The sequence below is a fragment of the Juglans regia genome, chromosome 16 (genome assembly GCF_001411555.2).
Source record: "Juglans regia cultivar Chandler chromosome 16, Walnut 2.0, whole genome shotgun sequence".
NCBI lineage: Eukaryota > Viridiplantae > Streptophyta > Magnoliopsida > Fagales > Juglandaceae > Juglans > Juglans regia.
In genome coordinates this window covers 17,108,446-17,180,534 of record NC_049916.1, presented here as the reverse complement: position 1 = coordinate 17,180,534, position 72,089 = coordinate 17,108,446, and the positions used below count along the sequence as shown (strand labels likewise).

At 35.7% G+C, this 72,089-nt stretch overlaps 3 protein-coding genes and 2 long non-coding RNA genes across 7 annotated transcripts; 4 read left to right on the top strand and 1 right to left on the bottom strand.

Moving 5' to 3' along the window:
• Positions 1 to 27,932: 27,932 nt before the first annotated feature.
• Positions 27,933 to 28,926, bottom strand: LOC109021850 (pectinesterase inhibitor-like). The gene has a single exon (XM_019004582.2). It carries the CDS (start codon positions 28,820 to 28,822, stop codon positions 28,331 to 28,333), a length of 492 nt encoding a protein of 163 aa, XP_018860127.1. The 5' UTR covers positions 28,823 to 28,926; the 3' UTR covers positions 27,933 to 28,330.
• Positions 28,927 to 31,753: 2,827 nt separating this feature from the next.
• On the top strand, positions 31,754 to 33,196 carry LOC118344892. The gene is made up of 3 exons (XR_004798609.1): positions 31,754 to 31,791; positions 31,893 to 31,976; positions 33,100 to 33,196. It is a non-coding gene; the product is annotated as an uncharacterized LOC118344892 (long non-coding RNA).
• Positions 33,197 to 33,797: 601 nt separating this feature from the next.
• LOC118344891 lies at positions 33,798 to 34,416 on the top strand. The gene is made up of 3 exons (XR_004798608.1): positions 33,798 to 33,836; positions 33,928 to 33,996; positions 34,352 to 34,416. It is a non-coding gene; the product is annotated as an uncharacterized LOC118344891 (long non-coding RNA).
• A 15,529-nt stretch (positions 34,417 to 49,945) lies between these two features.
• LOC109020109 (cysteine-rich receptor-like protein kinase 2) lies at positions 49,946 to 55,774 on the top strand. Of its 3 annotated transcripts, XM_035686821.1 has the most exons (9): positions 49,946 to 50,168; positions 52,096 to 52,224; positions 52,602 to 53,388; positions 53,512 to 53,625; positions 53,729 to 53,868; positions 53,983 to 54,193; positions 54,292 to 54,526; positions 54,730 to 54,880; positions 55,078 to 55,774. In XM_035686821.1, the coding sequence occupies exons 3-9, from the start codon at positions 52,620 to 52,622 to the stop codon at positions 55,414 to 55,416; spliced, it is 1,959 nt and encodes a 652-aa protein (XP_035542714.1). In that variant the 5' UTR covers positions 49,946 to 50,168; positions 52,096 to 52,224; positions 52,602 to 52,619; the 3' UTR covers positions 55,417 to 55,774. The 3 variants fall into 3 exon arrangements, with proteins under 3 accessions (XP_035542714.1, XP_035542713.1, XP_035542715.1); XM_035686820.1 differs by lacking the exon at positions 52,096 to 52,224; XM_035686822.1 differs by lacking the exon at positions 52,096 to 52,224 and having other exon boundaries at positions 49,946 to 50,186.
• A 5,022-nt stretch (positions 55,775 to 60,796) lies between these two features.
• On the top strand, positions 60,797 to 64,710 carry LOC108985592 (lipase-like). The gene is made up of 8 exons (XM_018957938.2): positions 60,797 to 61,358; positions 61,446 to 61,540; positions 61,671 to 61,774; positions 61,878 to 61,978; positions 62,063 to 62,166; positions 62,742 to 63,179; positions 63,457 to 63,588; positions 64,296 to 64,710. Exons 1-8 carry the CDS (start codon positions 61,107 to 61,109, stop codon positions 64,441 to 64,443), a joined length of 1,374 nt encoding a protein of 457 aa, XP_018813483.2. The 5' UTR covers positions 60,797 to 61,106; the 3' UTR covers positions 64,444 to 64,710.
• The last annotated feature ends 7,379 nt before the right edge of the window (positions 64,711 to 72,089 follow it).

Sequence of the window (72,089 nt, the reverse complement as noted above, 5' to 3'; positions counted from 1 at the left end):
TGGTTAGTACGTAGTTGTTGCCTATTCAACTTATTTTTCAATGGCAATGCCTGGTCCAAAATATCAAAAGTTTATTCCAATGACAATCTACAATATATAGTGAATTGCATTAATTGTATTAAGGAAGGCATTGAAAACTAAAAATTCTAAATAAGACAAGCTTGCTTTACCTTGAACTCTTTACTCCCCCATTTAATGCATAATTTCCTCCAAACCACTTCATCCACCAACTCGGTTCCTCTTGCTAATGCCATTTTATGACTTGCATAACTTTTGTATATTTTATGCAACTCGTAGTGGAAAGAGTTAAATCTCCTTCGTAGTTGGTAGGTAACCACCTTCCAATGGTTTTTTTTATCCCATTGTATGACAAAATCAGCCTAAACATAACAAAAATATACATCAATTAGCCAAACTACTTTCTACATGAAAACACATTAAAATCTTGGACTGCATGATTAATTTGTTCCTTAAGCGGATGCGACTACATAGCTCCTCTTTTTCCACTTCAGGCACATCATTCCAACGTTCATAACTCATGTCAGCATATTTTTTCACTATCCATGTCACTCTTCCACTAAATATACTTGCATTCTCGCATGATACCTTAGTATGCCCATCCTTGATCATCACACTAATCGGTCCAAGCTTTCGCAACATGTCAAACTTGACCCCCTTTGCTCATCCACGACCCTTTGTCTTACTCGCAGATTCTAAAATTCTCATTTCAGAAAAATTCATGTCAATACTATATATGGCAGCCACAGACAAAAAACTAACCATGTAGCACGTTGTTATCAATGGAAAAAATAATCTCCACAGTCATTTGTCTTATTCGCATCATACGTATATTCTCATTTCAGAAAAAAATCATGTCATTCTCATATATGGTAGCCACAGACAAAAAACTAATCATGTAGCACGTTGTCATCAATGGAAAAAAATAATCTCCACAGTCATTTGTCTTATTCGCATCATACGTATATTCTCATTTCAAGAAAAATCATGTCAATTTTATATATGGCAGCCACAGACAAAAAACTAACCATGTAGCATGTTGGATATGTACAAAAAATATAATCTCGGATGTTTTATAAGATTTGCTATCATACATAATTAAAGGACATGCCAATCTACCTATACATTCCATCCGATCCAGAAACTCGATTTCAAATACCACGTCTGGTGGTTGGGTAGAGTCTTCCGACAAGTTTGGGCTGTCGTCTCTTAGTCTAGGTCCATGTGTTGGTGGTGATTACTCATCTTCTATAACTCGGCCCCTGTGCGCAGAGCCCCTAAAGCCTCCCCCTAGTCCACGAACTCCTCCTCTTACACTTCTCACCATTGTGATCTATGAATCAAGTTTTTTCCTAAGTTAGATATGCTGCATTCATCTTAATAATTTCTGAGATAAACATGCTTATCATGCAGGCAACAACTTTTATTTAACTTCTACCATTTTTATTGTACTTTGTGTGATAATTATGCTATATTTCTAGGTTGAAGAATACAGCATATCTGGGCCAAAATGCTATTGTCATCATGTTGCAATAAAAGAAGATGATTCGAACTATTTCAAAATATAAAGAGTTAATATCATGGTTGATTACAAATTAAAACTAAAACCTTTGCCTAATGTTCCAATAAAAGAAGATGATTCGAACTATTTCAAAATATAAAGAGTTAATATTATGCTTGATTAGAAATTAAAAACTAAAACCTTTGCCTAAGTTGCATGTACATGAAAAACTCATACGCCTAACCACCATGTCTCGTAAGGAAAAAAAATACGACCAAACCACAATGTTAGATATGGAAATACATGGAATAATCATATGGGAAATCAGCCAGGAAAAAACTAGAACCTTTGCGCAACGAGGCAATATTATGGACTATTAAATCTTAATCTTATATATGCTTAAAAATCATATGGGAAACTACCATCCCTACTATCTCCCAAACCCCATCAAGACATCTCCAGCAACAAACAATCAATATACTGCTGACTTCATGGTTTTTTCCTCGTAAAGCAACCCACATGGTTTTTCTTGTGCTGGAAAAATCCCTCACATGCATCTAGTTGGCATGCAGTAATTATAAAAAACTACTACAGAAATCATATTGGATAAGGAAGGATATATAATGCGAAAGAAACATAAATCAACCCAAAAATATCTATTGGAACCTTTGCCGATCGTGATGTCCGCCGGCCGCACCACGCTTTGAACCTGAGGCTAGCTTGCTAAATCCCTTCCTGTTCTGCGTAGGACGTGACAAAAGTATTTCTTCAAGACACGAGCAAGCTAAAATGGAAGGTTTGGGAAAGATATTTTGTTCTACTATGGGGTAGGGAGAGGGAAAATATCACTGCAGCCCCTAGCTACTCCAATTGTTTTCCCTCCACGCCAAAATGTGTTCCCGCCTCTGGTCTGCTATTTTCCCTCCACGCAAATGTCACCTTTAGGTCCATACACTACTAGTCAAAGCATAGCTTTTAGGCCATACACTACTAGTCAAAGCATAACTTTTATTAAAGCTCTAGAATATTTAATGAATGGGAACACAAAATGATTTAAATGTGTAGAATTTCAGTACCCATTTGTCAAGCATGCATGGACTTTGTAATTTACACGTTTTTTATTTTTTTAATTGAGCAAATTAGTTATTAATCTTATTTGCTACAAATAATTTTACCATACATGCATGCACGTACTGTTCATAAATCTACCATGATGTTGCCAGTGCACAAATTATTTATCAAGTAGTGAAAATATTAAGAAATAAATTAAGGTAAATGTTAAATTTTGATGAATTTCTTTTGTGCTTTTGCAGTACTTATTTTTTCAATTGTGACAATGAAACAATTCAATGATTTTTTTTTTTTTTTTTTTTGTTCAGAAAAAGCATATTGCATTCATTCATAATAGACATTAACAAACTATACCTGAAACATACATTACAAGCCAACTACAATATTAATAGCTTCCCAATAAATAGTCTAATGCCTCAAACCTCTACAGATCTAAAATCTAAAATCTTATATGTTAGACCCAGAGTGGTGGCGAATGGGATACACACGCTCTCTTTGGGCCGCGCATGTACATGGCTCATGCGCCGCTCCGTCCCGTGACTAAAAAAATACCCAAAATGAAAAAGTGTGTAAAAACAATAGAGATGAAAGGAAGGAGAGATGAGGGAGGAAGGAGCCGAAACTCCTCCCCCTGCACTGAAGGAGAGATGAGGGGGTTTCTAGAGAGAAAGATAAGTTTGTCTCTCTAAGAAAAACTAGGGCCGGGTTCTTCATTGTTGTTATATTCAGTCTCATTAATATAGCCTAATATTCATTCTCATTAATATTATGTCTATTGTTATTTTGCATGTGCACAATTCAACACATAAGAATCCTAAATTAAAGTTTGATGACATGAAAATAATTGGAAGTTTTTAAAATGGTCAAAACTTTTTTAATATGGTGAAAATATTTTAACTGAAAAACAAATATTAGATATTAAGGTGAAAACTTTTTAATATGGCTTCTTAGAATCATGCAAATCCAAATTAAATATAAGGATTAATTCAAAGAGAATCTTATACATATTTTAAGTGATTATTGATAATTAATAATTGATGTATGTTTCCCTCATGCCTTGACACATATTGTTAATGTAATAATAACTTTGTTCGCATATTCTTGTGAATAACTTAGTACAATTGTGTTGTAATAAGTGTTAAAGTGTGTAAAGTGAAAAGGGGGTCAAAACGGCTTGAGCAGAACACAAGTCAGAGGTTCGCTTGACTTCACTCGACATTTCGCTGGAGCAAAATTCAATTCAGAGATTTCGCTCAACATGGCTAGACATTTCGCTCGAGCTACAATCAAGTCAGAGACTTCGCTCGACTACGCTCGACATTTCGCTCTAGCTAAATTCAAGTCAGAGACTTCACTCCATATGGCTCGACAAGCGCTCGAGCTACATTCAAGTCAGAGACTTCGCTTGATGCGGCTCGACAAGTCGCTCGAGCGAATGTCAAGTCAGAAAGTTCGCTCGATACTTCGCTTGAGCCAATGTTCTGAAAACCTAATTTTTTTCCTTAGGTTTTGAAGCGCTCTTTCTTGGGTTACTATAAAAGGGAACTTTCTTATCTTCCCTTAGGGTGGAAAATCAGAGCAAAAATAGAACCCCTTTCCAAGAGCATTTGAGAGAAGCTTCTCCGCACATTCAAAGTTAAATATCTATTGGAAATGATACCTCCACCATATCACACTCAAGATAAAACACCGTTGAGTCCATTGGAGTGGATGGAAGGTTTCCGGAGCTGCTATTGCTACAGAGATCGAGAGGTTCTCTTGGGATGCTATAGATCTCTGGAATTCCGACACTTATACATGCATGTAGAGATCAAGTGGGGCACTCGTGGTGTTGCAAGCCAAGTTTAGGAAAACAAAGGTTTTGTGAGTGTCTCTATATTGGTTGTAACAATTAAAGTTTCTATGGTGGATTTGAGATGATGTCTTACACCCGGAGTGATTTTAGATTTTGATTTGGTTCTTCAAATGAGTTTCCACACGAGGTGAGCAATATCATTCTGTGTTTGATTATTTGTGCAAACTATTTCATTGTTTAATAGCTCGCTTGTCAATATTTTTTATTAGACCAGAAAAATCGAACAACACCTATCCCCCCTCTAGGTGTTGTGTTAGGTAGAACCTCTGTTTTTTCATATCTATTTAAATATTTGAAAAACCATTTATGATTTTTAGAGAAGCAGTACCTATATTCAACCACTAACATAACACCATGGGGACGGCTTTTGTTTGAAAATGCTATAATGTTCCATATTAACCGCAACAATTTCCAGTAATTCACACAATAGATCTAGTCCAGCAATGTAAATACAAACCTCTGAAATACCACTAGTAGAACATATAAATTACAATATTCCATCTCTCAGTAGTAAACCCTTCAATACAAAATATAAATCTCTAAAATACAAGTTGTACATCATACCAAGTATAAAATGCCGCTGGTATAAACCCTTCAAACCAGAATTTGGAAATATTATAGTTAAAATACATAGCTTGGACTGTATGATAGCATCCACACAAGGTCAGCATTCAATAGATCAAAAACTTCCATGGAATTAATTACATTCCCTCACAACCTACCACTCCATGACTTAGTTTACCCCAAAGTGTCTTAGGCTCGCCATTTGTAATCAACAAAAGAAAATGGCAAACGTCTACTAGTATAATGCAGAATCCACCATTGTTGTAGGGCACAGTAGTATGAGACATCCTGTAAAGAAATTTAATTGATTAGTCTCATTTCTTCTTTTCATCTTCAAAAGTAGGATAATTGGATAAACCACTTCACTTCAATTTCTTTGTTAAGTTTAGTAACAGATAAAAGGGTGTATCATGCTACATGAAAATTTCATAGATCAGAAATATATTACTCAAGAATTCGCTCACAAAAGAAATTCATTTGATAATATAACTGGCAAGCTAGGTGAACAATAGGAAATGGAAGTAAAGATATTGTGTAGTGGGAACACCATTCATTATACTGAATATGGAAGTAAAGATATTGGATTTTTAGGAAAGAAAAGGACAACATACTCGAGGTTTCAGTCAAATGTTGTGGCGCCCCCGACCCCCATGTAAGGAAAACAAGGGAATCGAGACGCCGGGATGATGACAACACGGTCACACATCCCAACGAAAGTGCCAAGTGTGTGTACATGCAACGGTGTACAACAACAACGCAGCGGATTAGTCAACTAAGTACCAGAATTTAAACACAAGTAAACATCAGTAAAGATTTAAAAGCAGTTATACAGTCATCCAAAATAAAATTAACACATGTCCCGAAAATACAGAAGGGTTAAATAAAATAACAAGCTAGTGATCCCAGATCACTCCTCGGGCGGAGCCGTCTCCTCAGGCTCACCCTCCTCCTCCTCATCTGCATCAAAATCTGCGTTACCACAGAATGGTACCGCAGGTAAGTATAACCCAAAATAATCCTCAAGAAATAAAAATGCATTAATGCCACCAACATGCATGCATATGAAGAAATATACATTTTCCTCAAAATATAATTTTCCCCGAAAATGATTAATTTTCCAACACACGCCAAAATCTCATTTGGCCCAAAAATACTCCGTAAAACATTTTCCCAGAAAATGAATTACACAAAATCCAACACACGCTATTTTCCCAGAAAATAGTCCACTTTTAGTGTATGCACCATGATCTCCCCTATGGGTCATCCGCACACCCTGGCTTTGTAGCGATGCCCACTTACGCGCCCAACACGTTCGTGGGTACATCCACTACACAACGAGCGATGCCCAGTTCCGCGCCCAGCGCGTACATGGCCAGACATCCTCTAGTCCCCGCCAGCAGAAGGACCACGGAGTCGGCACGAATCACTCGTCCGATCCCATTGTCGCCCAGCGACAATCCAGGGGACGTTACTCAGTTTATTCCGCTCCCGAGTAACCAGAGGAGCTCCACCGAGATAATGCCCCATCTCGGCTTGGGGTTCGTGATACACACGCACCCAACAAATCATTCACATGAAAACCCAGTTTTCATAAACACATGAACATGAATGCAATACACGAAAACCCAGTTTTCCTTTACAAACATGAACATGCATGAAATAATGAAATGCACATGAACCAACCAATCCAAAATCCATCAATAACCAATAACCAATAACCAATCCAATCCAATCCAATCAAACCAACAACTCCAATCACAAATCCATCCGACCCCCGTACTCCTCGGACTCAGTCCGGCATGCCAAAAATACAGTGAAATGCGTTAGTGCAAAAATACATAAAATTCATGAGAATACTTTGGAGAAATACTTACAGCGCTATATAATAATTTCCGGAGGATCACGAAGCTGAAAAAGGCGTCGTCTGAGCAACACCACAGTGTAAAATACACTGTGGCCGTGGGTCACAAATACCCACTTTTCAACGGAGACAAACGAAGACCCAAAAATGATAGGGTAGGGCCTAGAGAGGTCGGTGAAGCCAATGGTGGTGGTGGTTTGCCGTGGGTGGCGGCGCAAGGGGTGGTTTTAGGCCAAAAATGTACAAATCGGAAATGGACTTGGTGGGGCTTCACCGGTGACGGATCGGAGCTGGAGTTGGGTCCATTGGATTGCCAAGAGGTCGAGGATGATGTGGTAGGAAGATAGTGGCCGGAGGTGGAGCGACGGCGGCGCTGGAGCGAATGGTGGCCGCGGCTTTGGAGGGTGCGTGCGGGCTACCGGCGGCGAGATAGGGGCTGGGATTTGGGGGGTGAGGTCGCCGGAGGGAAGGGGTGCTAGTCGGCCGGGCGGTGTCGCGCACGGCAGCGTGACGGCGGCTGGGCTGGGAGGTGGACAGACGCACGGGGAGAGAGAGAAGGAGAGAGAGGGAGCTGGTCGCGCGGGAGAAGGGACCGAAAGAAAATAAGGTAAAAAGAAAGAAAAAAAAGGAAGGAAAAGAAAAGGAGAGGAAAGAAAAAGAGGGGAAAAGAAATGAGGTCCAATCCTCATAACTTGGGTCACGAAAATGATCCAACGGAAACGATTTTAAAACCACAAATTAAATAAAATAATTTAAACGTAATGGTAAAGTCAAATTGAAATAATTAAATCTCACAGTAATTAAATAAATATTAAAAGTAATTTAAATGCATAACAATAAATAAATATTAAGAAAGCACATAAAAATAATTTTCAACAAATTAAAAATCCTAAAAATAACCCAATTAAAAATCCAATAATTTTAAAATAAGAGAATAAAATTTGAATCCATAAAAATAATTCATTCAGTAAAAATACACTAAAATACGGGGTGTTACATCCTCCCCCCCTTAAATAAAATTTCGTCCTCGAAATTGGCAAGGTCAACATTAAGACTAAGACAAGAATAAGATTCAACTTAGAGCAGACTTAAGAACATACCGCCCAAAATAGTCCAGCAAGGCCACTCTATAAGCAACAAGCCCAACCTTCTCTACGATCTGAAAATGGCCAACATATCTTGGACTAAACTTTCCTTTCTTACCAAAGCGCTTAAAGCCTTTCATAAGAGAGACTTTAAGATAAACCCAATCACTTACTTCGAAGGATAAGTCTCTTCTGCTTATATCTGTGTAACTCTTCTGGCAACTTTGCTCTTCCGCCATTTTAGTCCTTATAAACTGAACTTGATCCTTCATTTCTTGAATTATCTCAGGCCCAAACAATTTGCTCTCGCCGACTTCATCCCAACACAAGGGTGATCTACACTTCCTTCCATACAAAGCTTCATACGAGGCCATCTGGATGGAAGAATGAAAACTGTTATTATAAGAGAATTCAATAAGCGGTAGATGATTCATCCAACTTCCTTGAAATTCCGTGACACAAGACCGCAACATATCCTCCAGAGTCTGAATAGTACGCTCTGATTGACCGTCTGTTTGAGGGTGATATGCACTACTAAACTTCAACTTAGTGCCTAAAGCTGCCTGCAAGCTCTTCCAAAAATGGGACGTGAACCGCGGGTCCCGATCTGACACGATACTCTTGGGTACTCCATGCAAACGCACTATCTCCTTGACATATAACCGAGTCAACTTACCCAAAGAGTCAGTATTATTAACAGGCAAGAAATGGGCACTCTTGGTCAACCGATCAACAATCACCCAAATTGAATTCTTCCCACTAGGAGTCCTCGGCAAACCCACAACAAAATCCATAGAAATATCATCCCACTTCCACTCAGGAATAGGGAGAGGTTGAAGTCTACCAGCAGGTCTTTGATGCTCAGCCTTCACTCGACGGCACGTGTCACATTTCTCAATAAACAAAGCGAGGTCCAACTTCATTCCTTCCCACCAGAAATTCCTCTTTAAATCTCGATACATCTTCGTGCTTCCTGGATGAACTGAATAAGGAGCCGCATGGGCTTCTGCCAAAATCCGCTCTTTAAATTCAGAATCTCGGGGAATCACTCTACGATCCCGAAACTGAAGAATACCATCCTTATCCAAGCTGTAATTCAAGGGTCCTCTAGACTTCCTGACTCTTTTCCTGATAGCTAACAATGTAGGATCCCTTCTTTGAAGAGTCTTCAATTCTTCAAAATCCACTACTCGGACATCCAAGACTGACGATAACAATTCCTCTTGCTGTGAACTCTCGATAAGAAGTCTCCTCATTCCACAAAGGAGAGAGTCAAAATCCGATGACTCTGCTTCATCCACTTGTTGAGATTTCCTACTCAAAGCATCAGCGACTAAATTCGCCTTTCCTGGATGATACTTGATCTCACATTGATAGTCGCTAATCAGCTCTAACCACCGCCTCTGTCTCATATTGAGATTCTTCTGAGTAAACAGATGCTTCAAACTCTTGTGATCAGTATAAACTACACAGGCTTCACCATACAGACAATGCCGCCAAATCTTAAGAGCAAAAACTATTGCCGCCAACTCCAAATCAACACCTATGTTACAACTTCTAAACCTCCATTGAATTCTACTTTTGGTAACCTAATAGCCACTTCCAAAGCTAACCATCAATAACAAATTGCACAACTAAATTATTAATCTCCAACTACAAGTATCTTGTCAAAATTCAAGTCACCACTAATTCCCCAAAATCAGCACAATCTGAACTCCTGACTACAACCAAAAATACCACGCTCCTGCTGCGCACTCTGATATTCGCAACATGCATAAAACTTATGTCCTCAAGAAACTAACACCATCGAGTACAAGGTAGCTCCATTCCTATTGACCAAAAACTCTTATCACATCTTGATAGAAAAAATACTCCCTTTCCAAAAACCACGAATTAAAACTAAAATTCCTCAATTAACTCTCGCAACCTTAATCAAAATCAATTCCATAAAATACATCCACCCAACCAACCAATAAGAGCGCCTATAAACTTCTACCTGACAATCTAAACCCAAAAGCTCATCACTTGCATTCTTAACAATATCTAATCTAGCGGTGACTAAACTCACTACGAACCACCATAGATTACACCAAAACATTATCAAGACCTTCTTGGTAACTCCCTCACTTATCTCTACTCCTACAAGCTAGCATTAACATAACTAATTCCTTCAATAGTACATCACTATTAAACCTCAAGGCAAACCATACTGCTCAAATCTTCAATCCACCAAAAGTCATTGCAAATCACCCAAGGATCCTAATGCTTTATTAACCGCATACTTGATCATCTTATCCACTGTTGATACCTAAGGTTCAACTTCGAAGATCTTATCATACACCATACATGATGTCCCAACAATCTCTCTTCCAGTTAAATAACAATGTCCTTAATTCAACCAACTGGATGCTCAATTTCCAAAAGAAAGTATAACCTCAAAAATTTAAATTCCTAGGTGAACTCAGGTCACAATTAATTCCTGAAGATAATCACAATAACTATTCCCAACCATGCTTCATTGAGTAACCCACTTCAACTGCACACTCCGATCAACTCACCAAAAACTCCAAGCCAAGATCTCTTAAATTACCACTATTGTGTCGACTCCTCTTCAACACCTACCAAAGTCTCTTCCTCCAAACCAAAATGAGACTAGGACTTATACTCTCCGAAATCCATAACCACTCACCACTACTATACATCAATGTCACGCACCCTTAGCCAAAACCAATAATCCCCCAAACGTGCAGATGATCATCATTACCATTTCCATCACTAGACCTATATCCTTGAAATGAACAAGAATCATTTCCTACATCCACACCATCTATCATCCTTAAAATTGATATGGATTAAATCCTCAACCTATCACTGAAACATCGAGCTAAAAGCAATAATCTTTCGAATTAGATCAACATCCTCAATCCTCAGAAAATACACGAACTAGATAATTCCCTTCAGTCTCCAAAGAAATTATCCTAAAAAAATTCTCATATCAGTAACTCAACTCTCATCAATCCTATTTTAATTCAGTCCTTCAACTTTGTAATTCTAAAACCTTAAACAAAATAAAAATCATTTTCCGAAATCCTTAAAATCGATAACCTCAAATCTAAAACATTCACCCTATAAAACTTGTAAATTCTAAAACCCCAAATGTTATCAAATTGCCTATCAAGGTCGGCAAGATCGAAAACTTCTAATCTAAGTAATCATTTAATTGCTCGTTGAACTTACCACCTTAAATCTCAGATGAACTTATCATAAATCTAACATTGAAATTTGTTGAACTTACAACCTCCTACCCCAAAAACTCATTACATAAATTCTACGGAACCTAAGACCTTAATTATCCTAAGCAATTTAAAATTATTCCCCTCCTTAGCAGCAATTCGAATTCCTACTCCAAAAAGTTCACCCTGACCATGATGTTCGAGCCTCGATATTAAAACAAACCAATCACCAAGAGTTCAAGCCTACTACATCAAATATTCAAGCCTAACAATGGCCTTCCCAGTCATACTATCTTCCTGTCATAGCGTAATCCTTAACCCGCCTTTCAATTCCGAACAAAACAAAACAAAACAAAATCAAATCATAACAATTAAAATTTCATACATAAAATAGCATACGATGAAATGAATAAACCCAATAAAGTAGTTCACAATAAAATAATTAAAACAAATAAAATATCATACCATAAAATAAAACAATGAAATAAATAAATAAACAAGTAGTATACAATAACTAAATAAAACCAATAAAAACCACAAACTTTAAATTAAATAATTTTCAAATCACAACTTTTAAAACTTTCTGGTACTGCACCTATGGGACATGTGGTTTTACCCAGAGCCGAACTGCTCTGATACCACCTGTGGCGCCCCCGACCCCCATGTAGAGGAAACACGGGAATCGAGACGCCGGGATGATGACAACACGGTCACACATCCCAACGAAGTGCCAGTGTGTGTACATGCAACGGTGTACAAATAAAAACGCAGCGGTTAATCAAGTCTACTAAGTACCAGAATTTAAATACAAACTAAACATCAGTAAAGTTTTAAAAGCAGTTATACAGTCATCCAAAATAAAGTTAACACATGTCCCGAAAATACAGAAGGGTAAAATAAAATAACAATAAACAGTGATCCCAGATCACTCCTCGGGCGGAGCCGTCTCCTCAGGCTCACCCTCCTCCTCCTCATCTGCATCAAAATCTGCGTTACCACAGAATGGTACCGCAGGTAAGTATAACCCAAAATAATCCTCAAGAAATAAAAATGCATTAATGCCACCAACATGCATGCATATGAAGAAATATGCATTTTCCTCAAAATATCATTTTCCCCGAAAATGATTAATTTTTCAACACACGCCAAAATCTCATTTGGCCTAAAAATACTCCGTAAAACATTTTCCCAGATAATGAATTACACAAAATCCAACACACGCTATTTTTTCAGAAAATAGTCCATTTTTAGTGTATGCACCATGATCTCCCCTATGGGTCATCCGCACACCCTGGCTTTGTAGCGATGCCCACTTACGCGCCCAACACGTTCGTGGGTACATCCACTACACAACGAGCGATGCCCAGTTCCGCGCCCAGCGCATACATGGCCAGACATCCTCTAGTCCCCGCCAGCAGAAGGACCACGGAGTCGGCACGAATCACTCGTCCGATCCCATTGTCGCCCAGCGACAATCCAGGGGATGTTACTCAGTTTATTCCGCTCCCGAGTAACCAGAGGAGCTCCACCGAGATAATGCCCCATCTCGGCTTGGGGTCGTGATACGCACGCACCCAAATTCCATTCTTACATGAAAACCCAGTTTTCATAAACATATGAACATGAATGCAATACACGAAAACCCAGTTTTCCTTTACAAACATGAACATGCATGAAATGCACATGAGCCAACCAATCCAAAATCCATCAATAACCAATAACCAATCCAATCCAATCAAACCAACAACTCCAATCACAAATCCATCCGACCCCCGTACTCCTCGGACTCAGTCCGGCATGCCAAAAAAATACAGTGAAATGCGTTAGTGCAAAAAATACATAAAATTCATGAGAATACTTTGAAGAAATACTTACAGCACTATAAGATAATTTCTGGAGGATCACAAAACTGAAAAAGGCGACGTCTGAGCAACACCACAGTGTAAAATACACTGTGGCCGTGGGTCACAAATACCCACTTTTCAACGGAGACAAACGAAGACCCCAAAATGATAGGGTAGGGCCTAGAGAGGTCGGTGAAGCCAATGGTGGTGGTGGTTTGCCGTGGGTGGCGGCGCAAGGGGCGGTTTTAAGGCCAAAAAGTCGAAATCGGAAATGTACTTAGTGTGGCTTCACCGGTGACGGATCGGAGCCGGGGTTGGGTCCAAAGGGTTGCCAAGAGGTCGGTGATGATGTGGTAGGAAGATGGTGGCCGGAGGTGGAGCGACGGCGACGCTGGAGCGAAAGTGGCGCCGCGGCTTTGTGGGCTTCGTGGGGGCTAACGGCGGCACGAACGGCGGTGATATTGGTGGGGTAGGACGGCCGGCAGCTGAGGAATGCAAGGGACCGGGCAGTGTCGACCACCGCCGACGGACGGCGGCGCTGGGTGGAAGAGAAAGAAATGGACGGAAGAGAGAGGGAGGGGGCTGGGCTTCGCACGCGGGAGAAGGGGAAAGCAGAGGGAGAAAAAGAAAAGGGAAAGAAAGAAAAGAAAGGGAAAAGAAAAGGAGGAAAAGAAAAAGAGGGGAAAAGAAATGAAGTCCAATCCTTATGACTTGGGTCACGAAAATGATCCAACAGAAATGATTTTAAAACCACAAGTTAAATAAAATAATTTAAACGTAATGGTAAAGTCAAATTGAAATAATTAAATCTCACAACAATTAATTTAAATATTAAAAGCAATTTAAATACATAACAATAAATAAATATTAAAAAAAAGCACATAAATAATAATTTTCATCAAATTAAAAATCCTAAAAATAACCCAATTAAAATCCAGTAATTTTAAAACAAGAGAATAATTTTTTAATAACATAAATATTATCTTTCAATAAAAATACACTAAAATACGGGGTCTTACAAATGTCACCTCTGAAAATATGTCATAACCACAATGTTATAAATTCAAACATCTAATAAGAGGCACCTACTCAAGTATGCATAATACAAGCTAAAATACTTGGGATATTTCAAGAGTGTGGCGTACAACCTGGATGCATAATCAACCTGAAGCTATATTATAAATAAAAAATTGTATCAAAATATTAAACATCATCGGCCTCTACATCAGTGTCTCCAAGTGAGTCTTCATCATCAGTGGAAACAATAGACATTGTATAAGAGCTGTCATCTATAGAATCCTCCAAGATGTCGTTGATAAATTCCCGGTCGTCAAGAATGTCATTATTTCCCATAGTTAATTCAGCAGCAGAAACAGTTTGTGGGAGAACATCTTGCCTTAGCAATGAGGACTGAAGGCCATTCTCATCAAACTCGACATCTTTATAAATGTCAGAAGACTGTTCTTCCTGATATACATCACCTTCGCTAGAATCATCTCCGTCATCATCTATCTCCAACTGGGGAACGTCATAGACATTCCTATATGTGATCTTCTGTACAATGTGCCAAGGCCCACGTAAGTTTGTGTCTTTGAGATAAAAAACTTGTGACGCTTGGCAAGCCAGTACAAAGGGATCGTCCTTATACCAAGTTCGGGACATATTGACACTTGTAACATGCTCCCTAACATGTATCTCTCGAATGATATCACTAACATCAAACCAATCGCAACTAAACAACCAGACACGTTGCCATCCCATGTACCGCAACTCCAATATGTCATTGAGAACACCATAGAAATCTACCATAGTTGATTGGTGTTCACTTGTAACTAGCACACCACTATTTTGTGTTCTACGGTTTATTTCACGATATTTTGTATGAAACCTTATACCATTCATTATACAACCATCATATGATGCCACCAAAGGGTCAGGACCAGAAGCTATTGCATAAAGATCATCAGATACTTGGTCAGGGTCCCCAGCACGAAGTGATTGAATCTAAAATATTAACCAAAAAATGAGATGAAAATATGCCAATAAGTATGAGATAGATAATAAAAATTAATTTTGGGTAGATATAATATCATCTTACACGTTTTTTGAACCACGAAGGAAATTCAGTTTCATGCCTCCTTTCTATGTTAGTTAGGCTCTGGTCCTTCAGAATGTTGTAGTGCTCCCTACAAGAAAAACAATAATAAAATGATTTTGTTAAAAGCCATTTAAGCACAATATTCCATAAGACATCAAAGATTAATGAGTATGGTTGAAGGTTCTTACTCCAAGTATTGCTCAATTTCTGTGCAATTATTGAGGACGTACAATCTGGCAGTCTTAAATAATTTTTCTCTAGTTCTGTAGGAATTGAAGTCCCCAATGGGCGCACTTTCTGTGAAAAAACTGAGAAGGAAGCTACTTCGACTGTTTGAACACCAATATCAATGTTTCGATCCTCATTGATAAACCTAGTTGGTACATCATGCAGATACATCGAGGCAAATGTCAAACATTCTACATGAATATATGCCTCCTCAATGGATCCTTCTGGGTGGGCTTTGTTTTTTACGTACCGCTTAAATTTTCCCAAGTACCTCTTAAATGGATACATCCACCTGTATTGAACTGGTCCTGCGAGGCCTAACTCACGGGGCAAATGGACAGCTAGGTGGACCATTACGTCAAAGAAGTTTGGTGGAAATATTGTTCCATTTTGCAAAGAATGAGGACAATGTCAGCCTCAAGAGGCTTCAATATATCTTTCTTACACGTTCGTGCACATAATTCCCTGAAGGAAGTGCTAAGTTCCATCAACGCCAAACGTATATCATGTCTTAAGTACCCATCAATTACTGCTGGTAGTAACCTTTGCATGAATATGTGGGCATCATGACTTTTCATACCAAATATTTTACAATCACTAACATTAACACACCTAGAAATATTAGATGCAAAACCATCAGGGAATTTAACTCCACTCAACCATGCACAAAACTCTTTCTGTTCATTTCCATATAGCATGAAATAGGCATGAGGAATTACAACTCGATCACCATCTTCTTTCAAATGTAACTCTTTTCTTATACCCAGTCAGGCTAAGTCTCGTTGATCATTGATATTATCTTTTGTTTTACCTTGAATATTCATCAATGTACCCAACACATTGTCAAAAATGTTCTTTTCAATGTGCATCACATCGAGATTATGCCTAAGTTTTAGAGATGCCCAATATGGCAGTTCAAAGAAGATACTATATTTTGTCCAATTTAACTCCTCAGGAGTGTGTTTTCTCCTTTTAGAACCTTTGCTAAAATGCACTTGAGCCATGTTATTTAATTGATGCATTATATCTTCTTCGGGCAACTGTCTAGGTGGCATCCGGTGATCTTCTTTGCTATTAAAAATTGTCTTCTTTGTTCTCCATATGTGACCTGAAGGTAGGAAGCGACGATGACCCATGTAACAATGCTTCCGACCATGTCTCAACCACATGCTATCTGTATCCAAGTTGCAACAAGGACATGCCAACTTTCTCTTAGTGCTCCACCCAGAAATATTACCATATGCGGGAAAATCATTAATAGTCCACAGTAAAGCTGCATGCAATCGAAATCATTGGCCAACCATTGCATCATACGTATCTACTTCATTTTGCCACAAATCATTTAGTTCGTCAACTAAAGGGCGTAAGTAAACATCAATTTCATTCCCAGGTGATTTAGGACCAGGAATTAATGTAGACAACATGAAGAACGAGTCTTTCATACATAACTATGGAGGCAAGTTATATGGAACCAGAATCACTGGCCAAATGTTGTATGGTTTACTCATATTATTGAATGGGTTGAATCCATCACTAGCAAGACCGAGTCTGACATTACGGGCATCTTCAGCAAACCAACGATGCTCTCTATCAAATGTGGTCCACACCTTAGAGTCCGCGGGATGCCTCAAAGTGTTTTCACCCCCCACCCTTTGTGATTGATGTCATCTCATGGATACTGCAGTTTTCTTGGACATAAATAATCTCTGCAACCTTGTCTTAAGTGGGAAATAATGCATAACCTTTTGTGGTACTGGTCGTTGCTTAGGTGTGGTAGACAACCATCTAGATGCCTTGCACTTAGGGCACTATTGCTTGTTGGAATTTTCCTTCCAATATAATATGCAATCATTTGGACATGCATGTATTTTTATGTATCTAAATCTGAGGCCTCGCTCCAATGACCGTGCCTTATTGAAAGAGTCTGGCAAGAGTGATTGGGGAAAAGTAGTTTTCAATAAATTAAGCAACATGTCAAAGGACTTTATACTCCACCCACCAATTGTTTTGATGTGGAGCAACTTCACAGTGAATGATAGTTTAGAAAATGTTGTGCAGCCATTGTAAAGTGGACGATGAGCATCTTCCAACAGTTTCTCAAAACTGGTTAGTTCGGGTTCAACGGAGGAGGGACCCACTATATGTGCAGCCATGTCTTCATCAACACCGACAGTGGTAGCAGCATGAATGTCACCTAACATATCGTCTATGTCATCGATGTAAGAATCATCAACATTATCATTATCATCATCACCATTAATGTTCAGGGGTTCTGGCTTTCCATGAAATATCCAATGCGTGTAATTTTGATCTATCCCAGTAATAAATAGATGTCGTTCGACCTCACTTATAGGTACGAACACCATATTACGACATCTACGACATGGACACTTGACACGATTGTTTCCATGAGCATGAGCTCGAGCCATTCTCAAAAACTGTCTAACCCCTTCGGCATATTCCCTTGACCTAAGCCTATCGATGACATTCATCCAACTTTTGTCCATCTGTAAAAAATTAGACATGATCAGAAATTGGAATGTCATTTAGTATTAACTTTTAAACAAAATCCATCACACTAATTACAACTCTGTACCATGTTTCTTCACTCACCTTCTAGTTCTTGATCATTAAGGAGGCTTAGACAGTCTAAAAAGGCTTTAACGTTCAAGATTTAGTCAAGAAGATACACGGACAAAATTCCTCAATTCGCACACATCAACTCTGGAATAGATCAAATACTCGCAGATTATTCTGACACAAATATAAACTTGGATGATAGGAAATCAGTTTCAAACCTAGAAAATAATGATAGCTAAGTGTAAAATAAAAACTATGATTTAATCACATAGTGTAGATAAAGCAAGGGAAATCAGTTCTAGTAATGAAACCAAAAGTATTAAGGCTCACAATTTCTCTAAGAAGCATTTCGACAAACAGAGGCCTTACAGATATGTGAGTGAAATAAATTTATCTCTAAGAAGCATTTCAGCAAACACCTTCTGAGCACTTGTACGTATTTATTTTCTTCACTAAAAAGAGAAAAAAACTGAAATCGATTACATGATTGGCCTACCTGTAATCATTTTAATATGTTTGTGATCAATAATCTTCTAAACCATTGTCTATGATCCTTCTTCTCAAAATAAAACCAACGATGGAATGACTTGGGGAAAATATTGGAATGATGTGAAGATCTTCCACAAACTTTATTGAAATAACTTCATTAGAAATTTAGTATGATAGATGCTGGTTCGGTTCAGCAGATTTGGGGCAAAGAAACAATTTGGTGTAAATTTGGGGGATTTGCTGCCAACGAGGGTATATAAACTATAGCAGAGGAGTGATCTTCCTGGACAACGAGGGGATAAAATCACGGTGCAAACCTTTTGCGTCCAGTAATATTATGAAAATGGACCAAATTTGGACGCAAAAAAATAAGTGAAACAGTTCGTTTTCCTGGATCTAACTTCTGCGATGGAAATATGTGATAACTTTAACTTGGATGCAAAAATATTATCTATTAGCGTCACTTAAGTATGGATGGAAATAATATGGTCGCCAAAACACTATAATCATATTGCGTCGAAATAAATAGTCGCAACAATAAACATATCATCGCAAAATACTCATAACAGTTCGGTTTTCCCAAAATCACCTTTTACGTCGGAAACTAGTGACCAAACAAAATTGGACACAAAAAAAATATTTTAGCGTCGATTTATGTATGGACGGAAATGAATTGGTCGCAAAAGACCAATATTCTTGTAGTGTGTATTATAGACTATGGTGATATATTATAGTATATTATAATATATAGTGATATAGTATTAGTATAACTACTAATACAATAGTCTATAGTGATAATATATAGTTATTTATATAGGATTTTAAAATTTAATATTAAATTAATTAGTAATTTACCATATAATACAAAATTATTTTATATATAATTATATATAAAAATTCTATATAATATAAAAAAATCATATAAAGAATATTTTATACAATATAAAAAATTAAAAAATCTATATATAAATCGGTCCAGTCCAGTGTTAAAAAAAGGAAAACTAAAACCGGACCCATTTTGATCTGTTTTGAGAAAAATGAAATTGGTACCGAACCGCACTGAACACGATACTCGACCGAACCCACCGGTTTGGTTCGGTCTGGTTTGGTTTACCGATTCACCGATTTCTTTTTCACCCCTAGTTAGCGATAGGTGAGGGGGATCCAATTATCAGAGAAAACTTTGATGGATTGGCTGTTATTTACAATGAAATTATCTCCTTGAGAGATGATAGATTTGGTTTTGCACAAGCCTTTCCAAAACCAAGAGTCAGAAGGTTTCAATTTAGAACCTGGGAAGGTATCATCTTTCATGTATTTTGGTTTCGATGTTGGTGGCCCATAGTTTATTGCTACCTACAGAGAGTAGCCAACTGAGTTTGGGAAGGAGGGAAATGTTCAGGTCGTGCATCTTTCAAATGCCCAAATCTCCCAAGGCTTTGGTTGACAAATTGAGTCCCAACTTTTCAAGAAGAGGTGCTTCTCATTGTCCAGTTTGAATCCCCACCAAAATTTCATGAGCATGGTGTCCAATGTATTGCAAAAGCTTTTGGAGAGAAGAAACGAGGACATATTGTAGGAAGGAATGGTTGAACCCACAAGGTGATGAGTGTGGTTCTGGCAGCTTGGGAGAGAAGATTTGCTTGCCAGCTTTCAAGTTTTGAGGTAATGCGGACTTTTATGGCTTTGAAGGCTTCGTCTTTATTCTTTGGAGGAATGAGAGGTAGGCCAAGGTATTTAGTTTTGGTGGATGATTTTTCCATGTGCAAGGTGTTGAGAAGGGATAAAGTTATCTGAGAGGGCATATGCTTGTTTGATGAAGGCAATGGATTTAGTATTGTTGATGCTTTGTCCTGTCCATGCCATGTAAGTAAGAAGTATAGATTGGATTGTGTGCTCTTCTTGCAAGTTTGTTTTTGTGAAGAGAATGCAATCATCGGCAAAGAGGAGTTGTGTGATTGGGGGGCAAGATGGTGTTATTTTCATATCATGAAGGAGCTTTGAGGTTTCAGCTTTGTTGAGTAAACGTGATAATACTTCAGTTCGCATGATAAAAAGGAAAGGGGATAACGGGTCTCCTTTTCGAAGACCACGTACGGTAGAGAAAAAGCCAAAAGGAGAGCCATTGAAGAGAATTGAGTATTTGGGAGTGGTGATGCATTCTTTGATCAGTTGAATCCAGGTCTGCTTTTGCAAAAAGGATGTGATCATCGGCAAAGAGGAGGTATGTGAAAAGGAATCACCCCACCACTTGAAGGCATCCTTTCCTAGGTATGTTCCTGCCTTTCTTCAGCAATGTCTCCTCCTCCAATCCTGGGAGTTTGGCTTGCTCGTTGATTAGCTTCCATGTTCCTTGAAGCTATTGGTGAGCTTCCGAGTTATCTAGAACGGGTTGTCACAACCATACAAAGTACACACAAGATATACTAAGATCCAACAGACGGCACCACTGTTAATGTCGTGTTTCGTACGCCTTTGAGCCAGGTTCCAGCAACTCAGGTCTTCAAAACTGGGCCTACGAAAATAGAGAAGAAAGAAACTGGGAAAGGGTGGCCTTGGGGCCAGGGAATCTTCGATGCCAAATTTAGAGGAGTATTTTGAAAGTTTGTATATAATAAGAGAGTTTAGAGATCAGAAAATTTTCTCGTACCTGGAAATTGCTACTTATATCATGAGTCTAAGGGGGACAGATCGTGCCTGCCCCTATAGAGTTCATGTCATTTTTACTGTTTGTTTTGTCAAAATCCTTCAATGTGGTGTGCCTTTGTGATGGCGCCATTAATGCAACGTAGTACCCTGCTTTGCCTTACTTTACTGGTATCTTTGGTGGTTTGTCGATGTTCTTATGTTAGAAGATCAAAGGTCCTCCATATTTTCTATTTTGCCCTGTACGAGTCCCCATGAGTGAGATACGGCCGAGCGGCATCAAGTCTGTCCATACCATCAGTCATTATTGTTTACCTTCCCTTACAGGCGACTTACTTTGTGGGCAAGTTTGGGTCCTTGGGCTGGATATTGGGGCAAAGCCCATAACTCTGGGCCAAACGCCTAGTGGGCTTATGAAGTGGGGTAAATCCCCTTACAAGTACAATATGAGTGTTATCTCACGAAGAAGATGGCTATGTTGAAAGAAATATTTCACTACAGCAATGACTTGTTAACTTATAGTCTACCAACTCATTTTGAAGAAATTTGTAGTCATACCATCCAATCTAAGGGTTTTGTGAGCACCAAGGAAAAATAATGCCTCCTTTATCTCAGACCCTTCTAGAATGCTACAAAGGAAGTTATTGCCAGTACGATTGATAATCTAGGGAGGAGATTAGATAGTTCTAGAGAAAATTGTGAGTTGCTTGATGTAAATATCTTTTTGAAGTGATGCATAAAGAGTTCTCCAATGTTTGTACATCCCGTTCTGCAGTTATCTTCTTGATGCTTTAGCATATCAATGGAGTTTTTGCAACGTCTGATTATCGTACTAGCATGAAAATATTTGGTGTTGAGGTCATTGGAGGAGAGCCATTGTTGTTGTGACTTTTGTTTCAACAAAGCTTCTTCTCTTTTAATTTTTTTGTGGGGAGCTGTGCACAAAACCTCATGTCACAATCTATTTCTATATTGCGCGATTTGATTAGTTGCCTTATATGACCAAAGTGCTTGTAGTTCCAATCCTTAATGAATATTTTTACCACCTTAATCTTTTGAGTAATGCCTCGTTTGATTCCGTAGTTCAGATGGAGATGAGATATTTTGAGTAGTAGTGAGATTTTTGAGTTAAGATGAGATGAGATGGTTTGTCAAAAAATGTGTATTTGGATAGTGAGATGAGATGAGATGGTTTTAACTTTTTGAGAATTTGATAAAGTGGTGGGTCCCACCAATTATTGAAAAGTATTTTTAATTATTGGGTGGAGAATATTATGAATATATTAAAAATAAATAATATCTATTATTAATTTAAAAACCCATAAATATTTTTACTTTCCCAAAATATATTTTTTGTAGTTGGTCATCATTATTTCAATATTCCCAAATATGAACGCATTTCTTTGTTAAACAAAATTATTCTACTTATGACCTATTTATTATACTATATTTTATAAAATTTGAAATATGTTTTCCTAATTATATATTACAATAAAATAAAAATTATAATAGATAATTATACATATTAAAAAAGTGGTAGTTAGTGTTAATGTAGCGGTATTGTAGAGGCGGAAGAAACTTTGTAGCAGTACTGTAGCGGCATAGTAGAGTATTGTAGAGGTGGTTGAAAAATTGGAGATGAGATAAATCTTTGTATTCTACAGTTTGGATAGGCAGATGAAACATGCCGTAGAGCTCATATGAGATAGTTTGTATCTCATCTAGACATCCAAACCGGGTCTAAGAATGTAGATAGGGAATTTATAACAATGGTGGCTCCAAGCAATAAAAATGGTTGTTAAATGACTTTGAGTCTCTGAACCAAAAGTCTTCAAATTTGAAGGGTTTGGGGAGGTTTTCAAGAGTGTCATTAGTGTTAAGGAGGAGGGGGTGGTTGTCAGAGGAGGTGGCTGGAAAGTGGGTGATGTTGGTATTGGGAAAAAGGATTCTCCATTTAGCATTGGCTAACCCTTTGTCTAGCTTCTTGCAGATGTTAGCCTTTCCCTCTCGTTTGTTAGATCATGTATAGGGGAGCCTTGAAAACCTAAGTCTATTAGACCTTCATTATTGGTGAACTCTGTAAGATGATTTTGAATTGTGGATGGAGAGGGGCTCCCCCCTCTTTTTTCATTATAGGAACATATATCATTCATGTCTCCAATACAGATCCACGGCCCTAAATTGGAATTGCATATGACTGACATATTTTTCCAAAACGTTTCTTTTTTGTTGCCAATAGCTGGGCCCATAAACAAGAGACATCAAGTAACTAGAAGAATTTACACCATAGTACATCAAAATATTGATAATATTACTAGAAATGTTAAAACATCAAAGTGAAGACCAGGTCTCCATGTAAGCAAAAGGCCTCATCGTTTTCTAGCTAGGTGGTGTATTTAGAAAGGTGAAACCTATGCTTCTTACAAGCTATTCAGTATTCTCAACAATGGGTTTTGATTTCACTAAAAGGGATGGCATCTGAATCATAGTCTCTTAGTAGAGCTCTTAGTGTTCTTGTTGTCGAGGGATTAGCTAATCCTCGACAATTCCAGGAGAGTAGCTTCATGTTTCGGTTGGGGGCATTTTCTGGCTTTCCTCGCCACAGCTTCAATAATTTTCCATATCATTGCAATCCAGAGTGTGAGCTGTTGCTTTATAAGTCCTTTGGGATCTACGAGTGTGCTTTTTCCTAGCCCCACTTTTCTTCTTTGCTACGTGTTTTCTGATGTTCTGGAAGAGTTGATCTAGTGGGGTGTTTTCAAGTTCAGCTTCATCCGATTCCAACTTGCGTTTCTTCTTAGCAGGTTGAAGGTTCTCTTCTTTTTATTCATCATGTTTTATGCTCTCAGTATGATGCTCTTCCAAAGGTATTGTAAGGATGGGTTGGGGCTGAATGGTCACGAGATTGTCTGGTATGTGTTGCTCCAAAGATGAAGGTAGCTGGTCCTTCAGATTAATATAATATGGGAGGATTCGGAATGTCGGGGTGGAAGACCTCTTCTAAGAGTGGCAATTGATGAGTTTAACTCCTGGATTTCCCAATGTGGATTGATTGAAATGAACTCTTTGGGGAGGAGGTTCTCTTGGTGCAATGGGCATAGTGGTCTTTCAAGAAGCTGGGCGAAATTGGATAGGTGTTTCTTGAATGCTAGTTGTTTGACCAGATAATGTGAAAAACTGTTATTTACCGAGATCAACATCGAATCATTCACCCATGTTCATGGAGTTTCAATCAGATCCTTCTTCTTATGTCCTTTTCCATTTCGGTTTCAGCAAATGTGGATGGAACATCTAGAATTTCAGTGCTTTGTGGCAAATATTTGGCAAGAGGAAGTGGGGGGAACGGGTCTTTTGAAGTTGGCTCTTAAACTAAAAAAATTAAGGGTGGCTTTGAGAGAATGGAATAAGCAAATTTTTTAGAGGACTGAGGCTCATTTACAAGAGTTAGAAACTTTGGAGTCAGCTTTGCATAATGGATGGGATCCAGGAATTGAACAAGAACTTGTGTAGAAACATGTGGAGTTAACTGATTGGAGGCACGGGGATGAGACTAGACTAGCTCAAATGGCGAAAGTAAAATAGCGTGTTGATGGAGACCAAAACTCAAAATTCTTCCATGCTTATTTATCTTATAAAAGGAAAAAAAGAGTCTTAGATATGAGACTTTAAGATGGCACTTATTTGAGTTCACCAGAGGAAATCTATTTAGCAGCTGTTAATTATTTTTCAAACGTTTTGCAAAAGGAGACACGTGGGAGTTTGCCAGATTTATCTCATCTTCTTTTGCTCGTTATATCAATGGCCAAGAGTGAAGCTATTTGTGTTATTCCATCGATTGAAGAAGTGAAAAATGCCTTGGATTCTATACCTTCTAACAGTACACCAGGTCCAGATGGATTCGGATCTGGATTCTTTAAAAGCGTTTGGGATATCATTAAGTTGGATGTTATGGCAGCAACTTCGGAATTTTTTAGAGGAGGTAAATGGCCTAGATTCTATACCTCTTCTTATGTGGTGTTAATTCCATAGATGGATATGCCAACTGGATTCGATAAATTTAGAAACATAAGTCTTTGTTCAGTGTTTTATAAAATTTGCTCAAAGGTGATCGTGAATCATTTGACAACACTCCTACCAAAAATGATATTTCTTAAACAAGGTGCGTTTATTCTAGGCATAAGCATATTTGAAAATATCAATCTTACACAGGAAATTGTTCACTCTATTAATAAGAAGATACATGATGGGAATGTGGTATCAAAATTGGACATGGCCAAAACATATGACCGAGTTGATTGGGCATTCATTATGGAGATGCTTCGATCTTTCGGTTTTTCTAACACAGTTTGTGGATTGATTGGCGAGTGTATTTATATGCCTTGGTATTCTATTATGATAAATGGTACTATGAAAGGTTTCTTTCAGGGTGTCCGTGGATTGAGATAATGGGATCATTTGTCCCCTTATTTGTTCTTACATGAAATTTATCACAACTTATAAACCAAAATGTGGAGGAGAAGAGATTTGGCCAGTTCTCACAAGCCTAAGGTACCAGTTTGATTTCTCATCTAATGTATGCAGATGATGTGGTTATTTTCACTAATGGTGGTCGTAATTTAGTTTGGTGCATTTTGAAGATTTTGGCTACATTTGAGGCTTGGTCTGTTTAATTGATTAACAAAGAGAAAATTTGCTATGTTTTTCTTTAATAAAATTTCCATGGCTAGAAGATGTAATCTCCAAAGATTAACGGGTTTCTCGGAAAGTAAATTTGCTTTTAAATATTTGAGGGTTCCATTTTTTCGGGAAGGCTTAAAATTGCGGATTTGTAAGTAAGGTTCACAAAAAGATAAGCGGTTGGAAAATGAGACTATTATTTGTGCTGGAGAGGGTGGTTTTATTGAGCATGTCCTTGCTAGTATGGTCATGCGTCTCCTTGCAGTTTTGCAAGTTCCTAAAGATATTATTTCTTTATTCAATCTCTTAATGAGCTCCTCTTTTTTTTTTTTTTTTTTTGAGAGAAAGTGAAGGAAGAGGAAAGAAAAAATGGGTTGCTTAGAGGCAAGTATGTAGGCCAACTACAGAAGGTGGTTTGGGACTTAGACATTTTGATGATATGCAAAGAGCACTTCATTTAAAATTTGCATGGAAACTGATGCATGAGAACACTCTTTAGGCTAATTTTTTTTTGTAAGACATATGTTGGGAACAAACCTTTGATACTACTAGGCCCTCAAAAGGGTACAAGGTTTTGGTGTATGCTTGTTAAAAGTATTCCTATTGTCTTGAGTCTAAATGGAAACTTAAATATGGAAATGTATTATTCTAGTAAGAGAAGTGGATGGAATAGGGGACTCTTGCTAAAACCTTTCCAGTGGTCGAGCAACCTCTATTAAAAGTTAAGGAATGCAACCTTGAAAGTGGCAGGGATGTGGCTCTTTTAGAAAGGTTGGTGGGTATTGAAACAGCTGAGATTGCTCTCAATGTGCTTGCAAAATATAAAGAGGGAGGAGATATGCTAATTTGGATCAAAGCTGAGATTGGTACTTTTACCACTATATCAACTTGGGAGTGCATTCGGGTAAGAGGTTCTACCTTGGAGGGGCATAAGTGGATATGGAATAATATGCTTCCTAAAAAGTTCTCTATACTAATGGGAAAGGCATGGCATGGTGCTCTGGCAGTGGATGACAGAATTAGGTGGATTAAGACTCCTCTGGTTTCGAAATGTGACTGTTGTAGGCAAGGTATGTATGAAGATCAAAATCATGTTTTATTTGATGGGGAGGTTGCAGCTGAGGTATGGAAGAAATGTGGTTCCCTCCTTGGCTTGCCGATTGGTAGAACTTGGTGAAAAACATGCCGTAGTTGGTTTCGGAGAGCTTCAAATTCCTCTCAAATAGGTATCATTTTGGGTTTGTTGCCTATTGTTATTTCTTGGAGATTATGAGGCAGAAGATGTTATGCACGTATGGAAGGCAAAGCTGATTCAGTTCACGTTGTATGGCATTCTATCAAACATTGGATAGGCGTGTTCTATCAAGGAATTTCAAAGATAAAGAAGTTTACGCAAGCTGATTCTTACATCCTTAACAGTTTAAATATCATGGTCCAAGCCATCACTGGGCAGAGTGAAATTAAACACGAATAGGAGTAGTCTGGGAAATCTAGGATCTTCGAGGGCAAGTGGAGTCATTCGAGATATGCAAGGTTCTTTGTTGTTTGCATTTTCAATTAATCTAGGCTATGGTGACAATACTCAAGCAGAAATGATGGCATTGTTGGAGGGTGTTAACTATAAGAGGCTAAACTTGTTATCGGTTGACATTGAAATGGACTCAAAGGTAATTCTGTCTTGGTTGTAGAGAGCTCGATGTGGCATCTGGTATTTGGAGGACTACTGGGAGGAACTTCAAGATTTGCTTCCAACAATGGACTACACGATATCTCACATTTATAGAGAAGGAAATGTTGTTGCAGACTGGTTAGCAAGATTAGGATCAAGGGAAGGAGATACGAAATAGAGTTCCATGCGTGACTTGCCTCCATTTTTGCGAGGCTTAATCAGAGTAGATAAATGGAGACTTCCTATTATTCGGTGCAAGAGTCACATTTAATGATTTTAAAGTTGAGGTGTATTGATTTGTTTTCTTTTATAGTTTGCATTGGTCAATTAGTGGATTGTATAGGTTTGTTTTCTTATTTTTTAATTGGTTTTGATATTTGGGATGGTTTTTTGGTTATTTTGTAAATCCCAAGTGTCCTATTTGTTACCACGCTATTCTTCCGACATAAGCGATGGCAATCAATAAAATTGAAGTACCGTCCTCTTCTATAAAAAAAATAATAAATAAAAATAAATAAAAAATTATATATATGCCTTCAAATGCTATCGAACATTAAGCTAAGATGAATATTCACCAGACTCCGATGCCCATGCAGGTAAAATTTTCTTTAAAGAGAATTTTATCTGCATTCAATAAAATGATCATGATAGAATCATAAACAAATTGTTGGAATAGAAAGTTTGTGCATCATTTCATGCATGATCGATCTGAAAATCACGAGAATTAAGCATTTGACTCCTCCATACAAACATCTTCACCCGCATAATATATGTATTCATTAAAATAGCCAAAAACCACATGAAATAGATTCCTCGATCATCAAATTAAGTGTACATATATTAGCATGAATCATGATATCAAAGGACCAAACGCGCCTAGCTAGATCCATGTCTCCGTCCGTGGCTTTTGTCTAGTGAATTAGAGTTGCCAAATACAAGCCATTGCTAGCCATCTTATTGAGGGCTTGGTTGGTTTTGCTCAGTGGAGATCTTCCATAATCTGATAATGCGTCGTCGCAGTCTCCGAAAGCCGACAGTGCAGCCGAGAGGTTAATCCTCAAGCCAGACTTGTCATGCCTTCTCAAGTTAACCGAGCACGTCTGTAGGTTACCAATGGCATCCGAATAGCTTTCCCTGCAAACATCCCCAGCGCCGGAACTTCCAAGCTTGGCAGCCAACCTCTTGGCCTTGTTGGTCTCATCAATCAATTGCCTAATGGCTGAGGACATGGCGGCATATGGATTACTCAGCCTCTTCACTGCTGATCGGCAAATGACCGGATAGTCGGCTCTTCTGCAAAGGTTACCTCCTAAGCCGCCGCGAGCCTCAGCCTGTCCGGCGAGGAGGGTTGTGGCCAATGCCAGAATGACCAGAGATAAAGAGGCGAAGTGCTTGATTGCCATGGAGGTGGCTTGTTTTTGGCTCCAATTACCGAGGAACGTTTTTGGGTCCCTTCGAATTTGTAATAAGAAAATCTCCGCAGCCGGAGTTGGCAAGTAAATGAGGGAGACAGGGAGATTTCCATATAAATAGATACATATACATGGATGGTGGAAAGTTGTTAGACATGTCAATTATCAAAAGCCTCTGGAGAGTCATGTCTGTATTTGGCTGTTTTTGGTTACCTTAAAATAAAATGTTTGAACAAAACAGACTTGCATGGTAAGTACTATTTTCTATTGTTTCGAGAAGACAAGGGAGGATATATATGCATTAGTTTTTGAGGTTTACCATGATTGTAGATCAAAGAAACCATCTTGTCTCTGTAATTGTAGGGTTTTTCTTTTTCCAGGCTGTAATTTTAGCGCCTTTAATTATTACAAAATGAACAATTAAACAAATTAACAGCAGCCCGCCCAGTCAAAGTTATTACGTACCTAATTTTATTAAAATAGCTGGTAATGTATAACATAATATATATATATATATATATATATATATATATTTATATATGCAAGTGATAACGAGGTACGCGCGTGGCCTGTCGTAACATTAGGAAAAGAATAATCCTTATCTGATCAATAATAATTAAGCTGCAAACAACTTAAACTCCCGATGATTATATCATTAAGAGAAATTATATTTGCGTCGCGAAATGTCTAAGCATCGCACAGTTTTTTTGAAAAAAATGATGATAAAAAATTAATTTTTTAATAGTAAACTCTACTCTTTCTCAAAATGATCATTGCATTGTGCTTACGTAATTTACGATTATACATAACATTACTCTTATATAAATGCTGATATATGAACCCTTTTTCCGATGTTTATTAATTTCTTACATTGGTATATAATTAAAATAAAATTTTAAAAAGAGTAGATAACGAAGTAAATAACTACAATAAGATGAATAATCTTTTTTCGTTATTGTAAAAGCAATGATAAAAGAGTTAAGTGGTCATGGGAAAGTCAGAAAGCTGGACAAATAATGGGAAATCAATAAATGTGATCACTATAAGATGGGGGAAAAAGAAAATCTTCTCTATTGAGTTAGTAGTTATAGAAGGTACCAAAAGTTTCATATTCAAAGCTCTTTTTTTAATCTTAAATTAATGTCAATAAATTGAATGGGTTTATTGTCGTAATAAAGACAATATATAGAATATAAAATAAAATAAAATGATGAGGCGGCTCAATAGAATACAAAGAAAATGCTTCTGAAATTATATAGGATATTAGGATGATTCACATTCACTTTTTTTTTTTTCTTTTAATATATATATCAACGCACGTTCTAGATTAGTCCAGGCCGTGGGCCTTTCCCATCAAATTTCATCTTTCACAACTCATATTTTAACCCTGCCATTTTCTACACATTCACTGCCTCTAAAAAATATATAATTACTATTCGGATTAAAACTCATTTTCTACACACACACATATATATATATATACCTTTTCATTATTTATCAAAATATTGGTTGAGTAATGAAGGAGAGAAAATATTTTCAGGCCCAATGTGATCTGCCAAATTCAACCCAGAAGATAACTATTAGAAGCAAGGTGGAAGAGACAATAAGAGGATAAGAAAATGTAAATGTAAGATGAGAAGACAATAGGGAAAGTCGGGTGTCACGGGAGAAGAGAGAAAAGAGGAGAAATGAGAGACAGTTAGACATGCAAAGGGAAGAAGTAATATAAAGCTAAATTTCTCACCAACTACTAACAGAAACTTAAATAAAAGGGGACTTCTTCCAGACAACTCCTTCAGCTTCTTCAATCTCACAAAGAGAGCGCCAAATAGACGGTCAACTCTAGAAAATAAGTCTCCAACCTCCATTGTACAGAAAGACCATGAAAGACTGTAAAATATTTATATTATAGTGGATTTGCCCTCCAAATGACTCATGGACGTAGGTTCTGTGCCGAACCATATAAATTTGTGCGTCTCTATCTCCATTTGTTTTCCTTGTATTTATTATCCATTCACTGCTATGGATGTACATATAATGGATACCATACAGATGGTTCAGACCATTATCGGGGGCTTCAAACTATACCAACCAAGGCCCGTATCGTCACCGTGAGCCGAGAATAGCTCTTTCTCCCACACTACAAGAAATCTGGCCTTTTCCAGCGATTTTAAAATCGTCGCAAAAAAATCGCCGCAAATATAGGTTATTTCTGGCGATTTTTAAGTCGCCGCTTAATTTCGGTGCGATGATTGGAAATCATGGATAAAAAATGTACAAATTACTTTTTGCGGCGACATTTGTACCTATTGCGGCGATTTGTGTCGTCACAACAATGTTGTATTAACTGTAGCCTTATTAAATTTCCGTCGATTAAATAAAATAGCCACAATATGTACTATTTGCGACGAAAATTGTCGCTGTAAAAACAAATGCGCCCATTTAAAGTTATTAGCGGCGAGTCAAAAGCGCCGGAAAATCTTATTAAATTTAAAACCCCCGCGTTAGGTTTTCCCCTCATTTCGCTCTCTCGAGCCGTCTCTCGCCCTTCACCCTCTCTCTACCCAGTCCCTCTTCTCCCTCAAGCCTCCGCCGCGCACAGCCCGTCGCCAACGGCCCCAGCACGCCACCGCGACCTCACCTCGACGGCCACCCCCTCCTTCTCCCCCAGCCCCCACGCTAATCTCTTTCTGGCCTCACCTCCTCTCTCTCTCTCTCTCTCTCTCTCTCTCTCTCTCTCTCAGATTTCTCTATGTCGCCGTCGCTGGGGGCGCCATTCGCAACCACCCACACCTCGACGCCATTGCCAGTCCTCCGTCGGAGCCCCTTCTCCTCTACGCCTAGCCCAGTAGCCCGAGGCCCTCCCTTGCTCTGTTTGCAACCCACTGCCACCAAATGAGGAGGAGGCGCGAGGAGTAGGGTAGATGAGGCAACTGAGGCATAATCATTTTATACAAGAGGTACACCTAGCTCTAGCAAGGCATTATATTATTTACTGGGATCAATCTGTGCAAATGCTCTAATCAATTCCTTATACATTGATTTCTGACTTATAAATTAGGTACACTGCGTTCTGGTTGAAATAGTTTCTGCTGCAGCAAATGCTACACCAGGTCTTGGAAGATACCCTCCATTCAAGAGAGAGGTATGGTGCCTTGTCAAAATATTCATTTTTGTTATAAATTATGATGTATTTTTTTATGATTAAAGTATTTCTCAAATTAAATATATAATAAATGCTTTTTCATTGAGGGAATTACTTTTGGGCTGTGATCAAGTAATTAATGAGCATATTTTAAAAGGAAAATGATTGATTGAGTGATTTTTTTATTTTTTATTTTGAAATGAAAACTTAATTTTATTAATAACAGAGACTTACATCAAATCACTTAAAACAGTGGACTGAATATATTGAGAAATTTCTTCCAAAACATACTTGTCTTCATCGAGATCAAGACCAATTTTTGCCAATCTATGAGCTACCATATTAGCATTCCTATGTGAATGAACAACATACCACTTTGAGCATCTTCAATTAGTAAACCACCTAAACTTAGGTATGTAGCAACCTTGTTTGCCATGGTGACCACTTGCAATACATCTCCTTCGAGTATAACCTTTGACAGCCCCATTTCAAGATTGGGTGATTCTTAAATGTGGCAATGTGCATCCCAAATGTGCATCTTCATGTATTTTAATTTTTTTTAAATGGTTATGGAAATGATTATTAGTGAATTTATAATATTTTTTTTTAATAATTAATCATGTTTAAAAAATATTGGAAAGAAAAAAAAAGTACATTAAAGGCATATTTGGGATACACATATTGGAGTCATCCTAGATTCCTAGCTACATTTTAAAATGTTGTAGAGAGAAGATGACTTGAGGCCCAGGAGGAGCTTTGCTTTATGGTTCTGAGAGCCTTCGTAGTGGGCTCAGTAAAGCGATTGCTTAATGCTTGGCTATATTTTAGCCATTTCCCTTAAAAAATATTCTACAGCGAATTAGTTAAATGAACAATAAAAATAGTTAGAGCTTTTTTTCAAATCTGTTGAGCCAAATACGCTGGCCATTCAAATTTTTTTTACTTATTTTATTTCTTTCTTGTCTTTCTAAGCTATCATTGTAGAAAAGAACTAGGGCTCTCTAGGTACTATATGTTCTGTTTTTTTTTTTTTTTTCTGACTGTATATGTTCTGTTGTTATTAGAGAGAAACAAATCAATAGAAAAATTATCATTTTACATTTTGTTGGTGTATGTCTGCCAGGTATGGTTTTAAGAATGAGGCAAAGAAAATGGTTGTTGCACTAGTTGATATGGAGCGAGCTTTTGTGCCCCCCCAACATTTCATCCGTTTGGTGCAAAGGAGGTATTCTTAACATGTTTTTTGCCTGAAAATAACATTTGGTTTCATACCAAAGCATGTTATGTAGCATCTGGTTTGAGATTATAACACAGTTGACATTTGCTAAATGCATGTGATTCCTGCAAAATTGTTGAGTTTAACTGTAAACATTTGTAACAGAATGGCATGAAACCAAATAAGTGATACCATTGCTTACAAGAACGGAGAATAAAATGATACCATTGCTTACAAGAACAGAGAATAAAATAAGTTTTCTTATTAACACTTGGGGGCTTTTGTTGCTTTTGCTGAGTGAACATAAGAAATCATTGTATTGAGCATATTTGAGCCAATGGGATATCTAGAGCAATAATTTTACTTGGCATTAAAAAAACAGTTGCAATTCTAGCTAGCAGTTTATCTAGACCAAATGGGATATATACTATACTTTTATTAGGCATAATGACCTTACCTGATTTGGACATAACAGTATGAAAACAGGGATGATGGATGAGGCCTATAATGGCACTTTTCATTATGAGTTATATGTGAATGTCATTATTTGTGAATGAGTTATTTGTGAATGTCATTATTTGTGAAAACAGGGATGATGGATGTTCATTGCAACTCTTTCTTCCCAATGTTTGTTCTGCTTTATGGTAACAGCTCTTTTACTATGTGTGGGTGTATCCACAGTTTTAGATTCAACATCAATTAATGGCCCTTACTAATGTATTGTATTCATGGCAGTCATACATTACTTCCTTTTCATGGTGGCGGCTTCATACTACCATTATCTCAACTTTCTAGGTTATGATGGTAAGCTACATGGTTTGTCTTTTCCATTTGCTCCAATCCTTCTTTACTTTTTATTTCTTATGAGAAGGGAAGGGTTAGGGGACTAAATTCAGAATATTTTGGGTCAAACTGGATAGGGTTGATGAAACATTTACTTCATGTGCTGGATATTTTGGGTCTTTCCTTTTCTTTTTCCTTAATTTTCTCAATGATAATGCTGGCTTGTTGATTTGATGTTAACAGAATATCTTGTGTGGTTGGTACACTTGGAAATTAGAACTGTAAAGGTTCATTTTCTTGTTTTTCTTTTAAACAACCATGAGATTTTAGAGATTGTCCGTTTCTTTGACTGATTAAACTCAAAATCCACCTGCAGATTTTTTGGAGTTGGCATTGCAGTTTGGAATGATCATGATGTTTGCTTGTGCATTCCCTCTCGCATATGCCTTTGCTGCTTTGGTATATAATGCTTTTTTAGTGGTACCCACACCATTTTTTCCCTTTTTAAGTTGGTTTTGGTTCTTAGTAAAGTGAGTGATTAAGTTCCATGCAACGTAGAACAACATTACAGAAATCAAAACTGATGCATTAAAGCTGCTTACCATGTTTAAAAGGCCTATCCCTCGTGCTACCACCACAATTGGAGCTTGGCTAAACATTTTCCAGGTACTTAAATCCTTGAACAAGAAAAGTATTTTAGTTTACATGCTTTTGGATAAAAAAAAACACCTCCCCTTGCCCCTTCTTCATTCAGAAGACTTGGGAAAGCACAAACTGGGCATGAACATCAGTTGTATAGCATCTTGTCCAAGCAAGAAGCTACAATGAAGCCTCTTTATTTTACCCCAAAATCAGATTCTTATTTGTTACTTATAAAAAAAAAAGTAGTTACTGATAGGTAGAACCTGCTTTTGCTGATGGGTAGAGCTCTACATGTGTTTAACATGTAGGTGATTTTAGTGCAATGATAGGTAGAGTATGTAAATGTGGTTCATGTCATTTGTTATGTGCTTCTATTTTAGTGCAGCCATGTTTTTTAGTGCAGTGGCATTTTAGTGTAGAAGACAATTGTGGTTCTTTTTTTGTGCAGTGGCATTTTAGATCAATAGGTTTTTTTTAGGCTTCATGCCAATTTTGGTCATATTACTAGCTCATACTTTGGATCTTTTTTGAGTATGTAAAAAGAATATTAGGGGAATCCATAGTATAATATCTTTTTTGTCAAGCCTGCAAAACTTGAAAGTGTATAATATTTTCTCTATACTGTCTTGTACATTTTTTCTTTATTTTCTAAAACATCTTTTCCGACGAGTTTTGCTCGCCGCAAATAATTTTTTCATAGCAGAAATATATTTACGGCGACATAAAATCGCCAAAAATAGTTTTTTTCGGCGAAACTTACCCGCTGGAAATACTTCCTAATGGCAATAATCTTAAATCGCTGAGAAAAATAATAAGTTATTTGCGGCGATTTATTAATTTTTTGTGACGAACACATATCGCCGGAAATAGTAGTTTTTTGTGACGATTTTTTCCAATCGCCGAAATTGATCAAAAATAGCTTTAGGATTTCGGCGAACCTGCAGCGATTTACAAATCATCGAAAATGATCAAATGCAGCGATTCTGAAAGGTATTTGCGACGATTTTGAGCGCTAGAAAATGCCAGATTTCTTGTAGTGCCATTTCGACTCGTGTGATTTTTCGGGATTAACCAATGATGCATTAAAAATTCATTTAATTGTACACGCATTCATTTTTATTTTCGGGTCTTGCCTCAATCATGTACAGATAGCAACGTCTAAAGAGATTGAAATTTTAAATTTTTTGACATTTTTATGTTGATTATAGTATGGCCATATGTATGTTTTTATTGAGTTTGCACAACAACAAAAAAACTCCAAGGTTATAATTATTAAGCTATTTCATTTGTTTGCTATTTTGATGTTCATTTTCTCATCTCATCATGTGCTAATTATTTTGTTAGATATACTGCAAAAGCCCTAACTGATTTTCTGCCTAGGGAGAGGGACTAGATGCTCCTCCCTCCTTCCTCCTTCCTTCTTCCTCCTTCCATACTAAGGTACAACTTTTTCCTCATTCTTTGCTGATTTTTCTTTATTTTATCCTCAACTGTGCTGACAAATGATAGATCTATCATCCTCTAACCACCTAAAGACATCACGTGTCACACCACATAACTCCTTAGGCACGAACCCACAAAAGAGCCATGTCCACAACCATCCGACCAGTGCCTAAGGCTCATGCGCCGCCATGATTCAGACACTTCGATAAGTACTCGGGCGGCATCAACAAATTCTTTAGCCTCAAATCTTGAAAAGCATGGCAGCCAACTCCATTATTACTGGCCCGTGGACCTTATTGCCAAGATAGTCACCGATCTACTCTAGGTGCCATCGAGGATCATGTTTTTTCAACTCTAGCTATCCAACTATGTTCCTACTTTCCTTGAACGAGAACACTAAGGTTGTGGAAGTGGAGATCTCCTACAAAAGACACAAAAACAAACGATTGCATTGTCTTTTTATTGCTCGAGGTTTCAAGGCATAATCGATTGGTCTACGTGTTGGATCAAAACAAAAAGCCTATGGCAATCCCCTCCCCCCTTCCTTAGCTCTACTAAGGAATATGGGCCAAAACTCATGGTCATTGCCCCTTTATTTTTAATGGATAAATGATATTTATAGTCAAAGGGTGTGCAAGCTTTCTACACTTCTTTCAAAAAAAGTGAGTAAATATGAGACCTACATGAAAAAAATAATTTTTTTAATGATACATCTCACTCTTTTTTAAAAAGAGTATACAGTCCTTGCACAGCCCATGACTTATCTAACATTACTCTTTTTAATTTGAGAAATGATATTTACAGTCATGGAGTACGCAACTGCAGTGCAATCTCTTTGAAAAAGTGAGTAAATACTTGATCCAGATGAAAAAAATAATAATTTTTTAATAGTGGACATCACTCTTTTTCAAAACAATTGTATGGTGCTTACGCACTCTACGACTGTATGTAGCATTACTTTTTAATTCAGGTCGTATTTGGATAGTCAGATGAGATGAAATGTGGTGATCTGTGAATAGCAGTGAGATATTTGACTTAAGATGAGATGAATTAATTTTAAAATGTGTTTGGATAGAGAAGTGAGATGAGATGGTTTTAATTTTTTATTGAGATTTGATAAAGTGGTGGATTCACCAATTATTGGAAAGCTTTTGTAATGATTGAGTATTATTTATGAATATATTTATCATTAACTAATATCAATTATTAAATAAAATACCTATAAATATATTAAAATCACAAAATTAAACTTTTTATTTTTTCAAAATTTATATAATTCAATAATTCTAAAAAATATCAATTTTTATTATAAAACTGGGTTTCTCCAATTTGCACATAAATGATAAACCCGAAAAAGTAAAGCCCAACAAAGATTTTTTCGTCGCCCTCTCGTTGTACTTTGCCAAAAGAATAATGATACACCTGAAACTCTTTTATAACTAGTTTACAACTCATTTTCAAACAACTAATGAAATCATGTAACTCCATTAAAAATAGATTTTAATATTACAAAACTACCCTCTATTTCATGTAGAATTGTAAAATAGTTGTAAAATATTTGAAAGGTTATAATTTTCCTTGCCAAAACCTCACCTCTAATGAAAGAAACTAGGAGTTTCTGTAGATTTTTGTACCATGTACCAACAATGGTGGAGGCAAGTTAGCAACAATGGAAGCCATGTCAATGTGCAAAAAGAAAAGAAAAAGGAAATAAGACAATTTTACACCTATAAGAAAAAAAATTCAAATTCTAAGAAATAGGTTTTATTGTTCAACTTTCAGAGAGCATCAGAAGGCTAAAACTAGAGCAAAGATACTAAGTGGAAGAAAGAAAAATGGTGTTTACCCTTGTTGTTGAAGACAAAGGGGCGGGAGAGAGAGAGAGAGAGAGAGAGAGAGAGGTTTCTGTTGTTTATTATTATTATTTTTTTTTTAGGGGTGAAGGAGCACTATAAAGAAATTGATTGAGTGTAGCAGGGGAGATGGGATTTGAGCAGTGAGAAAGAGGGGGAGGTGTGACGCAATCTGAGCGAGAGAGGAGTCATGGATAGTAGAATGCAAAAATGAAATGAGAGAGAGATGGAAACGGGAATGAGTATAGTTGTAATTCTTAAAACTGCTGCAACAGCTAGTGTAGAGTTTCCAGCCAAGATTATCAAGAAACTTGAAGGTTTTGTAATACAATGAAATAAAACTAAAACAAGAACAATCAGAATTAAGTGGTTCGATCAAAATTATCTACATCCACATTAGGAATAGTCAAGAGCCTTCTTTATTGATGGCCAAAAACAACTTTGAGATTATAAGTACACTCCTCTCAAGTCTCTCTCACTTTCTTGAAGCTTATTCACATGTTTCTTGCACTCTCTTATCACCAGTAGTTTTTCTCATATCTGTTTACAGAATGCAAACCAGTCCCTTTTATAGCCTACACAACTCTCATGAGAATATAACAGCTTCCTTCATGTGCCTCCTCTATTCCATATCAGCAAAAGCAGTTGCACTCGAGTCTTCCACATGGACTACCAACCTATCTTCTCATTTAACATGTGTCTTTGTATAAATGGTTGACATTCTTCATAACAAGTCTCCACCTTGGAAATCATTTAGATCTCCCAAGCTGCCTCCTTCCTCTTGAGTGTTCCCACAAGTTCATCCCCAAAAGGGGATTAGCAGTTTTCCATATTAATCAAGTCCAGATAATGTTTGAACTTGATTGTTGACAAGGATTTAGTCATCATATCTGATGGGTTTCTTCAATTGGGATCTTTTCTACTCCAATCTCCTCAATTGCTATGATGTCCCTCGCAAAGAATAGCCTGATATCTATATGTTTTGATCTCTCATCATATACCTAATTTTTGGCAAGATGAATTGTACTCTGATTATCATAGTAGACTATGATATTTCTTTCATACATGCCTAGTTCGTGAGATATACCCTTCAACCATATAGCCTCCTTCATTGCCTCAGTCATTGTAATGTATTCTGCCTCAATTGTTGATAGTCAACTACGGGTTACAAGTTTGCCTTTCAATTGATGGCTCTCCAAAAGCTGTAAACACAAAGCCAATCAATGACTTTCTAGTGTCACATTTCCCGCATAGTTTGAGCCAACAAAGCCTTTAAGCTCACTTCTCAAATGCACACTTCCACCAAACTCAGTCCTAAACACCTTGAACCAGAAAGATATTGGAATACCCACTTGACAGCATGCTAGTGTGGTTTTCTTGGATTACTGAGAAACTTACTGACTACGCTAACAACATAGGTCAAATATCATCTAGAGCAGACCACAGCATACATGATGCTTCCCGCCATGCTAGCATATGGAATTTTAGCCATGAATTCCTTATCTTCCTCAGTTTCTGGTGCTTGGGTGATTGACAGTTTGGAGTGCTGCCCCATAAGGGTATATACTATTTCTAATTTATCCATACCAAACCTGGTTAGAACCTTTGAAATATATGATTTTTGGGATAGGTACAGTGGTCCTTTCTTCCTTTCCCTTACTATCTCCATTCCTAGTATTCTCTTAGCAGGGCCTAGTTCATTCATATCAAATTCTGATTTGATCATGCATTTAACGTGATCAATCTGAATTTTATCCTTACAAGCAATGAGCATGTCATCTACATACAGCAGTAGATATATCATAAGTTCTCTAGTTTGCTTGTAATATACACAGCTATCATAACAGCTTCTTTTGAAGCCATTTCCAATCATGTGAGAGTCAAATCTTTTATACCATTGCCTTGGGGATTGTTTAAGTCCATACAATGATTTATTGAGTAAACACACTTGATCTCTATTGGCTTCATTTATAAACCCTTCGGGTGGTTGCATGTATATAACTTCATCAAGTCCTCCATGCAAGAAAGCTGTCTTTACATCCAGTTGTTCCAAATGCATGTCATGATAGGCAACAAATGATGGCAACAGCCTGATTGAGATATGTTTAGCCACAGGTGAGAATATTTCATTGTAATATATCCCCTCTCTCTGTGTAAACCTTTTTGCTACCAATCTTGCTTTATACCATAGAACCTCAACCCCTGGTATGCCTTCATTTCATTTATAGATCCATTTGGACCCAATCAGTTTCTATTTCTCTGGTTTAGGAACCAGTTCCCATGTTTTATTCTTGTTTAGAGACCATTTCCTCTTGCATAGCAAGCATCCACTTCTTAGCCTCCTTACTAGCCATGGCTTCTTTATATAACCTTGACTCCATGTCAATTATGTCTTCAGCAACTGTCAAGGCAAATTATGTCAGTTCAGCTTGACCATATCTCTGAGGTGGCTTTATAATCCTCTTTTGTATGTCTCTTACCAACTTATATGAGTTTGCTCCACCTTGATCTATGCCCTTTGAGCTTGTATCTCAGTAGTTTTTCCAACTTGATTGTCCTAGTGATAAGGTGAGCTTGTTGACTGCTCCACCTAAAGTTGCAGACTATCTATGGTAAGCTCCTATGTTTGACTTTCATTTTGATTTTTTTGTGTTCAAGCCATTTGTAGTTCATTGAATGTCACATCTCTGCTAATTATACATTTATGTTTCCCAGGTTCATCAATCCACGACTTGTATCCTTTAGATCCATGAGGATAGCCCACAAAGTGCACTTAAGTGCTCTAGGTTCTAGTTTATCAGTTTTTGTATGTGCATATGCTACACATTCAAAAATCCTCAAGTGGTCATACTTAGATGGTTTTCCAAACCATATTTCCTATGGTGTTTTAAAGTCTATAGCTGAGGAGGGACTTCTATTTATTAGGTGTATTGTTGTGACAACAGTCTTAGCCCAAAATGTTTTTGGTAATCTTGATGTTGACAGCATACACCTTACCCTTTCCAAAATGGTTCTATTCATGCACTCAGCTAAGCTATTTTGTTGGGGGGTTTTCCTCACTGTTTAGTGCCTAGCCATGTCCTCCCTTTGACAAAAAGTGTTAAACTCATTTTATAAGTATTACAAACCATTGCATGTTCTTAATATTTTAACCTTTTTGCCAACCTAGTTTTCAACCAATGTTTTTCATTCTTTGAACTTAAAAAATGTGTTACTTTTGTTTTTCAGGATGTAGAGTTGTACATTCCTCGAGTAGTCATTAATGATGGATAGGAAGTATCTTGCCCCGCCATGTGAAGTGACCCTTGCAGGTCCTCATAAATCTGTGTGAATATAGTCCAAGGTTTGCTTAGTTTGGTGTGTTGCAGTTTTGAAACTAACTCTTATAGCCTTTCCAAAAATTCAGTGTTCACAAAATGGTAGTTCTACATGTTTTTCTTTTCCTAGCAAACCTTGTTTTTCCAGTTCTTTTAGCCCCTTTTGACTGATGTGTCCTAGCTTCATGTGCCATAGTTTAACCTTATCTTCCATTATACTTTGAACAGGTGATGCCTCCCCAATAAATGTCTTACCCACCAAAGTATACAGTCTATTTTTTATCACTCCCTTCATCCACTATCAGAGATCCCATGGCAACCTTTAATATCCTAGATTCTGATCTAAATGTGTAGCCAGATTGATCGAGCATTCCCAGAGAAATAAGATTTCTCTTTATCTCAGGTATGTATCTTACCTTCTGTAGTAACCTTTCCATACCATCAAACATCCTTAGCCTAACAGATCCAATACCCAAAATCTTGCAGGACTTGTTATTTACAAGAATTACATGTCCTCCATCCATTTCTTTGAAGATCTCAAACCAAGATCTTGAGGGGCACATGTGGAATGAACATGCAGAGTCTAAGATCCACTCATTTCTTGAATCCACATCTGAGACATTCAACACCTTAGCACTGTCATAACCATCCAAAACCACTGCTGCATTTCCCTCTTCCTTTCTTTTTATTGTCCAAGTTTTGTTTTCTCTCAGGACAATCCCTCTTAAAGTATCCCTCCTTATGACAAATGGAGCATTTTAGATGCTTCCCTTTTGACTTTAACCTTCTCTTAATATTCCTCCCTTTGTGATTATATTTTTCTGGTCTACCCCCTATTACCGAGCCTTCTCCAGTTTCAATTTTTGTTTCTGCTTTATTCTGAAATTCTTTAGAATGCAAAACAGATAGCACTTCATCTAGTGTTAAGCTTTCTCTACCATACATCATGGTTTCTTTAAGATCAACGTATGAAGCATCCAAGGATCTTAATAACAGAATAACTTGATCCTCATCCTCTATATTTATGTCTATGTTTGCAAGATCCAAGATTATATTGTTAAACTCATCAAGATGTTCTTCCATAGACGTAGCTAGAGCCATTTTGAAGGTGTAGAGTCTTGTCTTCTTGTGAAGTCTGTTTGCCAAGGATTTTGTCATATACAGATTTTCTAGCTTGAGCCAAATCCCAGCTGCTGACACCTCCTTTGCAACTTCTCTTAAGACTTTTTCACTGAGGGAGAGAATAATGGTGCTGTGAGCTTTCTGTAGTATTTTAGATTTATCCTTGTTTGATAAAGAATTTAAATTCTTTTCACCAAGAAGTGCATCCCGAAGACCCTGTTGAACCAAAAGAGTTCGCATCTTGATCCTTCACAACCCAAAGTCATTCTTCCCTGTAAACTTCTTTACATCAAACTTGGCAATCCCCATCGAGCCTTGCTCTTAATACCAGTTGCTGTAATTCTTAAAATTGCTGCAATAGCTAGTGTAGAATTTCCAGCCACGATTATCAAGAAACTTGTAGGTTTTGTAATGCAATGAAATAAAACTAAAATAAGAACAATCAGAATTAATACTTGTTAATATTCTATAAATTAACATTTTGTAATTTTGTTTACAGAATGCATACCAATCCCCTTCTATAGCCTACACAACTCTCATGAGAATAAAACAGCTTCTAGGGGTTATAAACGGTCGGTCCAGACCGGACCGGACTGAGACTGAGACCGGTCGATCTCGGTCCACGTTTTAAAGGACCAAAAAGTTTCGATCAGATCCACAATCCAGGGTTTTTCCGGACCGATGAAAAATAAAAATAAAAAAATATTTTATATATATTATTTATATAATAATTGTACAATTAAAAATATAAAATTTTAAATATGTTATTAAAACTTGTTAATATTCTATCAATTAACTAATATATAATATCAATTAGTTAATTATATAGTAATTATATAAATTAATAATGTAATTTTTATCTAATTTATTATTATTGACCATATAAAATATTTTTTTATTGAGTTTGCTACATAATCCACATTAATAAGTCACTTAGTTTAATTTAGTATTTTAAATAAATTTTTTTATTAATTGGTTTTAAAAAAAAAAATTAGGCTGGACCAAATGGACCGATCGGACCGAACTGGATCGATAGTTACCTGTCCGGTCTAGAAAAAATGATAGACCGAAAATGTTCGATCCATCGCCGGACCAGACTGGACCGACCGATTTGCACCCTTAACAGTGTCCTCCATATGCCTCCTCTGTTCCACATCAGCAAAAGCAGTTGCACCCAAATCTTCCACATGGGCTGCTAACCTATCTTCTCATTTAACATGTGTCTTATAAATGGTTGACATTGTTCATAACAAGTATTGATAGACAACAAATTTTTACAATATATTTCATAATAATATTGTAAGATAAGGATATTTTTATAAAATAATGTTACTTTTGTAAAGTATTTTACTAAATTTCTCTTTATTTAATACATTTTTGTAAAATATATTATAGAAAATGTTATATATAAATCATCTTCCAATGGAATTGGGTCTATGAAACTTTTATTGTCTCTTATGTCTGACGTGGGACCAGCCATGCCAGTCGCTTACTCTCTGACTAGGGCTGAGCACCGACCTATTCGGAGTCGGAAGGCCCAGACTCCGACTCCGACTCCGACTTTGTCGGAGGTCGAATCCGACCTCCGACTCCGACTCCGCGATGTATATTATCCGATCCGACTCCGACTCCGACTTGTCGGAGCGGAGTCGGATTTTTTTATTTTATTTTTTTGTCTTTTTTAATTTCATATTTGACCCATTTTTTTAAAAAAAAAAATTGTGAGCTTTCAAATTTCAACTTTATCAATATTACAATCTAAACTAAATAGAAGACCATGCAATATCAATCTAATGTTATCATTATAATTTATATTATATATATATATATATATGAAGATTCATAAAAAAATATATGATATATATTATTATATATGAATATTAAAAAAAAGACACCGACACTGTATACGAAATATTATTAATACACTAATATACTTTATATATATATATATTAATATATATAAATATATGTAATACACTAATAGTATTAGTATATTAGTATTAGTATTAATATTAGTTATACTAGTAGTGATATTAGTTATACTAATAGTTATATTAGTATTAGACTATTAGTTATTATTAATACTATATATTATACTAATAGTGATATTAATACTATATAATATATATAGTTATAGTTATAAATAGTCATTTAGTATAACTATATTAGTATAAGTTATAGTGATTTAGTATAATTATGATACTACAAGTTATAACTATAGTCTATATTAGTATTAGAATTAGTTGTAGTGATTAAATAACTATATATTAGTATTTGCTATAATGATTTTAATTTAGTATAACTATATAATAGTATTAGTATATTAGTATTAGTATTAATATTAGTTATACTAGTAGTGATATTAGTTATACTAATAGTTATATTAGTATTAGACTATTAGTTATTATTAATACTATATATTATACTAATAGTGATATTAATACTATATAATATATATAGTTATAGTAGTCATTTAGTATAACTATATTAGTATAAGTTATAGTGATTTAGTATAGTTATGATACTACAAGTTATAACTATAGTCTATATTAGTATTAGAATTAGTTGTAATGATTAGAATAACTATATATTAGTATTTGCTATAATGATTTTAATTTAGTATAACTATATAATAGTATTAGTATATTGGTATTATACTGACTATATTACTGATTGTATTAGTATACTTAATTTCTAATACTAGTATATCACTATAGTTAATAACTTAATAGTATCATATAGTAATATAGTATTAGTAATTGATACTATTACTACAGTAATTTATATAGTCATTTATATATAGGCTTAAAGTGGTTTACTAATTTATATATAGTAATTAATACTATTAGACTATTAGTAATTTATATGAATAATACTTTAGTTATTATACATTAGTATTATATGTTATTATAAATTTATAGATTAGTGTTTATACATTAGTATTACAATATTGCATGTCGATGTTATTATTCATCTTAGTGTTTATAGTATATTATATATACATTAGTTATTAGTATTATGTGCTATTATATTTATACATTAGTAATTTAGTGTTACATGGTAGTAATATTGTAAATTTGTAATAGTATGATATTTACATATAGTCATATACTAAACTATTATTAGTCAATTTAGTCTATATATTATAGTATAAATATATTATTTAACTAGTATATTATTGAGTTTAACTAACTATATAAGATATAGTTGTATAAATTTTAAATAATTAATATATAGAAAAACACATATTTTATAAAATATGTATAAAATCGGAGGTGGAGGCGGAGGCGGAGTCGGAGGGAGACGTCGGAGGCGGAGGCGGAGGCGGAGGCGGAGGATCGGAGTCGGATCGGAGCGGAGTCGGAGTCGGATCATCAATGGATCCAACTCCGACTCCGACTCCGACTGTCATGAAGAAAAAACCTCCGACTCCGACTCCGACAAGTCGGAGCCGGAGCGGAGTCGGAGCGGAGCCGGAGCGGAGTCGGATTCGGAGTCGGATTGTCGGATTTTTGCTCAGCCCTATCTCTGACTCTGCAAACTCGACTGAGTAAAACACTAAAACTACATAGCAGCCATTGTTCACGCATCAGCCATTACACACATTACGTGTTTTTTTTTTTTTTGTCTCAAAACGTGCATTTTGAAGAGATGACCTGCATTTTCTCAAAACCCATTCGAATTCCCACGTCTGCCATTTCGGTGTCTTCTACCTTCAGAGCCCCCTCCTCTCTTCAGCTTCCTCTCCTATTCAAAATCTGCAGCCCTGGGTTTCGTCTCTTCAGTAGTGGCCTGGGTTTCATCTCTACTGTTCGGTGTCTTCTACCTTCAAAGGCCATCGTCGCCCCTCCTCTGCTCTGGGTACCGCGTCGCCGTCGCACATACACTGGCCAGCACCCCGCGTTGTTGTCGCCCATCCTCTGCTCTGGGTCCCGCTTCACCGTTGCCCCTCCCTCTATGCCCAATGTCGCTGCCTAGCTCCTCCCTCCCTCTGTAATACCTCTCTCTCCTTCTATTTGTATGACAAACATTCACTTAATGCCCAGAGTTACTTTTATGTTATAAATTTATATGTTAAAGGTTAGATGATTAATACGTTAGTCCATGCATGTTTGAAGTGAACGTTGCAAATCGTAGCATGTTTATTTGTATGTTATTTTAAGCGAAATCTTGTTCTTTGTACGTCTCAAATATGGTTAGCTTAGCTATTGTTGGTGGGAAAAAAAGATGACCCATTAAAAAAAATGAAAATAATTGTGTGTGATTAAAATAAATATGGAACCATGACGGATGGTATTTTGCATGCCAAATAGCATTTCACAGATTTGTGCCTGTACTTGGTTTTGCTCTTTGCAGGCCCTTCCCTTATACCTTGATCAGATTTTTTACCCCTTTGTTGCTGTTTTGCTGTCTGTGACTTTTGTTCTGGCTTTTGGAGAGGTTTATTTTTATTTCTATGTTGATAAGGCTTCAAGTTGCAATCACAATAGGCTGAACCGAGAGTGACTTATTACTTATATATTTGGGCCAGATTATACCACAAGCAATATGCTCAAGATATGTTTTTCTCTGAGTATAGACACCATCGCAACACCTTTTGATTGTCTCTCATTCTTGTGGGCTTTGACAGGTTATCTCTCTAAGATCATAGACCATTGTCTTCCAGATTGCACTTCTAATTCCTTAGTTTCCTCTTGATCTTTATGTGAATTTTGGTGGGTTTTAGTTTGAGGGTTTACCCATTTTAAAGGATTTGCAATCTAGGTAATCAAGTAATCGGATATTGGTTTCTGGGGTCAAATTCTAGTGGACACATTGCACACCCTACGTGGCTGTCTTTTTTTTTTCCTTCCTTCAAAATTACAATTTGAAATTTTAAACACAGCGAACCCATTTCTGAACCCATTTCTATAGCACATGCAAATCATTGCATATAACATGATTCTCACAATTTGGTTAAAGTTGCATTTTTTTTCCTTTTTTTATAAGCAAGTTCAAACTCTATTCATGATCAAAAGGCATTGCTCGAGTATATAGGGTGGGTGTATACATGAGAAACACCACTCCAGTAAATGAGAAAAAATTTAAGAGGTCCTGATAACATGAAAAAGAACAACTAAAATGAGCACACATCTATTGATGATGGCAATAGTTCAGGCTTTTAAACTATAGGTGAACCAATATATGCTGTAAATTTTAAGTTGCAAAGTTCAGGCTTTTTCATTTGAGTAAGTTGCAAAGTGATGGATTAATGTTTGTCTCGTTTATCTTAGATTAAAATACCACTGTAAAGAGACAGAAGAGGCTGAAACACTATTCTGGAAAGGAAATAATAGTTAAAAGGATTGGAATAGGAAAAATGAAAAAAAAAAAAAACCAGGATTCTATGCTTTAATTGATATGGATTATGCTTGAATTCTATGCTTGGATCCCCTGCCTCTATCACTCATAATTTCTTACTAAAATGCTAAAATTAATATGGATTATGCATTCATTGATTGTTTTGACCTTGAATACTCAGTATGCCCTATGTTGTTCTTAATGTACTACTTAATAACTAATTACTTCTTTGGTATATATATTAACTTTTTCTCTTGTTGTTTTCTTTGTAGTTGTGGAGATGGATGATCGAGCCTGTGACCAGTTGTGGAGATGGCCATGCCCTGTGATGTTCCATAGTTGTGTATATTGTGTTGTGAGCCATGTGTTAGTGGCTGTTTTTTTGTATTCCAGTGTTGTAGAGATGCTGTTGGTGTTGATTCTGTAGATTGTAGACTAGGGGCTTTGTGTGGAAACACTTGTTGTAGTCTTGGATGACTATAAGGATGTTTAATATGTGCAGGATGTTAATCCAGTATTTGAGAATGCATAAATTAGTGGCCTTGAAACAACTATGTCTAAAGGATATATAAACCAAGCCAACAGAACTCAATGTGGGAACATGCGCATGACCCAACATTTTGAAAATGATTATGTTAAAAATTATATGTTTTGAGTTAATGAAGTATAAATACTGTGATGGAAATTGCAGCGAACCAGAAAAGCATTTTGATAAGCTTAAGCTCAATCTTTTGGCCACACTAGCATCTTTTCCTGAGTTTTCTAGTCAGATGTGAAGGAAATTAATCAAGATTTTTCTAAATACATGTGTACTGAAAATAACCAACAAATATCTCTAACTGCAGGTGTAATGCAGTCACAACTCACTTGCAATTAACCAACAAATATTTACAACAATAAGTCAAAGTGTAAATTATCACTTGCTTACAATCCATAATATCTCTTAACTACAAGTCACTGATTACAACATCATAAGCTTGCATGGAGGATTGCTTTGAGTTTGGATTCAAACTAAATTGATTGATCACAAGTACAAGTTGAAAAAATCTAGGTCCCATATATTCAGTGATCAATATTTTGCTCCTGTGTTTGGTTTTCAAGCTGTACTTGGTGTCCAACAGTTTTTGGTTCCATCATCATCCTGTGCTTGGATACCTCGTTTTCGTCCATTAAACGACTTTGAGTAGCTTCGGCCACCAACTGTTTCATTTGGTTCCCTTTCTGTCATGCGTGTACTGTATTCAAGGATTTTTTTATCTACCCAAGTAAAAAAGTTGCATGATTGGCCAAACTGCAAACTAAAGAAATAACATGACTTATCCAATACCATATTCAAAGTGCATGAAAATTTATCAAGATGGACCATATTCAAAGTGCACGAAATAGAAGGATAAAGAGCTAATCTTTACAAACAATTCAATCCCAAAATGACTCCACTAATATAACACGAAGTGCCTTGAGTTTTCACGTTTGATAAGTATTGACATCCATTTGGAGAAGAAAAAAAAAAAGACAAATGTTTCACGAGGAAGATGCAAAACCCAAAAATATTGACATCCATTCATAACATATATGGTGCATGACTCATCTATGCACAGCTTGCAATCACATAAATGAACTAGGAAATAATAATGTACTGTATGAGGAAATTGACGATAAGCCTAGTCACTAAACTAGTTTAGTAGAAAATATTCATGTTCTTTAATACAGCACATTTGTGGAAGCATAGTTCACTTTGTCTTTCCTATAAATTCTTCCCATTTGTGGAAGCATAGTTCACTTAAGTGTTTAAATGTTAATTGCCAATCTAAAGTGTTTAACCCATAAAAAAAAAAAAAGATAAATATTAAGTTCTCCATCATCTAAGTACAGTATCATAATCCACAATGCAGCAGTAATAAGTACTTCATATATTGGTTTCAGTTCATATAAGTACTTCAGGAAATGTAGGTCATCTCTTCAAAACGCACGTTTTGAGACAAAAAAAAAGAATACACGTGAGGAGTGCAACGGCTGATGCGTGAACAAGGGCTGCTCTTCAGATTTTTTCAATTCGACTATATGTAGAAGAACTCCAATGAAAAACAAGTTCAACATTTTCTGAATTCTCTCTTTTTCTGATTTATTCTTTTTCATATGTCAATACAAATGAGGCCCACCTTATCACCTTCTAGATATTTCTTAATTTTTCCTTACATTTATTTATTCCTCTTATACGTTTCAAACTTAATTTCCTAATAAAATAAAGAAAACATGAAGAAGGAAGAGAAAGCCTTGAATTCAAAAACACAAGGGTAGACTCACTGGAACCGTCAAAAACGTCGTCGCTAGTCTTCCTATGGACCTATGTATTACCTTTACGTGTTTCTTCTTTGTTTAGCTACCACTTGAAAACATCCAACCACCGAAGCCAAAAGCTCGTTTCACACGCCACCGGAATCTGAGACGTTTCAGCGACTCCGATGCCCAGAAAACGGTGAGTTACTCCGATCTGGTAATTCTAAACTCTCAGCTTCTCTATAAATATTGCAAACTTTTGATAACATCTGGCGGGAATTATACTCTGCTAGTTGGATAATGGAATAGTTTTGTTGATCCGGAATCCGGATCATGCTCTTTTGCTCTGTCCTTTTTCCGGCGCTTAATTTTTGTTTCTTCATCATTTGCAACTGATCATAGAAGATCAAGATGTCTCGCGACCAAAACCAAAAATCATAGGACCACCTGCATGTATTAGTACTTCTTGTTTACGGACGTATTTCAGCAACTTCTAAATCCCCATTCTATATTTCTATGTTGTTGTTCTCAGATATAGAAAAAACGTTTTGAAAAAAAGAAAAAGAAAAACTGGATGTGATCTTATCCTCTAGAAAAATAGGAACAAGAACAGCAACATGAGAACAAGTTGGTGGTGCTGGTAGGAATGGTGGATCCCCCAATAACATGTAGTTAGGTACTATAGTATAATAACAATGAGTTAGGCACTATAGTATAAGTTTTATATAGAAATAAATTAGACACTAGTATAAAAATAACTAATTAGTCTAATATAATAATTTAATAAAACAATATTAATTTATTAAAGTATAATAACATGTAATTAAGTACTAAAAATAAATCTAGTGTGGAAATAATTAAGTTATAAATAGTTAGACATTAGTATAATGTAATAACATGTAATATAATATACTAACATGTAATTAGACACTAAAATTAATATGAAATATTATAGTATGATAACATGTAATTGGACAATATAATATAAGTCTAGTATAAAAATAAGTTAGATATTAGTACATCATTTAAAGCCTACAATTTTTTTTTTAAATGGGCTAAAGATTAAGCTTAAAAAAAGCTCAAAGTTGAAAGCTCAAATTTAATTCCACTCTTATTTTTCTTTGACAAGTCAGAATCATAGTCGAATCGAAATCTATACAAGTCGGAATCGGAATTCGGATTCCGAAATGAAAATAACGACTAATATTTTCGAAAGGCAATTCACAAATAGAAAGTTTGTATTTAACCCAATTTTGAAAGCATTATGTCTTTTCCTTAATATTGTACGATATCATTAATTGGTTATCCCACTCTCTTAGTATTAATTATTAAATGACAATCAATATCAGTCCCTCCATTTGTTTAAAAAAAAAAAATCATAGAAAATGAGATGTACATAGGTCTCGGCTTTTCAATAATGCAAAATTTTGGAGTCTCAAATTTTGAAAATTGAAAGTTGAAAAGCAAAAGTCATGTGTTGTCGTTGATTTCCGAAAGCAAATTAGGCCCCAAACCGACCCCACGTTGGGTGCTATATTTAGTTTTTAGGGCTGGTATAAATGGTGAGGTGAGATTAAATAAGATAATTTTAGATAAAAATTAAAAGTTGAATAAAATATTATTTTTTTAATATTATTATTGTTTTAAATTTTGAAAATGTTGAATTGTGATTTTTTTTTTTGAATTGTAATTTGAAAAAGTTGAATTGTTTATTATCTTTTGAGTGAAAATTTGATAAAATTGTAATGATAAGATAAAATGAGATAAAACACTTTCTGAATCAAAACGAGTCCTTAATCGCTAGTTTCACATTTTTTTCGTCTAGTTTTGTTTTTTTATGCTGTTTTTAATTTTCATCTCAGTTTTATTTTTTTGATTTTTTCCGCTCCTTTTTTTTTTTAATTTTTTGCGAAAAAAAGTAATCTTTTCATGCTATTTTTTGTATTTTTGTGGGGTTATATTAAAATATTTATTTTTTCTAGTTTAATTAAAAAATGCCCTTGCAGCTGCTCCAAAAAAAAAGAATTATACTCAGTTATAATTAGATTGTAATAAAGTTGTTATTATATCATTTTCCATATTATTTTTATCAAAAATCCCCACAAATAGTTGGATGTGGAAGGTAGGTGGGTTATCCTGAGAAATTCTGAAGTTTGATGATGCAACTATCACGCGTGCATAACGCCAGTCAAATTGGTGCTTGTTTGATTTGGATGCCGGAAAGAGAATGCTAATTCAGCAAACTTATTAAAAAGGTTAGAAATTGTTTGGACTAACTTAATATACAGAATTATTCTATTATCAAGAGTAGTACATCATCTATATCACTAGAAGAATTTAATTTGTGAGATTCAAAATTTAAAATCTCTCTTTCAAATCATTTATGTCATATAAATACTTCACTAGGCCATATGTTATTACACGTCCTATAAATAGATTTTTTGATATATTAGAACTTCTTTAGAAAAACGAAAAAAGAAAAAAGAAAAAGTATTTTACAATCCAAAGGTTGTTGGATTCCCACCATTTCGGTGAGAGGACTGCTGCTTATCATGGTTGCCTATGATTGTCATCCTTTGTACCAACAAATTTTCTTTCCCAGTTTCATGTTTCATGTTAAATGCTCTTACAGGTCCAAAATCATCCCAGAATGAAGCAAGAATACCCATCAGTCCCTTGCCAATATGTTACTTTCCTTGTTATCATGATTCTTTTACTACTGGAAACAGCAGTACTGGGAGATCCAAGGTCACAAACAGTCAATATAACGTGTGGCCTCCAACTTGAACACAACAGCACCATCTTTGTTCCAAATTTTGTTGCTACAATGGAAAGAATCAGTGAGCAAATGCGAGTTTCAGGCTTTGGAGTAGCAGTCACTGGTTCAGGCCCTGATACTAACTTTGGCCTTGCTCAGTGCTATGGGGATCTCCCATTACTTGACTGTGTATTATGCTATGCTGAGGCTCGCACGATTCTTCCTAAGTGCTTCCCTTACAATGGGGGTCGTATTTACCTCGATGGTTGCTTCATGAGGTCCGAGAATTATAGCTTCTTTGAAGAGTATAAAGGACCTGGTGACAGGGCAGTGTGTGGGAATACAACAAGGAAGAACTCGATGTTCGGAGCCTCGGTGAGACAAGCTGTGAGGCATGCTGTTGAAGCTGCACCTAGCAACAAAGGGTATGGAAGGGCACATGTGGCTGTGCCTGCGGCAGTGAATGAGTCAGTTTATGTGCTGGCTAATTGTTGGAGGAATCTGAATGCTAGCTCTTGCAGAGCCTGTTTGGATAATGCATCTGCTTCGATGTTGGAATGCTTACCTTGGTCGGAGGGCCGAGCATTGAACACTGGCTGCTTCATGCGGTATTCGGACAAAGATTTCCTCAACAAGGAACTAGAAAATGGAAATTCAAGAGGTAAATGAATTATTAAGTTATCAAACATGGAGCATAATGCTAGGGGTCCATACTTGTGGTGTCAAGGAAGATAACATCTCTCTTGAACAATTTTTTCTTGATCATGGGTTTATTGTTCTGCAGTTACCACCATAGTGATGGTAGTTTCAGTTGTCAGTTCAGTGATTGTTTTGGTTGTTGGAATAACAATTGGTGTATATATCAGGAAGCGCAGATATATACAAAAGAAAAGAAGGGGTAAAAATGCTTATCTTGGAACACTCTAGTACTTCTTGCTGATTATTGATCACATTCAAAGTAATTAATCTTTCTTTCTTTCTTTCTTTTTCCGGCTCCATAGGTTCAAATGATGCAGAAAAATTGGTGAAAATTCTTAATGACAGTAGCTTGAATTTCAAGTATTCCACAATAGAGAAGGCTACAAGTGCTTTTGATAATGCCAACAAGCTTGGACAAGGAGGGTTTGGAACAGTTTATAAGGTAGTTTCTCTCCATTCCTACCCCCTATACATAATCATCCCCCTCTTTCAATTTCCCTATTCCTAGAATTTCAAAAATTGTCTTAAAAATAACCAAATCCTCCCTCCATCGCAGGGAATTCTACCAGATGGAAGAGAGATTGCTGTCAAAAGACTTTTCTTCAACAATCGACATAGAGCGGCGGATTTCTACAATGAAGTTAACATTATAAGTGGGGTTGAACACAAGAATCTAGTTAGGTTGCTAGGTTGCAGCTGCTCTGGACCTGAAAGCCTTCTTATCTATGAACTCATGCCGAACAAAAGCCTTGATCGTTTCATCTTTGGTAATCACTTAATTCTTACATTTAAATGCCAAAAATGTAATCCCAACGATGGATTCTAACAATGGTAACTATTTCGATTGTTTCAATTAAAATGACAGATGCAAACAGAGGTAAAGCACTGAACTGGGAGAAGAGACATGAAATTATTGTAGGGACAGCAGAAGGTTTAGCCTACCTTCATGAGAACTCTAATATCAGAATCCTTCATAGAGATATAAAAGCCAGTAACATCTTATTAGATTCGAGACTTCATGCTAAAATTGCAGATTTTGGGTTGGCCAGGACATTCGAAGAAGATAAGAGCCACATAAGTACTGCCATTGCAGGAACACTGTAAGAATTATATTCCTATATAATTGTTTGAATCATTGAATGGCTTTGAAATGTTACATTCACGCCTATAATTTGGTAATAAACTAACATTTTAGAACAGCGTAAGAACATGTATTAGTGATAAAAGACAGGTAGGTGATGTGTTTATAGGTTTGTTCACTATGTAGTAGACAGTATAGTGATTTCTTTACATGAATTTTTAGAGGATATATGGCTCCAGAGTACCTAGCCCATGGCCAGTTGACAGAAAAGGCCGATGTGTACAGCTTTGGGGTGCTTGTGTTAGAAATTGTTATGGGTAAGCAGAACAACAGGAGCAAAACCTCAGAATACTCGGACAGCATAGTCACAGTAGTAAGATTCACAACTTCATCCTTTCAAAGATAGGTGCTATTTTGAAGTTTTTTCAATCTGCATTTCAGTGGTGTTAAAAGTGGCTTGCAAAAAGAATTTATCTTTCAGGATAATCTATTTTGGTATGCACGGATTGTTTTGAGTGTAAAGATAAATTAAATGTCCTCATTTATACCCTTTCTTTGTGGTCAAAATAGACATGGAAGCATTTTCAATCTGGGACAGTTGAGGATTTATATGATTCAAATCTAATGCTGCATAATCACCACAACAGCAATATTAAGAATGAGATCTTGAGAGTAGTGCACATCGGACTTCTGTGCACCCAAGAGATTCCTTCATTGAGACCAACAATGTCAAAGGCTTTGCAGATGCTAACAAAGGAGGAGCACCTTCCTGCACCAACAAATCCACCCTTTGTAGATGAAACAACCATGGAACTGAATGACACGTGTGAAGACTCATTTTACACCCTCAAAGCTGGAATGCCTGATTCGATTGCTACAGTCTCCAAGAGTTCATTCCGTCCCAGGTGACCATATTGCTGCCATCTCGGGACAGTTGTTTCTGCCATTGGTGACATTTTAGGGAGAATGAATGGTTTCTTGGAAAACCCAGTGCTTGCAAGTTCTCTACTCAACTGAAAGAAACCACAGGTCTCAGGTTACAAAAATGGCGTCAGCTTCTGGTTGCAAGTTCTCTACTCCAGGAATTCCGGAGCCATTACTGGGGTAGACATTTATGCCTACTCTTCCAAATTTGGGTTTGAAGGAGTATCTGTCACAGAAAAAATGTTGCATGGTCGATGTTGTCAATTTATGTTATTTATTAACATCTCAACTTGTCAAATACAGGATATGGCAATCAAAATACACAATTAGCAGTTTTCTTGTATTATTTGAGTATAAACATCATAAATGGAAATCAACATTACAATATCTTCTCCTGTTATGTTAAAAATCTAATGAAGCAACTGAAACTCCAAAGAAAGAATCAATGTGAGCAGGAAAAAAAAAATTCAGGCTGCTATTGATTCATAAGCTGTGTTCTACTGACATTCCAGTTCAGCAATACAAGAAAATACAGAAATATGAAAACTTTAGATTTTTTGAGCCTACAACTTGAGTACTGACATTCATACATAATGAGTTCTTTCATGCAAAGAAGTAATTGACTCTACCCGGAGGAATACCATCCATGCATCTAACGTTTGGCAACTAGGTTGCCCATGATGCCTCCACTAATCTCATAATGTCTGGCACTTGAGAATCCTACTTGTAAAGCAACCTTCTCCAGCTCCTTCCCTGAATCAAACAATAAAATTCGGATGGAAAGAAATTACTGTGGAAACACACTGCCCCTATAGCTCAGAAACTTTTTATTCGGCAATTTATCCTCTAACAATTTCTTAATGTATTGGAAATCTACCATTCCTAGACACAAAATAATAGACAAACCATGTCAAAACCAACCACTTTTCCAGCGCTTCATAAAATTTAATCGGTGTATAAACATATGGCAATATCATGAAATAGCAATAAAAATTTCAAGCAACTCTTTTGTATTGATCCATTCTAGATACAAAGTATAGTAATCAAATATGCATGAGAAAAGTAAACTTCCACACTCCAATTAATAGGTGAAAGATAAAGTTCACAATTTGACACTCAAGTCCTGGAAATCTATATGTCAACCAAAAAAAGGAGGCATTGGTATCAGATTGATGAAAAAGATGAATTAAACAATGCTAGCAAAAACATGATGGGAATTAAGTGGATCTAGAAATGGCTTGTGGCGCCCTATCCTAGCTGCCAAATATTTACAAAACACAACATTTTGGGAGGCTTCGCAAAAAGCATCAAATTCATGCATTTGGAAAGGAATACTCAAAATAAAAAATTTGCTAAACAAAGCTCGATGCTTCCATATTTACATTGGAGAATCAGTAAATATCTGGTAGGATCCGTGGGTTCCCTCCTTGATTAATTTCAAACCACAGCCAATCCAAGGTATGGATCTGGAATATCCAACTCTCACAGTTTCAAATCTTATAAATATCAATCTCAGGAGTTGGGATGTTCCAAAAATGCAAAATCTTTTTTATCAAGAAAGTATCTCAGAAATACAAAAAATCTCACTCCCAATAAGATCATATGAGCAGGATAAAGAGGTTTAGACTTTAAACCACAATGGGAAATATTCAGTAAAATTTGCATATCAGGCCACAATAATAGATCAAGTTTCAACTCAGGAAAATCCTTCAATGACACTCTTCAAGCCAATGTGAAGCCTTAAAATCCATGATCGTCATAAACTACTGATTTGGAAACTTTTTTGGAATATTCTTCCTACTAGATCTAGACTTGCTAAAATCATTCCCCATCAAGAAACATAAGAATGTATATTCTGCAACCACAAGAAATAAACTTTAATGCATCTTTTTGTAGAATGCCCTATTAACAGAATCTTGTGGCAGCAAAGCAGCTGGCCTTTAAACCTTGCAAATCTACCTATTGATTCTGTATCAGACTGGATTTGGATTATCATTTATCCGGAAAGAGAATTGGGGCTTCAAAAAGAGAAAAACACCACTTCCAATTGTTTGCAGTTATAATGATGGATTTTATTTGGAGGAAGAGAAATGATATTGTTCATAATCACACTTCTCGCTTCAACTCATTTCTGACAATAAAAGGGGATTCCCAATTGGTAATTACATCTATTGAAAATCAGATTCAACTTCATTTTGGAACATATAAACTATTATCAAGGTCATTCAGCACATATCCAAACATCATTACGGTTGGAAATTTGCTAAAATACACACACAGTGGTGCAATAGGCAGTTATCACTTATGTTTTTGGAAGCCTACCCTTAGATAAAATTCCTAGTTGTTTTATGTATATTGATAGCGAAAAAGATTCTCCTTAAATATTGTATCTTTTATTATCTATAATATGCTTGTTTAAAAATAAAAAAAAGTCGAGCAACTTTTTGGTTGCGAACCTAAATTAGTCAAAACATCTATTAAATAAATAACTGCAGTAAAGAAAGTCATTGTCATAGTATATTAAATAAGAGAAATGATATTTATAATCTTGAAATACGCAAGCGTCATACAATCTCTTTAAAAAAATTGTGTAAATATAAGACTTACATAAAAAAAAAAAAAAAAAAAAAAAAATTTAGTAGATTCTACTCTTTTTCAAAACGATTGTGCGACGTTTACGTACTCTATGACTATATGTAACATTATTCTTAAATAAACCACATCACAAGAAGCTTAAATATCAAAAAATGAGACTTAACATTTATATCATTGTAATGGTTATTTAATTGATAGATTCTCATAAATTTATAATAACAAATGAAATCATGAGATCATTAGTTCTAATTTTCATAGAGAGATCATCTGTTTTTAAAAGTAAAAAAATAGAGAAATGAATAATATTATCACCACAAACAAAATATACAATGTAATGATAAAAATGAGAAGAATGTATATACATGCCTAATAGATTACAATAAAATCATAAATACCGTTCTAAAAATTTATTAATATATATATATATATTTTAATTTGGCTTTCATCCTATTAAAATTTCATTAAATATATTAAGTTGAAAAATGAATAAATAAGACTATTTTTTTGTTTCCATCAATCTTTAAATTTTTTTAATTCAATTTTTAATTTTTTCAATGGTTAAAGAAGTTAGTATTAATAAAATTATATATATTTTTTAATAATTAAGGATATTAAAAAATTGTTTAAAACAAAATTAAAGAAAAAAAAAATCTCAAATATAAAAGGCACCCCCAGCTGTACGTGCTAGACGGGCCTAGCATTGTCCTTACATTTTACCGTCTGGAATTTAGGAATATTGCGTGTAGGCAACGTGGCATCTGCTTGTACCACAAATCAGCCGTATGCAAAACGTAAAATAATTTATGACTCAACTACTGTCGGTCCTCGATTGTATTCACAAATCTAATTTATTTCAACTTATTTTATTATTATTTATTATTATTTAATAATTTTAATTTATAAATTTTATTATTATTTATAATTCATCTCAATTCATTTCAACTAATTTTTAAATTTAAAATCACACCGTCTACAAGTTAATAGATTATTCATACAAATTTCATATAATTAGATTTAAAAAAATTAAAATTATAATAATATTTTTTTAAATTAATGTTTTTTTTATCTTTATTTATTAATAAGACTACGCGCAGTCTCTTACTTCAAATTACAAATAAAATTTCTCTCTGTCTGCACTGCGCTACCTACACTTCATATTTCTTTTGTATAAATGATAGTGCGAATGTTACATAATTATTTTTTATAAAAAGTGAATAAATATAAAATTTATATAAAAAAATTAAATTTTTAATTATAGATTTTATTTTCTTCAAAGTGACTATATAATATTTACTCATTTTATAATTATATATAATATTATTCATTCAGAGTATTTTATTAAAATAATATTTTTTAGTAAATTATTTTTAATTTATAAAATAAATATATAAATTTTTTTTACATATATCATTATTCGATAATAAAAAATCAATTAGACGGTGTAAAAAAAAAGTAAGATACACACAGTACACACATTGAGGGCAGGTGAGTAGGAAAATAAAACAGCAGAATTCGATAACGGATAAGGGTTGGGGTTGGGGTTGGGACTTGGGGGTAGGTTGTAGTTAGGGAATCTTCCACTCGAAATATTCATTCTGCTTGGATAATTGGCGGTAGAAATGTAGATACGTGCATATTATACTTATGTTAGAAAAAAATGTTAGAAAGAAATCATCATAGTAATATATATTTTATATTTATTATATTGTTACTTCTAATTAATTATTCTTAAAATTCAATTAGAGATGTGTGATCTAAATAATATCACATCATATGTATAAAATAAATACTCGTAATAATAATTTCTATCTATATTTTTACTAGAATCATTACATCCCGTTAAGATATTTTAAATTATTATAAATAATAATGAAATAGTTTAGATTAACATTTTTATTAAATTTTGAAAAACAAGAGAAATAATGTTGAATAAATATATTATAAAATTTAAATAATAATTTTTTTTTTTTTAAATTTGAAAATTTTGTATTATTTTTTATATTTTATTTAAAAGTTTAGAAAAATTATATTGATTAAGTAGCACTTAGATAAAAAAAAATAAAAATAAAAATATTTATATTTAAATAATATTTAAAAATAAAATATCTGAAAATATCTAACACTTGTATTTCTAACCTAAGAAAATCTATTTGATGATGTAATTTAACGTGTTCAATTAAATATGCTTTATGATAGGAAAAACTCTTATAATTTGATAAATTATATTCAACAACATTAAATAGTTTATATAAAAATTTTACGTAGACCAAATATTTCTCTTTTTTATTTAAAAAATAATATTTATAGCCGTATAATATATAAACGTAATGTAAATTTTTTTTAAAAAATAAAAATAAGATCTATATAAAAAAATTAATTTTATGTAATAATATACAATAATTTTTTACAATATTTTTCATAATATATAATATAAAATAAAAATATTTTTTTTAAATGATATTATTTTTATATTTTATTTTATAATAATATATTTTATTTTAAAATATAATTATAAAATATGTTATGAAAAGTATTATATATTTATTGTTTTTCTTTTGATTTTGTATGGCGGCTGTTAAAATGTTTAGGTTTTTGTTTTTTAGTGGTAATATTAGATTTTTGTTAGGTTTTAAATTTTGTGTGCTGTTCAGTGGTACCCACCAAGACTCTAACTTGTGGGAGAGGTTTTATGAAGGACATGTGGGATCTAACCAAAACAATCTCTTTGGATATTTATTATATTTTTGGTTGTTTCTGCCTTCTGGTCCTCTGGCAATTTGACAAAAGAATGATTGAACAGTAAAAGTGTTGCATTGATGCCATGGCGACTATTTTTGGTTTCGTTGTGAGGTGGGCATTCTCAGAATCGCCAGACGAGTCATTCCCAGAATCTCTTTCGTCTTATTTAAGAATAACTAGTAATTTTGATTCGACGACGCATTTTCCAGCGGGACGGGGAGCCTTCTCCCTCTCTTCTCATAGTGTGTTTTGGGAGTTCGAAGAAGGCTCTGCATTGATATATATGCCCCCTGCAGAGCTATTTTCTTTTTGGGTATTTCTTTGTTTGTGTGAAAAAGAGAATGATCAGATGGGGGATGGCTGCCCTGCAACTAGCGGAGCTGTTTGTCAGCTCCATGGTTCATTTCCTCTATGGGTTATACATATTCAGCACAGCGGTGGCCGGTGATCTCTGCCTTGCTCTGAACAAGTGTCTTTTTAAGCTTAATGTGAATGTTGAGGTCAAAGAGGACGTGCCCGGCGGGGCGAGCCCTAATGTTAAGAGTCTGCCTCCAATTGTGTTAGTTCATGGAATCTTTGGATTTGGCAAAGGGGTATTTACGATTTTATTTGATCTCATTTCTTTTTTCTTTTCCAGATAACTCTGTTGGGGTTTGAATTTGTTTGTTTTGTTCTTTTAGAGATTGGGAGGTTTATCGTATTTCGCCGGGGCGGAGAAGAAAGACGAAAGGGTTCTGGTACCTGATTTGGGGTCTCTAACCAGCGTTTATGATAGGTACGTATGTGTCTTGGTGTTTTGGATTCAGGTTCTTTCATGGCTTATTTTCTTTTTTTCCCTTCTGCCCCTTCTTTTTTCTTTTACTCGTTTGAGCTATGTAGTCTCAAGAATCGGGTGTTGGTTTCAGGGCTTGCGAATTGTTCTATTATCTAAAAGGCGGGCAGGTCGATTACGGAGCAGAACACAGCAAGGCTTATGGGCACTCGCAGTTTGGACGGGTCTACGAACATGGTTCTAGATCCTCTGCCTTGCATTTAGCTCTCCTTGTTAGTGTTTACCAATTCTAATGGCCAAAATCGTCCACGAAGTTGGCCTTATTCTAACTTATCTGCAGGGCATTACCCTGAATGGGATGAGGATCATCCTATTAACTTTGTGGGACACTCGGCTGGAGCACAGGTTGTTCGTGTTTTGCAGCAAATGCTCTCCGATAAGGTTTGAGTATAGGCAGACGAAGGGGTACCTTGATACGTCTTTAAATTGAAGGGATCATCATTTTATGTTTCATATTGTTTGCAGGCATTCGAGGGGTATGAGAATACTTCAGAGAACTGGGTATTGAGCCTTACATCCTTGTCAGGAGCGTTCAATGGGACTACAAGATCCTACTTAGATGGGATGCAGTGAGTTCCTTTTATAACTTGTTCTTTTCTTTTCATTTTCCATATCTTTAGTTCTAACTACAATGATGAAAATCTCCAACTTGATGCTAGTTTTTGCTGAATTTAGTGATGTTGAAATAATACCCGCCAAATGAGAAAATATGATTAATAGATATTTAATTATGACTTCATGTCTTACATAATGAGAGGTGTTTGAGCAAACAGAGACCAAACCTTTAGCATAACAACTAAAAACTAGCATGACTGAGTAAAAGCTTACTGCTACCCCAAAGTGCACACATCATGTCTTTTTTTTTTTTTTTTTTTCAATTTTTAAAAAGAACGAAGTTAAGGAATTCTTCATCCAAGAAAGGGGCAGCAGACCTATTTGAACACACTAGCTGATCATTCTGCTGGAATGCGATATAAGTGGTTCAATTCGATTATGCGTTTAACTTATTTAATTTGTTTCTTTGAAGTTTGGTCATAGTTGAAACTCATTGGCAAACTGTCTGTATATGTTTTGATCACACTTCCCATTATCCCTGCACTAGTCCGGATGCTTAACATGTTAAGGTTGCTTGAACTTGTACCAGGCCAGAAGATGGAAGAACCTTGAAACCTCTATGTCTGCTACAGTTTTGCCGTGTAGGAGCAATAATATATGATTGGTTTGACATTCCATGGCTGAAGGCATATTACAATTTTGGATTTGATCACTTTAACATGTCATGGAAGAAAATTGGTGTTTGGGGTATTTTTGATTGCCTCTTGGGAAATTCGGGCCCATTTGCTTCAGGAGACTGGGTCCTCCCAGATCTTACTATTCAAGGATCCATGCAGCTCAACTGCCATCTACATACCTTTCCCAACACATACTACTTCAGCTATGCTACAAAGTGTACCAGGAAGATGTTTGGTATCACGGTTCCTTCTAGCATACTTGGCATCCACCCGTTGCTTTTTATTCGAGTATTGCAGATGAGCCAATGGCGTCATCCACCAGATGCCTCTCTCCCATATAAAGGCTACAGGTATTGTTTTTTTATGGCATCAACTTCTTAACCATTACCCTTCACCAATCAGTTGAGGTTTTTATTCTGATATAGCTAATTGCAGTTTTGAAAGCATTTTGTGCTTGCATTTATAGAATTGTTATCTGTTGATATCTTGATATCTTACTAAGTGCGACACTTAAATATCAAGTATTATATCCTTTTCTGTAGTTATCATGAAATACTATGGTAAAATCCTTCTCGATGTCTAATATGTTTCTCTAACCAAGGCACCCTCATGTAAATGCATGTTCAGGGACGAGGATTGGCAGGACAGTGATGGAGCACTCAATTCCATATCCATGACTCACCCTCGTCTTCCAATTGAACATCCAAGTCAATTTGTCGAAAATGATTCAACATGCCAACCATTGCAACCAGGCATCTGGTATGTCATTCTTTGTTGTAAATTGTTAGCCTAACAAAGTTACTAACAAAATCTCATTTCCTGTTTGGAGTCTTTGGCCCATAGAGCTTGATTTTTGTAAATTCGATTTTGATTGTGATTGTTTGTCATTTACACCATTAGCTATGAATAAATAGTCATTTTAATATACAAATTTATCAACATAGGCTTCAAAATTTGATTCAAATTCCAAAGTATCTGATATTCTGCTTCAGGTTTTAGCCAATTCTTACTGTATTAAATTTTACTAATAGTATATACGGAGTAGGATGATTTTCTATTGTAAGAAATACAGTTGAGGATTCATTACATTGCTACTATGCCTGCTTAGAAAAGATGGCTTATTGACTGGCTAGGTGATCCAGAAACTGCCAGTCATCTAATTATTGCGAAATAATTTGTCCTCAGAATTGTCCTCAGAATCAGACCCACTTGTACCATTCAATGGAAATCTCAGTTCTTGTAATTGTAGTCTCACATAATAATGCTAAGAAAATGAACAAAACATCAAAATTACCTGTCCATAATTCAATTACATATCAGTTTCAAAATATTAGAATTTTAAAATTCCTAGTGAAAAAATTCCACACTTGCTATGGTTTTCTGCCCTCGTTTCATGTGGTCATTCCATCCTAGTTTGGAGAATTTTTATTTAAGCTTTGCTCAGATATGGTATTTGATAAATCCAGGTACTACAAGATCGTGGATGCTGATCATATGTCGTTCATTGTAAATCGGGAGAGAGCAGGGGTTCAATTTGATCTGATTTATGACAGCATTTTTGAACGCTGCAGAAAGCATGTATTTAGGAAGACTCCTGCAATGTTTACCAAATGAAGCACACCAATAGCCGCCTCTCTCATTTGATAGTCTACAAACTTTATTTTTACTTTACCTCAATCAATGATATACCTTTGCTGTTCTTTGTTTCGCCGCTGTAAAATTTAAATTGTTTTTTGTACTTCACTTTCTTCGCCCTTTCTAAATTTACCAACTTGTCTTTGTAGCTTTACCAGAGAAAGAGATGTCTTAGGCTCAGTAAGATGATACACGTTAGAACAGACTTCATCGCTTGTAATATTGTGTGTTTTCCGTCTGGTGGTACTTCATTTCTAATGTTTTGGTCACTAATTATCATGTGTGAATAGAAGTAAGTACTGATGAGATAGATAAAATTATTTTTTTGGGGTTTTAGAAAATTTGATAAAATAGAATTCCATTTTCTAGTGCATTGCACTGTAATATTCAACGAAAAGATGAAATTTTTGTAAGACCAAGTTATTAGATATAACAGCCACTCACACCTGATGGAAATCTCAGTTATTGTAATAATTTCTGTAATCTCACGTAAATACGTAATATTGATGCTAAAGAAAAAGTCATCAAAACAATATTTATTGTTGCTAATTTTAATATTTACATCTACAATTTTTTTATAACTTCCTTGAAAAAACAGTGATTCTACCCAACACAACACCTAGATGGGGTAAATAGGTGTAGTTCAATTTTTCTCTGGTCTAATAAAAATATTGATAATCATACAATTAATCAAACATACACATAACACAAATAATCAAAGCAGAGATTTGTTCACGAAATGGAAACTCATTTGAAGAACTTCTTCAAAATATAAAACCACTCCAGGTGTAGATCACCACCATAAATCCACTAAAGAAATATGAGTTCGTTACAACCAATTTAGAAACACTCACAAAACATTTATAGTAGCTAAAATTTGGCTTGCAACTCCACGAGTGACCCACTCGATCTCTACACGCATGTAGTGTCCGAACTCCGACCTTTCTATAGCATCCCAACGAGAACCTCTCGACCTCTGCAGCAACAGCAGCTCTGGAAACCTTCCGGCCAATAAACATGTTCACTCCAATGGATTGAACAGTGTTTTTATCTTGAGTGTGAATTGGTGGAGGTATATTCTCCAAGAGATTCAACTTTAAATGTGGGAAAAGTTTCTCTCAAATGCTCTTTGAAATGGGCTGTGTTTTTACTATGATTTTCCACATGAAAGGAAGTAAAAAAAGTTCCATTTTATACATACCAAGAAAGAGGCACTCAAACTTAAGGAAATTAAGTTTTCAGAATATTGGCTCGAATGAAGTGTCGAGCATAGTCGAGCGAACTTGAATTTTGTTCTAGCAAAGTGTCGAGCTTTCGTCAAGCGAACTCTCTGACTTGAATGTAGCTCAAGCAAAGTGTCGAATCATGTCGAGCGAACTCTCTGACTTGAAGTTCGCTCGAGTAAATGTCGAGACGAGTCAAGTGAACTCTCTGACTTGAATGTAGCTCGAGCGAAATGTCGAACCATGTAGAGCGAACTCTCTAACTTGAAGTTCACTCGAGCGAAATGTCGAACCATGTCGAGTGAACTCTTTGAATTTAGTTGGCCCTCATTTTTTCACTTTGACACACTTCACACTTGTTAGTTGTTACAACACAATTTTATAAAGGTTTTCACAAGAATATGCCAACACTCATTTTTACATTAACAATCTCCATCTTTGGCATTTCTGTGACAAAACCTCTAACCTATACATTTAGACCTAATCCTGACACACTCGACTCAGAATTCCCAAGTACAAGTAAAGTTACTAACAAGGTGAGATATTTCTGCACACTTGACAAGCAGGTAAGCGTACAACAATAAAAATGCACAAAATATTCTCACATGTATAATCAATATAGTTAATGCAAAAATTCAAGTATACACATGAAAATCACATTTTTCATAAAAAAAAATCTTCATTAACAAAATATGACATTGAGTTTCAATGAAGCATGCAATACAATAGTAGATAACAAATTATGTTTCACAAAACAAATATTCTAACACTTGTGACAGCTTCCTCCCAAAAATGGGTAGGTACACTTTTACTGTGCATCATAACTCGAACCATTTCTTGAATGACTATTCTTTCTTTCAACCACTCCATTTTACTGTGGAATGATAGGAGCAGAAAATTCTTGACTTATACCCTCTTCATCACAAAATCTCTCAAGACTGGAATTTTCAAACTCTCTTTCATGGTTGCTCCTAATTCTGACTATTGATTTTCTTGTTCATTTTGAAGTTTCTTGCACAATATTCTAATCACATGAGGAGCTTTACCCTTTTCTCTCAAAAACTATACCCAAGAGTATCTGGTGAAATCATCTATCATCACCACTATGTATTTTCTTTCCCCCCAAGGCTCTCAGCTCTAGAGGGTCCCATGAGATCAATGTGCAACAACTCTAATGGTCGTTTGGTCAGGATAGCCGTAGTATTCTTGTTAGTTGTTCTGACTTGTTTTCCCAACTGGCATGACCCACAAACAGGAGTCTCCACTTTACCTAGCTCAGGCAATCCTACCACCATCTCTTTCTTGGCAATCTTAGATAGATTCTTGTGATTTACATTTCTAAGCCTTTGATGACAAAGATCAGTAGTCTCACCCTTAGCACTATTGCAACTGTACTATGAGCTAGGAGCGATGCCATAACAATTATCAGATGTCCTGATTCCCTGCACTGACTTTTGTCACCAACAATAGAAGTGAATGCCATGTAGTTGAGATTTCTTTTTGTAGAAGAGTTCTTTGATGAGTCACTTGATTCTGACTCATTCTCACTCAGGGATGCAATCTTAGCTCTTTCTTTGGCCTTTTTGTAATTCGCACATTCTAAACGAATGTGTCCAAATCCATGACATTCATGACACTGTACCTTTGATTGCATCTTGTCTTTGTTAGCACTAGTGTATTTCTTAGAGCTCCCCTCCTTGTTCCCTGAACTCGAGTCTTCGTTGTATCTTTCAAACTTTTTCTTCTCTTATATTTCTTGCAATTGATCTTCATACCTGGATTCATTTTTAGATATACTCCCATCATCAAATGTAACTGTTCCACATTTGTACTCTTCAACAGTTTTAAATAGGGCTCTCACAAGAATATGTCAACACACTCATTTTTACATTAACATTCTTTAATTATATTCACTTAATAATTATTTTATAATTTCTTTAATTATATTGGCGTAATTATTTTTTTCTTGCATTTCTATAAAATTGTAATATTCTTTTAGCTTTCCCCAACTTATCAATTCCATATAATTAGCCAATGATGTGATTTAATATATTTTGCTTGGAGTCCTAAGAAAGATGTATAAAATTTATTTATCGATTTTTTTTTTTGTAAAATAACTTCTTCATTTTTGGATAAATTAAAATATATTCTTAAAAAACCACTACAACAAAAGAGGTTTTTTGGACAAAAATTTCCATCCCAACAAACTGTGATTTCATCCCAAAACATATTTTAGAATGAAAAAAAATTGTCCCAAGGTCGTCCCAATATCAGTATCTCAAAAGATTTTTTGGGACGAAATTGAGCAAAACCGTTCGATAGCATTCAAGCAGAAAGTTTTTTTTTTTGGGATGCTTAAATTTCGTCCTAGATATGGTCGATGGTAAAATCATTACATTTGAACGCATACTTCGTGAGTGGTCGATTGAAATAAATTCGTTCAAATGTATTGACATGGAAAAAAGTTCGAACGTTAAATTTAGTGGTCAAACAAACAATTATGTTTGAACACATTACGTTGAATGTTTGATCAGATTATGACAATCGAACGACTTACTAGGAGATGATGTTCGAATGTAGATGTCATGTTCGATGTCGTTAGTAAGCATCTAAACGCTAATTGCATTCGAATGGTGTCCGATTGATGTTCGAACGCCGATTAGAGATTACATTCGAATGTTCTATGTAATTGTTCGAATGGTTTGACTGATTATATTTGAACAATATTTGGTCGTTTGAACAGTAAGAATTTGATTTTACTCAATAATGAAAACCAAATGCACATACATAACATCTCAAAAAATACATTACAATTTGTTCAGTAAACATAAAAGTAGTCTCATAAGTGCGAACTAAATAAATAAAACAATATTGTTCATCGTACAGAAATAGTTATAAAATGTGTATAATGTAACTTAGTTGCTTAGAGGCTTGAATTGTTGTATAAGAATTTGTATTTGGAGTTGCATCTCTCTCTTAAACTCATCTTGATTCTATTCTTGTTGTTTCAATCGCATTTCAATGTCTACTTGTTGCGTCACTTGAGCATCTAACCCATGCTGCCTTGTTCTCAATTCTTCGATCTCATATCTTGCTTCCTCTAACACTCTAGATATGATGGAGGCATTGTTAGATGATAAGGAAGAGATAAAAAGCTTGACACAATGACCCAAACCCCTCAAATATCCTGAACGTGGACCCAGAACTTTTGTAAAAATGTCAACATCACTGGTTGAGAAATATTGATATGATGCAGATTTAGCACATAGAGCAACATTTTTTTCTACACAAAAGACAAAGAATTAATATTGCCACAAATATTCAAATATGTTTAATTAGAACAAATAATAATACTTACATAATTTTCACAGATGTCGGGATAAGTTCACTCTCCATTACGATCGGTATGTGATACAACATATAATTTTGTTAGATTGTAATTGGTATTTAACTCTTACTACAAGACACATATTTTATAGATATAAAGTCATTACGATACTACAAACAACAAACTATATACAATCAAATATATAAAATAGTATTACCAATTTCTTAGAGAGTCGATAGAAAGATCTTGAGCCTGCATAATGATGAATCTTCAAGTTTGATCTATTTGTTTTGTTTATAGAATTTTGCTTTTGTATAGAAGTTGTAAATATTATCAAGAGAAATTATAAAACATGACACGTAAAACAATTCATTTACCTTATATGCGGGATCTTTAAACATGTCATAAAATTTTTCTTAATCGGAAGGTCGGACATCTTGAAAAGCATGTTGGTGTGCCGCGTCCTTGTTCTCGAATTTATTATGATGCTCACGATATCTCGCCCTATATTTGCAGAATACATTACACATAATCTCATCAACAGTCTTATGCTTCTCTCCCCGGCCAAAATTTAGTTCAAATTCATCATTGAAAAAATATATACACATACAAATCATTTACATATTCTATATTTTGCATATATATTAAATAATTTTAGAAATATATTAAACATTACCAAACAACGCTTCTTGATAATGTCTTTGACATCTTCTCAGACTTTATACTATAAACTCGTAGCCAAAGGTGAATAAGTTCATGTAAGAGTACCCACATGCGATGCAAGCCAAGCTGTTGGTTGTCCTTCACCTCATGTATATTTTTCAGGAATATTAATCTTAATCTTATCAACTTTACGATATTTTTTCAATGTCATGTCTCTAGTAGTCCCTCGATGTTGACGAGATTGTATGATTAACTCTAAAAAATATCATATTTGTTGTAGAAACGAAGTAAATGATAGTTAAAAAATATTTTATATGTATAATTTACGTTATTTGAAACAAAATTATTATCATATTTTTACCTTGTTCAAGAGAGTTAAATCTCTAGTGGTGAGTCAAACGGAAAGCTAGGAACGGGTGGAGATAGGATGCGAACTTCCTTCCTCTTCGGTAGCATAATTTCAAATCACTGATATATTCATCACATAAAAGATTTGTCATAAACTGTCATGTGAACAAAAAAAGGTCAATTATCCGTAGCAGTTTCAGTTGACCATTCACCCTCATCATTTGTAGATACTTTAGATAAGTCAACATTTTTTTCAATTGTCGCATCAACAATTTCAACCTCAATATCTTCCTTATGTAATGTAATCATCTTATACTGACTCAAATCCAAAAACAAGTTAAAGACGGGTTGACTCTCTTGGTATGCTTCTTGAGTAGAGGGATAATCTTTTTCTTCGTCTTATCCCTCCGCTTCAGGGATAACATCATAACATTTCTTGGAGAAAACTTTTGTACCACTCTCTATTGATTTCCTAACTCAGGATCAATAGAGAGTGGTACCATTTTTGCAATGTACTAATATTCAAGAAATATTCATCATCGCACACTCCCCTTCAAGGATTGCTTAAATCCCACCAATCACACTTCAATAGATATACCACAAGCTCTCCCAAATATTTCAACCCAATTATATCGACAATAATTCCTTAGAAATCAATGTTTTCTTCGTCATGACTTCCTTTGATTACGACACCACTATTTTATATTTCTCTATAACGTTCTCGATCCATTGTGTGATACTTACTTTCCCAAAAATTAGATGCAGAATATCAAGCAGCACGTCTCGATGGGCCATGGACCAATGCATACAGCTCGTCCGAGATATCGTTTGGATTATTTGCATATATTTATACAACCTACATATTGAATAAAGCATAACATACAAAAAATAAACAATCATAGTATTAATGTGATAATATTATATATATAGTATATATAGTGATGATCTCAAATACTAGTATTGTTAACGTCGTGCTTCACGCGCCTTTGGGCCAGATTCCAGCAACTTGGGTCTCCGGGCTTTCACCTGCACACTTAGAACAAACACATAGAATGAGGGGCCTTGGTGGTGACTGGGGAGTCTCTGATGCTAAAGTCGGTATATCTCCTTAGTAGCTTGTGCATAAGTTTAGAGGAATTAGAGATATTTTTTTGTACATGGGAATCAACTTTTATACTAGGTTTCTGGTAAGGATAGCTCGTACTTGGCTTCAAGGAGCCTATGTTCTTTCCACTGTTCGTTATGTCGGAATCCTTTAATGTGGCGTGGCTTTTGGATAGAGTTTGGGGAGTGGCACTATTAATGCGGCGTGGCTCCCTGACTTACTTTTCCCTATAAACGCTCCTTGTTAAGCCCATTCATGCCTGCTGTCAGGAGATCAAGAGTTCTCCATATTTCTTGCCCACCTGCCTTCGCAAATTCCCAAGAATTATCCATTACAGTTACCCCGAAAATTTTCATCGAACTAGTTTGATGAGAATTCCTTCTTACCTTAGTCTTTATGCTATATATATTTTCTTATAGTCGCTGCAGTTTAGGTCCTCTTCCCTAGAAATGGGTGGTTATTATTCTCTTGGCTTTTCTATTTCTCAGGTTTCGGGCTTTAGACCATGCCTGCGTGGATTTTTTGCGATTTGAACAATTTCAAGCATCGATTCCCCTTCTGAATTTATTGACATGTTTTCTGACGCACTTGATTGCATCCCTTCAGTCCTCTTAGCATTGATGGTGTCAGGCGGCTCTTTCATTCCATCTCACGTCACATAGTGCATGTCGTGGGATTCATGCATATCCTGCTAGCTTCATGGGGCGCATGTGTTCCCACGATCTTGGGGAGGCCAACCGTCAATGGGGTCTATTTAAGCCCCCTCCTTTTGACGTTGGAGCTCATTTTGCCTTCTCTTCATTTCTCTAAGTCCTTCGTACTTACTCCTTTTCTCTTCCAATCTCCCTCTGTGTGCATCCCATTTTCCGTTTCCACGTTCACATGGCTCCCAATAATTCTTCACGTCCCGCCCCCACAGGCCCTAAGCTGGCCAAGGCCCCTGGTTCTTCACATGTTC

Coding starts and splice junctions, on each gene's coding strand:
- LOC108985592 (XM_018957938.2), top strand. CDS start 61,107: ATGATCAGATGGGGGATGGCTGCCCTGCAACTAGCGGAGCTGTTTGTC. Junction 61,359..61,445: donor TCTTTGGATTTGGCAAAGGG/GTATTTACGATT, acceptor TTGTTCTTTTAG/AGATTGGGAGGTTTATCGTA. Junction 63,589..64,295: donor CCATTGCAACCAGGCATCTG/GTATGTCATTCT, acceptor TGATAAATCCAG/GTACTACAAGATCGTGGATG.
- LOC109020109 (XM_035686820.1), top strand. CDS start 52,620: ATGAAGCAAGAATACCCATCAGTCCCTTGCCAATATGTTACTTTCCTT. Junction 53,626..53,728: donor TATACAAAAGAAAAGAAGGG/GTAAAAATGCTT, acceptor CCGGCTCCATAG/GTTCAAATGATGCAGAAAAA. Junction 54,527..54,729: donor ACTGCCATTGCAGGAACACT/GTAAGAATTATA, acceptor ATGAATTTTTAG/AGGATATATGGCTCCAGAGT.
- LOC109021850 (XM_019004582.2), bottom strand. CDS start 28,822: ATGGCAATCAAGCACTTCGCCTCTTTATCTCTGGTCATTCTGGCATTG.